Source organism: Nicotiana tabacum, chromosome 10, assembly GCF_000715075.1.
Source record: "Nicotiana tabacum cultivar K326 chromosome 10, ASM71507v2, whole genome shotgun sequence".
Taxonomy (NCBI): Eukaryota; Viridiplantae; Streptophyta; class Magnoliopsida; order Solanales; family Solanaceae; genus Nicotiana; species Nicotiana tabacum.
The window spans coordinates 76,124,104-76,196,192 of record NC_134089.1 but is presented as its reverse complement, the minus strand read 5'-3'; the positions used below and the strand labels follow the sequence as shown (position 1 = coordinate 76,196,192).

The 72,089-nt window shown below is 37.6% G+C and overlaps 2 long non-coding RNA genes across 7 annotated transcripts; one reads left to right on the top strand and one right to left on the bottom strand.

The window, feature by feature from the left end:
- Positions 1-40,425: 40,425 nt before the first annotated feature.
- Positions 40,426-50,965, bottom strand: LOC107821179 (uncharacterized). Of its 6 annotated transcripts, none has more exons than XR_001656082.2 (7): positions 50,796-50,965; positions 48,549-48,843; positions 48,357-48,440; positions 48,213-48,275; positions 43,145-43,238; positions 41,426-42,646; positions 40,426-41,325 (listed from the first exon to the last, which is right to left on the bottom strand). It is a non-coding gene; the product is annotated as an uncharacterized LOC107821179 (long non-coding RNA). The 6 variants fall into 6 exon arrangements; XR_001656081.2 differs by having other exon boundaries at positions 43,145-43,221; XR_001656084.2 differs by having other exon boundaries at positions 40,426-41,322; positions 43,145-43,221.
- Positions 50,966-54,539: 3,574 nt separating this feature from the next.
- On the top strand, positions 54,540-56,709 carry LOC142164679 (uncharacterized). Its single transcript, XR_012695557.1, has 2 exons — positions 54,540-54,846; positions 56,141-56,709. It is a non-coding gene; the product is annotated as an uncharacterized LOC142164679 (long non-coding RNA).
- Positions 56,710-72,089: the final 15,380 nt, after the last annotated feature.

Below are 72,089 nucleotides of genomic sequence, written 5' to 3'. Positions count from 1 at the left end.
TCGGGACTCGACTGCAAGCTTTTGCCGGAACTCGGATCTCTCAACCAAACCCCATTTTCACTGCTTAGCGTCGAATTGATTTGAGGTCTAAGAGTTCTGATTACGGGGGGCAAAGCGTCGAGCATGTGAACTGCAAACCTATGAAAATCCTAAAAGCTGAGCATAGCGGAGGGCAGTGGTGGAGTTAGTGGATGTCGTCGATCGATGAAAAAATGAAAAGAGAATTGAAGTTTGAAAAGGAAGATGACGTTGTACGGTTTGAAGACAAGAGGACTGATGAGATGGGACTGTCTATCCTTTTATGACTTTTTCCATGAAAATAATCCAACTAACCACTTTCAATTCATTTTTGGATTCAAGGACTTTTAGACAAAAGGCAAAACGTTTGGCAGTATAAATTATGCCCTCTTTCAATGGAAACAGTGGAGGGGGTGGTTAAGAGATGAAGGTTTTTTTTAGTTCCAATTCCTCTAGGGTGCCGCTAGCCTTTGGGATTAATCTTTAGGTTTGTACGTGTGCCTGTATTTTTTGTTTTTGAATGGGATTCTTGGTTTAGGTCTAATATGAAGAAGAAATGTTAGGGTGTAAGGGTTAATTGGGCCAAAAAGATTGGGCTTGGTGAATCGGGTCATAAATTTGGCTTTTAATTTCATAATTCTTGCATATTTGGCTAAAAATATTAATTTCTTTTCTAAAATAATACCATAAAAATGTAAAACTAATCCTAATTAACTAAAACAACTATATTATGACATGAAACTATTTTTGATATTTTGAAGGATTATACTAAAAATAAAAATGGGTAAAAAATAATATTCTTCTAAAAATACCTAATACCTTAATTAAATAGAGAAAAATGAAACTATTTTTGTATTTTTCAATTTTAGATAAAAATAATGTAAAAGAGTCAAAATTAGTTGAAATAACTATATTAGACCTAAACTAAGTATTTAAATGCTAAAATATGTAAAATCTCGGGGAGGGTCAAAAATCACATGTCTACAGCTGCCCCTCTTTGACTGGAATTACGAAGTATTTTCAGACAAAGAATGACAAGACAGGTTTTTTGACCCGACCCTTATTTAGAGAAACCAAAAACTAAGAGAAAGGAAGAGAATGTGACCGAGCCTTGGTATCTAAGCTGCCTACATATCCTTGGCTATAAAGGAATCAGGCCACGTGTAGTTCAGAAGTGAATGAGGTGATGGAGTATACTGAGGTGGAGAGCCGGTTGAGGTGCATTTCATCGAGGTTCCGGTTCGCGGTCCTGTTATTACATCAAAATCAAAAAATGAAAAAGACTAACTAAGCCTGTCAACTATGAGTTACAAGATTCCTATCTATAAGTCTTCTGAAACTTGATCTTGAGTCTTGAATGGTTCTTCATGCAGACTTTAGATTTGAACCTTGACGCTTGCTAGTTGCAGGTGCTAGTTCATTCTTCTTCAGCTTTTCGGATCACAACTGGACACACTATGCTTGTGAATTTAGTCATGTCTTGAACAATCCACCTCTTGTCTCAGCTTATGCATTCTGGATGCACTTTCATTTTCTTTTTTTCTTCTTCTTTTCTCTTTTTTTATTCTGGATTGAGATTACTTTTGTTGATCATCTCGGATCGTTGACTTGCATTCTTGCCGCGAGTTTCTGCTACTTCTAATATGAATTGAATTCTGAAATGACTTCCCTTGTTCTCCAGGTAGGCGTCTGATTGCCAAAATTTCAATTGTATTCCCTTATTTTCCAGGTGGGCGCCTGATTGCCAAAAACTTGAATTGTATTCCCTTGTTCTCCGGGTGGGTGATTGATTGCCAAAACTTGAAATAATTCCGAAACAAATTCTCTCATTCTCCGGGTGGGTGCCTGCAATCAAAACAACAAAACAAACAAAATGTTCTGCCCCAATTTGCACTAGGAATATTTGTGAGTTGTTAGCAAAAACTGTAAATCACCTATGCTATTGATGCAATGATGAGAGTAAACCTAAAGACTTGACTGGGATGTGTGGCTCCTGTGAATCAAACCAAGAATATTTGACTAGCAAGTGCGTCTGCTAAGAATAGAACCTGAATGATCCAAATTAGGAAGTGCGTCTCCTGGGGATGAAACTTGAATAAACCAAACTAGGAAGTGCATCTCTTAGGATAAAACTCGAATGACTGAAAATAGGAAGTGCGTCTCCTAGGGATGAAACTTGAATGAACCAAAACTAGGACGTGCATCTCCTAGGGGTAAAACTTGAATGACTCAAACTAGGAAGTGCGTCTCCTAGGGATAAAATCTCAATTTAGGAAGTGCTTTTCCCAAAACAAATATAACTTGAAAACCTTAGACTAGGAAGTGTGTCTCCTAGAGGTGAAACTTCAATGACTCAAACTAGGAAGTGCATCTGCTAAGAATAGAACTTGAATGAGCCAAATTAGGAAGTGCATCTCATGGGGATGAAACTTGAATGAACCAAACTAGGAAGTGTGTTTCCTAGGATAAAAGTCGAATGACTGAAAATAGGAAGTGCATCTCCTAGGGATGAAACTTGAATGAACCAAAACTAGGATGTGCGTCTCCTAGGGGTAAAACTTGAATGACTCAAACTAGGAAGTGTGTCTTCTAGGGGTAAAATCTCAATTTAGGAAGTACTTCTCCTAAAACAAATATAACTTGAAAACCCTAGACTAGGAAGTGCGTCTCCTAGAGGTGAAACTTCAATGGCTCAAACTAGGAAGTGCGTCTGCTAAGATAAGAACTTGAATAACCCAAATTAGGAAGTGCGTCTCCTGGGGATAAAACTTGAATGAACCAAACTAGAAAGTGTGTCTCCTAGGATAAAACTCGAATGACTGAAAATAGGAAGTGCGTCTCCTAGGGATGAAACTTGAATGAACCAAAACTAGGATGTGCGTCTCCTTGGGGTAAAACTTGAATGACTCAAACTAGAATGTGCATCACCTAAGGGTAAAATCTCAATTTAGGAAGTGCTTCTCCTAAAACAAATATAACTTGAAAATCATAGACTAGGAAGTGCGTCTCCTAGAGGTGAAACTTCAATGACTCAAACTAGGAAGTGCTTCTGCTAAGAATAGAACCTGAAAGACCCAAATTAAGAAGTGCGTCTCCAAGGGATGAAATTGAATGAACCAAACTAGGAAGTGCATCTCCTAGGATAAAACTCGAATGACTAAAAATAGGAAGTGCGTCTCCTAAGGATGAAACTTGAATGAACCAAAACTAGGATGTGTGACTCCTAGGGGTAAAACTTGAATGACTCAAACTCGGAAGTGTGTCTCCTAGGAATGAACTTAAATGACCCAAAACTAGGAAGTGCATCTCCTAGGGGTAAAATCTCAATTTAGGAAGTGCGTCTCCTAAAACAAAATATAACCTGAAGGACCCAGACTAGGAAGTGCGTCTCCTAGGGGGTAAAATTTCAATGACTCAAGCTAGGAAATGCGTCTTCTAGGAATAAACTTAAATGACCCAAAACTAGGAAGTGCATCTCCTAGGGGTGAAACTCAATTTATGAAGTGCGTCTCCTAAAATAAAAATATAACTTGAAATACCCAGATTAGGAAGTGCTTCTCCTAGGGGTGATGTGTGATCTTCTCAATAGCCTTTGCGCAAGCAGAATTGGGGCATTACACCTGAAAAATTCATGTTTTGTTATGAACATGGCCTTCATCCCTGTTTCAGACAAAGAAAACTTGTGAGTTTAAAACACGGTGGTTAGTTTGTGGCCTTGACCTTGAAGGCGGCTGTTTCTACACTTGCCAAGATAACTTTGATTTCTACTTAGAGGACCTTGCCTATTATCGACTACCTATTTTCTTTCAACCCTTATCACATAAAACACCTCCGCTCCATTCGATCCCAATATCCTCTATCTATTGCATTTTGCTCATGAATTGACATTTACCGAACCTTTGCATTTCACATGAATCCCGAAGCATGTTGATTGTTACCAACTCAGTGCACATACTGTTCTTTCCTGACTTATGCCACTTTGATGTGCTAGCCAGACTCCGCTTTGTGCAATTGGAAAGCTGGTAGCGGATTTTGAAGTCATTTCTTACTTGTTCTGACAAAACAAACTCTAGAAGACTTAAACAAAGCAATAATAACAGAGTTAAGGGGACAAGAGATGACATCTAACAAGAAAATCACCGAGTAGAAACTTGTCAGATGTAGATACCAACTCTAATGACCGCGACATGCATTTTGGATTAAAGTGGCCTAATCTATTAAGCAAGTCTAATGTTCAACTCCTGTTGTGCCTCTAAGTTGTGAAACTAGGCTTCAGTGCTCCAATTGTCCTATTTGATCCACAATCCTCAGTCGACTTGTAGTGCCCTGAAGGGTTTTCACCATCAAGCCTATCTCATTTTGCATCTTCTCTCAACTCACTGTCGCCTTACGGTGCCCATAAGGGTTTTCACCTAATAAGACTCTCTCATTTATCATTTTCTCTCTTTGCGATGATAACAAGGTATTACCCATGATGTAGGAAGATCATACTTTCACCACACACTTGATTTGGCATCCTCAAAGATTGGTCGAAAGGTCTTTCTTTGGACCGTAATATAGGCTTTTAGACAGGGTTGGAAAGAAAGGGTGACATGAAGGCTCAAAATAATTTAAGATGAAAGGGTGTAAAATTATAACTTTTGGAATCAGATCTTTTAACAAAATTAAAACTTCTGCCCTAGTTTTTGGAGTCTGGGGATTTGTTTTTGTGAATTTTTGCTTTGATGAAAATTTCTAAGAAAGACTACCCCACACTTTGACTTTGTGGGATTATGAAATATTTTATTTGGTGCGACTGAATTGTAAGGCTGCCTACGTATCTTGAGGTGTCAAGAATCAGGTCGAACGTAGTTCAAACACAAAGTTGTTTTTTTCCTTTTTCTTTTCTTTCTTTTTCTCTCTCTATCTTTTTTCCTTTTTTTCTTCCTTTTCTCTTTTATTTTCCTTTTCTAGTTCCTAACTCAATTTCTGATTCCAAAAGAGGGGTATAAAACAAAAAATTAGGGCTCAAAATGGGTAGCAAGGGATAAAAGTGTTTAGGTAGCAGAACAAAAGGCCTTCGTCATACCAAACTTAAAAATGCCAAGTACAAACATGCAATTGAAGATAAGCAAATAAATCACACATAGTATCTATTGATGGCATCAACACAAACAAAAAGTGCCAATGGGCAATACCTTTGTCCCAATGAATGACCCTTGCCAGTTCGAAGCAGACTTGACTCAACCTTATCTTGATGTGGAAGAATGCATTTCAGCATTGACTGATTTACGTCAAACTGCTTGAGAGACATTTTCTTGTTGTATGCTCTTATCAACCTCTTGATTTCCCAGACTTACTACCTCAGTTTCACTCAATTCAAAGTTCAGGTCATCTAAGAATGCGTGAATCTTTAATTGTTTCCTCAAACGCATCCTTTTATCATATTCAAAACTATGTCATTACTTCATGATTAGACTAACTTTCAAGATCAGACTGAGAATTATGCGTGCATGTCATGTCACTAGAGTCAGTATGAAAAGAACTATAAAAGGAAAAAGGTCCTAAACAAAAACTAACTAGAACTAACAGAAATAGGAGATTGCATTAGACAGATGATGAAAAAGGTTTGAACAAGACAAGCAAAATTGACATGGGATACAACCCTGGAACAATCCTAAATAACACTAGACGAGTTATCATAACTAAACGAACTAGACAAAATGAGAAGAAGAAGAGTTTGAGCCACAAAACAATATCTGGATTACAACCTTGAAATAACCCGGACAAATAGAAATGACAACAAAATAAACCACCAAAACCTCCTCCCTAGGTAGCCAAGAAAGGAGTGTCTTTCCAAATACCAAGTTCGACATCTTAGCCACTGGGTTGCATATCAAAATTACTAGGACCTTTACCAATTTCAATATCATTAACTTCAGTCAACAAGTTCTCAAGAGGATTCTGTGCGATATTTTGGGTGTCACTGTCCTGGACCACAATTATCCCTTCTTGAATCATTCTTTCTATCTCCCTTTTCAAAGCATAACAATCTTCAATGCTATGCCCTTGTACATTAGAGTGGTACATGCACCGTACAAGAGGATCAAAACCTTTTGCATATGGGTCCAGAGTATAGCCGAGGAAAAACTCAATTAGGCCAAACTGTTTTAGCTTTTCAAACAAACTTGTGTAGGATTCTCCGATTGGCGTGAAACTATTTCTTTGCCTTTGTTCCCCTCTATACACCTGTTTCCTAGGGTTGTTGGGTGCTCAAAAATGTTGTGAAGGCGAAAGAATATTATGTGGTACTGGTGCTCGCCATAAGGAGTGACCCAGTGGTTGAACAAATGACTGGACGTTGTTAGGAGGATAATATTGAGGTGGATTATGTGAAGCTCGGGGATAGGTTTGGGGTTGGGGTTGGGGTCGGGGTCGAGGCTGAGTATATTGGTAAGGCAGACCCATTGGGCCATGTCGCGATCCTGAGACAACCATGGCAACATCATCATGTTTCTTCTGACCAGGCAAGCTTCCTGTGTCGTTCTAAATTGTCTGTGTTGTGGCTTTTAAGGCTGAATAGCTCATGATCTTGCTTGACTTCTGTCCCTCCTCCACCATTTCTCCCATCTTTACGACATCATTGAAAGGCTTACCAATGGCTGAGATCAAATGGCCGAAGTAAGTAGGCTCCAGGGCTTGAAGAAAGTATTCAACCATCTCATCTTCTTCCATCGGAGGATTGACCCGTGTAGCTTGCTCTCTCCATCGAAACCCATATTCTCTAAAGATTTCATTGGGATTCTTTTCTACCTTGGTCAGGGATAGGCTATCCGAGAAAATGTCCATGTTGTACTGAAAATACCGAGCAAAGGCCTGAGCCAAATCGTCCCATGTGTACCACCTTCTGGTGTCTTGGCGGGTGTACCATTCTAGAGTTGCCCTACTCAGACTCTGGCTGAAGTACGCCATCAATAATTTGTCTTTTCCCCTAGCGCCTCTCATTTTATTGCAATAGCCTTCAGATGAGCTACAGGATCACCATGTCCGTCATACAAGTCAAACATGGTCATCTTGAACCCGGCAAGCAGTTGGACATCAGAAACAAACACAAATCCCTATAAGCCACACTCACCTGGCTTCCTAACCCTTGCATATTTCTCAATGATTGCTCCAGGATCTTTACTTTCCTGAATATATCATCTTGCTCCATGTTCTTGGGTGGTTTCTCCGTTTCAACACGAGGCTCAGAGTGAGGAGTGGAGGAGTAAGGATCTGGGACTTTGAATGTGGGTTCCGGGGCATAGTATTGGATATCTGGAGCTTGGAATGCGGGCTCACTAGAGGGTTGGTGGAGGGTAGCTTGTGTAGGGGATACAAAAATAGGAGATGGGTATGGGGTTGTTTTGGATGGTGGAGCATGGAAAATTTAGGATGAAGTGTCGGGGTAGGAGTTGTAAGGGGTGAAGCCCGGGGTGTGTTAAGGGGAAAGATCAACAGTAGTGAGAACCTGGGCTTGTAATAGTGGTGGGATAGTTGCAGGGTTTTCAGTGTAGTTAGTGGGGAGTGAAGGTGGAGGATGCCTCCTAATCCAAGACCGATACATTTCTATCATCTGCTATTTTAACCTTTGAACCTTCTCTTTCAATTCAGACTCCGACTCCACAAACTCCCTCGATGGTTCAACAACTCCTGTGTCCAAGTCTTTGCTAGCCATGTCTACCTTGCTCTTTGACCTTGTGTTGTACAGATGACTCGCCAAAATGGCACAAACTAACCATCCTCTCTTATAATAAAAATGAAAGTAACAAAGGGGAGCAAAACAAAGCCAACATGTAAGCGTTAAGGCATTTATTAGTTAGAAATATCACATTGTGTGCAATGCCCCTAGCAACAATTAACAATTATAGAATGGCTTCGAGGGTCACAAGGTCATTTGGTATCATCCCAATTTCACTCTTCTTGCCCCATTTCCTTCTTCCTTTTCCTTCCTAACACCGCTTGGCTCTGCAATTCTTTCCCCCTCTTTTCTTTCTGATTATCGCCCTTTTTTCTCCTCTCATTTCTCACGTCTCACAACTTCATTTTTTACCTCTCTTTTTAGTTTTTAAAAAATAATTCGATCAAACCTTATGTAGGTTGCCTACGTATCATGTCCCTCATGAATCAGATCAAGCGTAGTTCTGAAAAAGTAATAGACAAAATAAACTAAAACAAAAATCTTTTGGATTTTTCATTTATAATTTTTTTGGTTTTTCAAATACAAAACAAGAAATATGATGACGCGAAACTTGACAAACTCAACTATACTACGACAAACTGTTAAACCAATTAAAAGACTGAATACTACTATACAAGACTAGAAAGCCAAAAATAATATAAAACATACTCAAAAATAAAAGTCTCCTCAAACAACTCCCAAATGTGATGGTCCCGGGGTATCTGTTGTGCTCGAGCTCTGGTGAATAAATTCATACCTGAATGAGAAAAATAAGACCAAATAGATTAAATGACTCGAGACACTATGTGAGACCACACCGCCTCCTATTGGACACATGCAAGACACGATTGGGCTATTTTTGAAAATTAACCTACGTGACCAAGAGTGGCTATTAATGCAAACTCAACAAAGGTGACCTCTAAGACATGGAAAAATACCTCACTAAGGCTTATATGGATTCAAACTCCCAATAATCATGGCCCAAAATTAATTTGTAGAAATGACCCATTTTGCAAAAATGGCCATGTGGCCAAAAGTGGCTAAAGATGCAAACCCAAAAAGGACGTGCCTTAAAATAATATGTTTCCTATTTGTGGTCTCAAGATCCTAAGAGATGGGTAATTGAACAACTTTACGATAATGACCCTATTTTGCAAGAATGGTCGGTGTGGCCAAAAGTGGCTAGACATGCAAGATTTGGCTAAGACCCCACAAAGCCAAGAACCTAAGACTCACTAGGAAGACTGGATCCTATGTGGGTTGCCTACGTATCACGTCCCAAAAGACGAGAATCAGGTTCACGTAGTTCGGGAAGATTGGATATGGGAGAAAGCTTAAAAAATAACACTAATTGTGGAAAAAAATATTTTTTGTCTTTTTGAAAAATGATGGAAAATATAAAATCTTTTTGGATTTTCTTTTTCTCTTTTTTTTTTTGAATTTTTGGGAAATGATGGGAAAGTGTAAAATCTTTTGGATTTTCTTTTTCAATTTTTTTTAAGAAATTGTTGTGAAAGAAAATATAATTGGACCCTACTTGCTTTACTTTTCACCTTTCTTTCCAAAACATCGGTCTGCCAAATGACCTTTCTACCCTCGTAGATGCAACATGTATCACATAAGGATGATTGAATGTCCTTTTGGGCCACGAGCCCATTTTGACAAAATTTGGATAGGCCTCCTACAAAGGGACACGGTACCTGGGACCGAGCCCTGCTAGGTCTAAATAACATGATGCAAATAAAAATGACCTAAAGGCCGAACTAAGTTTGTGGTTCACTAACAAGGCAATTCGGGGGAGCGTATGGTCGATGGTGACTGCTCAAGCTTTCCACCCACTCCATACGTCCGACTGCCCCCCTCCTAAATTAAGGGTGACTTAACAAAGAGTTTGTGCACGCGATGCGTACTCCGAGACTTGTTGCAGAAAGAAGACTCATGGTTATGCAAATGATGATAGTTTATAAAGCAGTAACACATTAAGAAAAGCGATAAACAAATAACCAACAAAACAAGGAAATAAGACAAATAAAGCAAATAAAGAAAACGAACACCTCAACCGAATATCCTAAAAGCCAACAAGATCAAGTACTAGCTCGAACCTGTAACTCCCCAGCAGAGTCGCCAGAGCTGTCACACCCTTTTTTTAAAAACCTCACTAACCCTCTTAAAAATAATAAAAGGATTTGTAAAGCTCAAAAGAGTTTTTTAATTAAAAAGTAACAAAATTATGTTTAAAAGGAAATAACTCAGAGCCGCCACCTGACATTGGTTTCGGTGTGCCAGGTCACCGTTTTTTTTAAAAATAATTTTTCCTTTTAAAATACTTTGAACTACAAAACTACGTCTGCACCAGAGATTCGGGTAAAGGGGTTCATTTGACTCGGGGAGAAGGTGTTAGGCATTCCCCGAGTCCCGTTACTAGTACGGTTGTGTACTCGATCTAGTTGGCTTTTAAAATATTCAAATTGAGGTAAAAACACACGAAAAGGAAATAAACAATTAAAAGAGGCTCAAGATCATTCCCGCCTAATAAAAGAAAGATAAAAATGAAAATAAAAATAAAAATACTACGAGTTCTACTTTCGGTCTTCAAATACAAATAGTTCGGGGCATACCCCGGAGAAATATATACAAAGTCTACCGGGCATTCCCCTGAATATAATTAAGGGAACGACCTCTCGCCTAGAAATTAAAAGCAAAACAATAGAAAAATCCTAAGATTGCCTACCCAAATATTGTCGACCAAAAGCATGCTCCTAACGATTCAATTAATAAATGGGTAAAGTAAAAGCAGCAAGATCATTTAAGCTCAATTTCCTTCACATTTTTAAAGCCACCTCCTGTAACCCATTTGCTCTAACAATTCGTATTACTAGAATTTATCATACTTCAATTCTTGATTACTTTTATGCATAAGTATTTTTACCCAGTAGATACAATTAGGAATAAAGCTAACAGGTGTAAGCACGTGATTTTTGCCCTATATGAGAAATACTCCCAAAAAATGCAAAATAAAATGATTTTTCTTGGTGTGCAATTTTGAGTATTTTTGTGATATTTTTGGATATTTATTTGTAGTTGTCTGTGTTTGCTTATTTGTTAAATTAATAAAAAAAATACAAAAATATGTCGCATTTTGCATGTAGGATTTAATTCTACAATTGTTAGTAATTAAATTAGTTATACAAAAATTAAAAAATTACAAAAATAGGCATCTTTTGCATTTTTAGCATTTAATGTCCAAATGAACAATTTTATGCTTAATTATTACTTAATTGTGCGTTAATTGTTATTGGGAGTTAATTTGCGCTTCTATAACTTAATTTAGTTCTTAATAATAATTTAAGTACTTTTATAAATTAGTTTTAGAAAAATAAAAGAAGAAAAGAGAACAAAAATACAAAGAAAAATCGGATTGGGCCACATCTTCAAATTTCAGCTTCAGGCCCAAATGATTGCCCAATCTTCTCCATGACTCAGTCCACTTCAGACCGGGTCGACCCGGTCCGCCCCATTGACCCATTAACCCAACACCCTTTCTTCATTTTGTCAAAACACAAAACAAAACAAAAAATAAAAAAAACCCAAAAACCCTAAAAACTAAGGAAACCATCCGCCCCCTCCATCTTCTTCTTCTCCACAACTAAAACTCCAAGCAACGTCCATGGCTGCCCTTCACCAGCCCCATCGACAACCAACTCCTCACCTCATGTCTCCATCTTCTTCCTCGTCTCCAAATGACCCCTCCAATCGCTGGAAAACTTGACGATTGGAGCAACCATGGCTGGTTTCCGAAGAAAACCCACAGTTGCGTCTTCGTCGAGCTCCAACTGAACATGGTTGGTTCTTCTTCTCCGACCTTCCAACAACCAGTCCGTCGGCTCCCTTTCATCATCGTCGCTCCTACTGCTAAGCCAGTCCTCAACCTCACGTCAAAACAGTCCGTCGTCGACCTCCAGCAGCCCCACGCATGCACAGTTTCTGCGTCACCTCCGAGCTACTGCTGTCCGCCATCGTCTTCTTCCCCGGCGAACTGCTGCTGCTCAGTCGTCGTTAGTTGTTTCTGCTTTATCGACGAGTTGCTGCCTCACCTTCATCTTCTTCGTCTTCGCGCGAACAGCTGAACGCACCCCAGCTCCTTCACGTAACCAAACGAACCCCCCAGCTGCTTTGTTCCTTCACTTCTGCCGCGACAACTGCTGTTGCTGCTTCGGTGCGGTTTCAGTTGGCTTCTTAAGTTCGTTCGTCATCGTGTGGTCGAGCTTTGGTCGAGGGTCATCGAAACAGTCCGTATGTATATTGTTCGATTCGGTTAGTAGATTTTTTGAGTTTTATTTTGTCCGTATTTTGTTTTGATATTTTTCGAATCTAAAAGCGGCAAATGTTTGTTTTGTTCATGTCTATGGTTAGATATTTGATTTTTGGTTTTGTTCATGTTCATATGTTTTGTTAAATTAATTTTCAGATTTCAAAATAGAAGTTTAATTAGTTGTTTTTCATGTTTATTTCATGTTTGTATTATTGTTTATGTAAATATTTGTTAGTTTAATGTTTGTTAGATTCAAATTGAAATTTAATTAATTATCTCTTCAATTTGTCTAATGTTGTTATGTATTTTCCAGAAATTAGTAATGTTGTTTGAATCTTGTGAATCCGTCATGTTTTGTTGCTTAAAAATAGATTTAATTCATGTTCGCCTTGGTTTGAAGTTCATGTTTAAATCCAGTGATTTAATGTGAGTTTATGTTTGTTTTTGATTGGTTTGATTTAGTTTGAATCATGTATTTTGTTGTTTGTATTGTTTTATCCTTGCTAAATTAACCAGGATTGGTTCCCGATATGGTTAATTTAGTTCCATTAATTTGGAGTTGTGTTGTTCATCGTGTTCATATAATTGTTGTTGAAGATTGTTGAGAAATTGGTCATCTTGACTATATTTTGGTCAAGTTATGATTAATTGATTGTTTAGAGCAGAGGGGTAATTTGGTAAATTGCATTGCATTCGGGGGTAGATTTGTAATTGCAATTAGGTCGGAGGGGTAGTTTGGTAATTGAACATTATTTTGATCCTTTATGTTAAGCATGGGGGACAAAATATAATGGGGTGGGGGTTTTGATGTACTTGTTTAATATAATGGGGGACAAGACAAAACATAATGGGAAGGAATCTTGTACTTGTTTAATGTGGTGGGCATGGGGGACATATTGTAATGGGTTGGGAATGTGGTATTTATTTAGTGTGGGCATGAGGGACAAAGTTTAAAATAAAGAAGACATTTAATAGTGGGACAAAGCATGCCATTGGGGGAATAATTTGGGGTTGGGAATTCAAGACAAGGTCTTGCTATAAATAAGAGTTATTCTTGACATAAAAAGACTTGAACATTATTGGGAGGACTTGAATATTGAGAGAAAAAAGGGTGGAACATTATTGGGAGGACTTGAAACATTTTGAGAGTAAAAGAGAAATGCAATTTGAACTTTCACTTGAATAATTTCCGTTTGCTTTTCTCGAGTGTTATTCAAAAATCAGAAACTACTGCATCTTGTATCTTTTCTCTCTTCTTCTTTGACTACGATTGTACTTTGGCATTGCTGAGTTTTCAATCGGTTACTGGGTTATTCTATTGGTTGTTACTGGTTTGCGGTGTTGTTGAATCTGCTGTTGCTGTGGTATTATTGCTGCTGACTTCTCCTTCTTTTGTTCTTGTACTGCTGTTTCCAGGTACACATTTGTACAATCTCGGCTTGAAGCAAAAAATAAAATATTAATCAGGCTTTGTTCCTGTTGAATTCCTCCTGTTGGATTTGTGTTTGAATATTAATTTTTCTTTCTTCGTATAAAGATATAGTTGAATGATTAATGAATAATGAGGTTGCATATGTATACTTTCTTCATCTAATAATGTTAGTTTAAATTAATCGGATAATAATTAATTTGTTTTGATATTATGGTCAATCTCATGTTCTAGTATTATTGAATAATAGAATATAAAAAATGAAAGCAGTTTTTCTTTGTACAAACTCGATCGCAATTTTCCATTCGCATTAGCTGTAAACTAATAACTAATAAGTTACGTTTTTCAGCATGTAAATAATTAAGAGATTTTCTTTTATTTTAGAGACGAACTTAATAGAAAATATAGTCATTGTAGGTATATCCTTTTAAAGACAATGAGACGAGCCTCGCCAAATAAAAATGCAAATCGCGGGGCCCTCAATAATTAGTCATAATAAATACTTAGAATTTGGGATGGACTGTTTAGTGAATTTCACTGTCTTCCCCAAAGATAATAACGCGTTAGCCTCTTTAGACGCGATTTAATTAAATTACTTTCTTAAATTCGGGTGCGCATTTATGTGACCCAAATCCAAATCTCAGCGGAGTTGAAATGTGTCTCTGATCACGGGTACATTGATTGTGACGTGGTTCGAGATGCATGTCCACGACGTTGCAAATTCCTTTTAAAAAATAAGAATGAGATGAGCCTCGCCGAATAAGAATACAAAATTGCGGGGCCCTCAGTAAATATTTACTTTAACATTGCTTAGACTTCGGGATGGACCGTTTAGCAAAATTCCACGGCCCTACCCAAAGTAAATGATACGCTAGTCGCTTTAGCCGCGCCTTTAATAATTTAATTTTCTTAAACTCGGGTGCACATTTATGTGACCCAAATCCAAATCTCAACATAGTTGAAATACGCCAACAACCACGGGTGCATTGATGTGACGTGGTTCGAGATGTGTTTCCACGATGTTGCAATTCTTGATAAAAATAACAGTAAATGATAAAAGCGGTTAAAAGTTAAATTTTGCACATAAGTTCATATTTGTATAAAATCAGATAATCAAGCTGAATATAACAGTTGAGCGACCGTGCTAGAACCACGGAACTCGGGAATGCCTAACACCTTCTCCCGGGTTAACAGAATTCCTTATCCGGATTTCTGGTATGCAGACTGTAATATGGAGTCATTCTTTTCCTCGATTCGGGATTAAAATTGGTGACTTGGGACACCTTAAATCTCCCAAGTGGCGACTCTGGAATAAATTAACCAATCCCGTTTCGATTGTCCTTTAATTGGAAAAAACTCCCTTGTCCCCTCGCGGGTGCGGAAAAAGGAGGTGTGACAGCTCTGGCGACTCTGCTGGGGATAAAACCCAGAACCACTGGTTCAGGGTTAAGAATTCGAGCTTAGAATAATTGTTATTAATTGGCTTTATTTATTATCTGATTTTATTATATGTTTGGGCTCAATGTGCTAAATGATGCTTTTACCGCTTTGATATTATTTGAACTGTATATAAACTGTGCCGAAACCTTTCTCTTCTTACCTCCGGGGATGTGCTTACTGGCTGAGACTCCCTATTCTGTTAGTGTCATACCCTAAATAAAAGAGGCTCGGAAAGTTTCTAAGCCGGCTAGCCTTTTGGTTCCCGGAAAGGAGCTCCTTCCTCAACTAGAGTTGTCCGCTCGGGTACACTGTCTAGAACACCAACCCAGGTTTTTGAACATAGAATAACGTGACTTCATGCCGGATCCCTAGTAGGAACGCTTATTTGCATCACGTTGCATTTGACTTAGGGGACTCAACACAGGGGTTGGGTCCGTCTAGGACTAGCAACCTGATATGAAAACACCATCCTGATGCATCCTATTTGTTTTCCGTGCATTTATTTTGTCTCGCTGACCGGTGTTTGAATATTATGAATATTGTGAAATCGAAAAAATAGCGGTTAGGGAATTGATTGTTTATTTTTGAAAGAAACCCAAATACTGTCAAAACTCTGCCGATATTTTGAGAAAATGAAAATATGTCTTATTAAAAGCAAAGGAAAAATAGAAAAAAAAGAGTCGTTGTTCTGTCTTGTTTTTCAAAAAAAAAATAGAAAAGGAAAATAGTTTGTCTTGCCATGAAAATGAAAATGAAAAAGAGTCTTTCATTATTTGTCGCAAATATATATATATAAATAAATCCGAAAAGTTTTTTTTATTTCCAAAAGATATATATATCTTTATTTGTTGCAAAGAGTATTTGTCTTGCCAAGAAAATTCAAAGTAGCAAAGAGTATTTGTCTTGCCAAGAAAATTCAAAGTAAAATTCCAAAAAGATACGTCTTGCAAAAATAATATAAATATCTTTATTTTCCATTGTTGATAAAACAAAAAATAATAAAATGTTTTAAAAAAAAATAACAAAAAATATTATTTTGATTCTTCTTTCAAAATTGAAAAGAAAATTCAAAATTCAAAAAATATTTTTTTAGAAGCATTTCTTTTATTAAAAGTAAAATTCCAAAAATATTTTCTTTTTTAGAATTAAAAAAAAACAAATGAAAATTCAGGAAAAAATATCTTCCTTTTACTTTTGAAATTCTCAAAGTGCAAATCAAAAGAAAAGGAATTTTTACAAGTCTTTCTTTCAAAAAGAAATCAATCAAAAATATATATATATACTTCCTTTCTTCTTTTGAAGCAGTTCTTTCACAAATTCCAATTAAAAAAATGTTAGTTCATTTACTTATTCACGAGACCCGAACTACGCGGGTTTGATTCTCACCGGATGTGAGATACGTAGGCAACCCTCATCGGGTCCAACCCCCCTTTTGCTAAAAAAGCCAAATACAAATAAATGACAAAAAATATATGTCAAAATTTAATGTTGTCATAAAGAAGTCAGGTGATGCTGTTTTATCATAAATAGCCGAATATTCCCGAAAGGGACGCCGGAAGGCTGACTTTGCATAAATAGCCACCTTTGGGGTCATTTTTTAAGATTTGGCCCAGTTGACCCACACAGCCTTAAAAATCTTCATCCCCGAGACGTTGAAAGGCCGTGCTTTCAATATTGAGTTTTCTAATTTGAAAAATGATAAAAATAGTCATAAATAAGTCGGGTGACGCTGTTTTATCAAGACATAGCCGAATGTTACCGAAAGGGACGCCGGAGGGCTGACTTTGCATAAACAGCCACCTTTGGGTCTTGTGTAGTATTTTTGTCCAGTTGACCCACACAGCCTTAAAAATCTTCGCCCCCGAGGCGCTGAAGGGCCATGTTTGCAACACCAGTTTTTTTGTAATTTGAAAAAAAGAGTCAGCGGTCAGGTGTATACCGTTTGGGTTTTTAGTCAAAATAAGCCGAGCCAGCTTCGGCCGCGTTTTAAACCGTTCTTGCCGAAATAGCCTTAGAGTATCTTTCAATTGTCAAAAGGTTATTTTCGTAAAAGAATGGACAAGTTTGTAAAGTGTCATAAAATAATCCTCCCCGGCCTCAAAATTTATATGAAATTTGGAAGGGGCCACATTTGCAAAAAATAACCGTTTGGTTGCATTTGGCAAACGGGGAAAGGTACTGGCCGTTTGTTTTGAGTTTGTAATTCTTTGATTAAAGTATGCGAGTTATTTGATTTTCGAGGCCGTTTGTTGTCTTTTGTCAAAGTCTGTTAGTATGGTTAGTTTTTAAACTTTTGCAATCCAGTTTGTTTTAATTTGAAAATTGTAAATTCCAGAAAAAAATGTGTTTATTACTTATCTTTTATTGGGTCCGAACTACGCAAGGTCTGATTCATGCGGGGTCATGATACGTAGGCAATCTCCATAAGATTCGACCGGGACAAAAGAAAAAAAATGGAAAAAGAAAAGAAAAAGAAAAAAAAGCAAAATGAAAAAAAATCGAAAAAAGAAAGAGAAAAAAAAGAAAAAAGAGAAAAGAAAAAAGAAAAAAAGATGTTGTTAATAATGAGGACCGACTGAGTCCATTCTAACCTGTTGGTTTCGCAAAGAATGTTAAGGTGGTTGGTTTGTGGTAAGCCGGACAATGACACCCAGAATCCTTTACTGGCATCTCATGATACACACTCTGCGGGGATCAGTCCTGATAACAGAAGCACTCAAATCCTATTGGGAACTTGTTGACGGAGGTTGCTGATATTGAAGCTGGCAATGGTCTTGACAATACTGATGCAAAGCTCAGTGGCTAAGATGTCAGTTTTGATAAAGTGGGAGGACGCTCCGTTCCTTGGTTAGCAAGAAAGAGGTATTTGGTGGCTTATTTTGTTGTCATTTCTTTTGTTCGAATTATTAGGATTGTAATTCGGATTTTGTCTTGTGTCAAACTTTCTTATCTTTCCATTTTATCATATCGGTTTGTTTAAATCTTGTCCAGTTTGTTTAGGATTTTGTTCTGGTTTGTTTTTTTGTTTTGTTATTCAAACCATTTTCACCGGTAGTCTAATGCAAATTCGGTTTTTTATTATTTCCAGTCATCTTTTTTGTTTAGTCCTTTTGTCATTTTGTTCAGCGCCGATTCTAGTGACATGACATGCGCACACACTTTGGGCCTAATCTTAAAAGTTAATCATAAAACCTCGGAAAGGCGATCAAAACATTTAAAGGAAATAAGTACGGTTTGAGATTATTCAGAGCTCGAGTCATGTGGAACTGGGGCAAGTAAAACATAAAGAAAACCATTAAAGCCAGGTTCACCTTTCATGATAATAAAAGTGAGAGTGTCGCCCAACGGTGCTTTAGAAGTGACAAATGAACAAGCAGATGTTGAATATAATTGTCAAGTCCAGCACCATCAGAAGAGGCTACAAATCTTTGTTGTGTTGTTTGCATTTGGTATGTTTTGAAGACTGGAATGACGAAGGCGTTTTGTTCTGCTACCCAAACACTTTATCCTTCGTTAACCCCTTTTGAGCCTTATTGTTTTTCTTTCGTACCCCTCGTTCGGAATCAGTAGAAACGACTAGAAAACGCAAGCATGGCAGGTAAAGAAAAAAAAACAACAAAATGAAAAAAAAAAAGAAAAGAGAAAAGAAAAGAAAAATGATAACAAAGAAAAAAAAGTCAAATGAAACAGAGGAATTGGGAACTACGTTTGACCTGATTCCTCAAAGAGGATACGTAGGCGCTTCACGGCTCGGTCATAGTTTTGAAAAATGAAAAAAAATCAATCAATTAAAATATCCCCAAGCAAGAAATTGGGGCAGATGTTGTGTTTGTTGTAAATAAATCTAGTTCCGAATGTTGTAATTAATAACCCAAAATCGATGCATTTTTTAGCTTTTAATACCCTTTCTTTCTAGCCCTATCCAAAAACCCAAATTACGGTCCAAAGAAAGACCTTCTGATCAGTCTTCAAAAGGTACCAAGTCAGACAAATGAGAGTCTTACCAACGAACATAACATTCTGTTCCACAGCAGAAAAGACTCTAATCTCCAGCAGAGAGTCATACCGGCAACACTCCAAATCCCCAGCTGGAAAGTGATACAAATGAGAGAGTCTTATCGGTGAAAATCTTTACGGACACCATAAGGCGACGAAAGCTGAGGGAAAAACCAAAATGAGAGAGACTTGATAGTGAAAACCTTCGGGCACTACAAGTCGAATAAGATTGAGAATCAGATGGGGAACTGCCAATTGAAGGTCTTGAAAGACGATTGACGACGGAGGATAGGCCACATGTGCATGTCATGACCATTAGAGTCGGTATCCACGTTTGATAGGTTTTTATTTATAGTTTCTTTTGTTAAAGAGTCATCTTTTCCTTTGTCTTTTTATTCTGTTCCCTTTTATCTTTTTCCTTTCATAGAAAAAATTCCCCAATAGAGTCTGTTCGGTCAGAACAAGTGAGAATTGACATCAAAATTTGCCATCGGCTTTCCAATCATGCAAGATGAGATCTGACTAGTACATCCAAATGGTTTAGTCAGCAAGGAACAAGCACGAGGCCAGTGTCAAGAAAAATATCCCCAGCAAAAGGGAATTGACAAAAGGATTGACGAGTGTCAAAAGGGATATCCTTGCCGAAATCAAAGGTTATAAACCTCAAGGCCGAGGCCCGTGGACAAAGCAAGGAGAGCAGTGAGCATGGTTTGGGAAATCTATACAATACTAAAAAAGATCGGGGAAATGCCAGGTTCCGAGCTATGCCACAAAAGAAGAGGGATATCCTCAGCAGAAAGGGATTATCCCTAGCAAATAATATCATCCCCAACAAGTTGTGGAGCGCAGAGCAAGGAAGGAGAAAGGGAAAACCATCCCAGTAGGAGTATCACAACCAACCACCATGTTTTAAACTAACAAATTTTGTTTGATTTGAAACAGGTAAAGGAAATGGCATTGATGCCAGAAATGCGTGCCGCAAGGGATATTATCAAACTGGGATAGAAAATTTTCCTTCCATTTAGAAAATTTTCTGGAAGTCAGGTACCCATTCGGGGAAGAATAAAGATAACGCCAGTCTCAAGGGAAGTGGTCTTAGAACCAGTGTTGCCCCCAACATAATAAGTTTCTATGGAGGAAGTTGTTCCCCAGCAAAGGGATGAAACTTGAGCTCAGTGAAGCACTAGTTCTGAAAGAATCAGAATCCCCCAACAGTGTTATCCTCGACAGCGTTATCCCTGGCTGATAACATTTTACCCCCCAACAGGTAGGTAAATAATTCCCCCAACAGTGTTATCCCTAGCAGTTTCGAGCAGTCCAACACAAGTTTGGTGAAAATCGGTATCCTCAGCGGTTCCTTTCGTGGAAAGGCAAAAGGAGTCTCAAAGGAGTTAGTCTTCAAAGGAAGAAGCTAATAATAAAAAAATAATAATAAAAAAATAAAATAATAAAAAAAATAAAAAAATAAAAAGGGGAAGTAGTTTGCAGGGGAATGAAACATCCTACTCAAAAGGAAGTAGTTCTGGAAGGAGTAAGATAAGATATTTACTCAGCAGAGTTATCCCCAGCGGATCATCGAGATGTAGAAGCATCTTCGACGGATTTTTCGACCAAATTTCAAGAGGGTCGGACAACCCATAATGGGGAAGGTAGAAAGGGAAAATTCATCCCAAGCAAAATAATCCCCAGCAAGTATTCGAGGTAAGACATTTTCAAGTCTTAAGGATATTTTGGGTTCATCCGCCCTCGAATAGGATATTTTAGGTTCATCCGCCCTCGAATAGGATATTTTGGGTTCATCCGCCCTCGAATAGGATATTTTGGGTTCATCCGCCCTCGAATAGGATATGCCGGGTTCATCCGCCCTCGAATAGGATATGTCGGGTTCATCCGCCCTCGAACAGGATATATCGGGTTCATCCGCCCTCGAACAGGATATGTCGGGTTTATCTGCCCTCGAATAGGATATGTTGGGTTCATCCGCCCTCGAACAGGATATTTTGGGTTCATCCGCCCTCGAATAGGATATGTTGGGTTCATCCGCCCTCGAATAGGATATTTTGGGTTCATCCGCCCTCAAATAGGATATTTTGGGTTCATCCGCCCTCGAATAGGATTTTATTTTCTAAAATTGTTGTTGAAGACAGTCGCCCACCTGAATAACGAGAGGAATACTTTTTGTCTGTTCATTTCATATTTTCAGGCACCCACCTGTATAACAAGGGAATACATTTCATGTCTTTACCATCAGGCGCCCACCTGTATAACAAGGGAATACATTCCATGTCTTTTCCAATAGGAGACGCACTTCCTAAGTCTAGTTTTGCCAATAGGATACGCACTTCCTAAGTTAGTTTCACCCATAGGAGACGCATTTCCTCCTAAAGTTTGGTTTCACCCATAGGAGACGCATTTCCTCCTAAAGTTTATTTTACCAATAGGAGAGGCATTTCCTCCTAAGTTTGTTTTAGTTTTACCCATAGGAGATGCATTTCCTCCTAAGTTATTGTTTAAATCAGGAGCCCGCCTGAAGAGAGGAAAGGCGTGTTATTTTAAAAATTGTTGAAATCTCGCCAACCTAAAGAAAGGAATGGCATTTTATTTTAAAAGTTGTTTATTTAAAGTCAGGCGCCCACCTGTAATAACGAGAGGAATACATTTCAGTCTTTAAATTTCTTGTCAGGCGCTCACCTACATAACGAGTGGAATACTTTTTAGTCTTTAAATTTCATGTCAGGCGCCCACCTACATAACCAGTGGAATACTTTTCAGTCTTTAAATTTCATGTCAGGCGCCCACCTACATAACGAGTGGAATACTTTTCAGTCTTTAAATTTCTTGTCAGGCGCCCACCTACATAACGAGTGGAATACTTTTCAGTCTTTAAATTTCTTGTCAGGCGCCCACCTACATAACGAGTGGAATACTTTTCAGTCTTTAAATTTCTTGTCAGGCGCCCACCTACATAACGAGTGGAATACTTTTCAGTCTTTAAATTTCTTGTCAGGCGCCCACCTACATAACGAGTGGAATACTTTTCAGTCTTTAAATTTCATGTCAGGCGCCCACCTACATAACGAGTGGAATACTTTTCAGTCTTTAAATTTCATGTCAGGCGCCCACCTACATAACGAGTGGAATACTTTTCAGTCTTTACATTTCTTGTCAGGCGCCCACCTACATAACGAGAGGAAAACATTTCAGTCTTTACTTTTCAAGCGTTGAAGTTGGGAGCCCGCCCATAATAACAGAGGCATACATTCAGTCTTTACGTTTCAAGTGTTGAAGTTGGGAGCCCGCCCAGATAACAGAGGCATACATTCCAGTCTTTTCATTTTAAGTGTTGAAGTTGGGAGCCCGCCCATAATAACAGAGGAATACATTCAGTCTTTTCATTTCAAGCGTTGAAGTTGGGAGCCCGCCCATAATAACAGAGGAATACATTCAGTCTTTACTTTTCAAGTGTTGAAGTTGGGAGCCCGCCCAGATAACAGAGGCATACATTCCAGTCTTTACTTTTCAAGTGTTGAAGTTGGGAGCCCGCCCATAATAACAGAGGAATACATTTCAGTCTTTACTTTCAAGCGTTGAAGTTGGGAGCCCGCCCATAATAACAGAGGCATACATTCCAGTCTTTACTTTTCAAGTGTTGAAGTTGGGAGCCCGCCCATAATAACAGAGGAATACATTCAGTCTTTACTTTCAAGCATTGAAGTTGGGAGCCCGCCCATAATAACAGAGGCATACATTTCAGTCTTTAATTTTCAAGCGTTGAAGTTGGGAGCCCGCCCATAGAACAGAGGCATACATTTCAAGATCAAGTCAGAAGACAACAAAACAGAGGGTTACAACAAAATTCCCCTGCAGTAGACAATAAAATCCCTAGCACCGGGAAACAGAAGGTTGCAACAAGAGGCCCCAGCACAAATTCAGGCACATGAGTCAGAAGGAAGAAAAGACGCGTCTTAAAAGTAGCTGGTGAACATTAAATCCTGCCCAGCATAACCAGTCTGATGAAGAGAGCCGTACCCACCAGAGGAACCGCCGAAAAGCTTAATGAAGAAAGCCATGTCCCTAGCGGACCGAGCAAAATGATGAAAACTGGTATTCAGAAAAGCAAAGGGCCAGTATCATTCCAAATTCAAGAAAGAAAAGCACCGGAGGAAACACAAGCCGACAAGAAAGCAAGGCAACAAGAACAAATTTCAGTCTAGCCTAGCTTCTTGTTTTTTTTTAAGCACGGTGTAACAAGGAGATCGGTAAGCAGTGATAACAGCATGCAACAGCAGTAACATTGCAGTCCCATGGTAGTCCCAACTACCAAAACTTCCCGAACTACATTAACCTGATTCCCCTTTAGCCAGGGATATGTAGGAAACCTTTGAAGCAAAGGTTCGGTTAAATCTTTTTCAAAAAATGTTTCATACGGAGTACTCGGATGGGCAAAAATCGCTCGCTTTATCTTTGCACGAAAACCCTTCGTGTCTTCGGGCAAAGAGGGGCAGCTGTAAGCACGTGATTTTTGTCCTATATGAGAAATACTCCCAAAAAATGCAAAATAAAATGATTTTCCTTGGTGTGCAATTTTGAGTATTTTTGTGATATTTTTGGATATTTATTTGTAGTTGTATGTGTTTGCTTATTTGTTAAATTAATAAAAAAAAAATACAAAAATATGTCACATTTTGCATGTAGGATTTAATTCTACAATTGTTAGTAATTAAATTAGTTTTACAAAAATTAAAAAATTACAAAAATAGGCATCTTTTGCATTTTTAGCATTTAATGTCCAAATGAACAATTTTATGCTTAATTATTACTTAATTGTGCGTTAATTGTTATTGGGAGTTAATTTTTGCTTCTATAACTTAATTTAGTTCTTAATAATAATTTAAGTACTTTTATAATTTAGTTTTAGAAAAATAAAAGAAGAAAAGAGATCAAAAATACAAAGAAAATCGGATTGGGCCACATCTTCAAATTTCAGCTTCAGGCCCAAATGATTGCCCAATCTTCTCCATGACCCAGTCCACTTCAGACCGGGTCGACCCGGTCCACCCCATTGACCCATTAACCCAACACCCTTTCTTCATTTTGTCAAAACACAAAACAAAACAAAAAATAAAAAAACCCAAAAACCCTAAAAACTAAGGAAACCATCTGTCCCCTCCATCTTCTTCTTCTCCATAACTAAAACTCCAAGAAACGTCCATGGCTGCCCTTCACCAGCCCCATCGACAACCAACTCTTCACCTCACGTCTCTATCTTCTTCCTCGTCTCCAAATGACCCCTCCAATCACCGTAAAACTTGATGATTGGAGCAACCATGGCTGGTTTCCGAAGAAAACCCACTGTTGCGTCTTCGTCGAGCTCCAACTGAACATGGTTGGTTCTTCTTCTCCGACCTTCCAACAACCAGTCCGTCGACTCCCTTTCATCATCGTCGCTCCTACTGCTAAGCCAGTCCTCAACCTCACGTCAGAACAGTCCGTCGTCGACCTCCAGCAGCCCCACGCGTGCACAGTTTCTGTGTCACCTCTGAGCTACTGCTGTCTGCCATCGTCTTCTTCCCCGGCGAACTGCTGCTGCTCAGTCGTCGTTAGTTGTTTCTGCTTCATCGATGAGTTGCTGCCTCACCTTCATCTTCTTCGTCTTCGCGCAAACAGCTGAACGCACCCCAGCTCCTTCACGTAACCAAACGAACCCCCCAGCTGCTTTGTTCCTTCACTTTTGCCGCGACAACTACTGCGGCTGCTTCGGCGCGTCTTCAGTTGGCTTCTTAAGTTCGTTCGTCGTCGTGTGGTCGAGCTTTGGTCGAGGGTCGTCGAAACAGTCCGTGTGTATGTTGTTCGATTCGGTTAGTAGATTTTTTGAGTTTTATTTTGTCCGTATTTTTTTTGATATTTTTCGAATCTAAAAGCGGCAAATGTTTGTTTTGTTCATGTCTATGGTTAGATATTTGATTTTTGGTTTTGTTCATGTTCATATGTTTTGTTAAATTAATTTTCAGGTTTCAAAATAGAAGTTTAATTAGTTGTATTTCATGTTTATTTCATGTTTGTATTATTGTTTATGTAAATATTTGTTAGTTTAATGTTTGTTAGATTCAAATTGAAATTTAATTAATTATCTCTTCAATTTGTCTCATGTTGTTATGTATTTTCCAGAAATTAGTAATGTTGTTTGAATCATGTGAATCCGTCATATTTTGTTGCTTAAAAATAGATTTAATTCATGTTCGCCTTGGTTTGAAGTTCATGTTTAAATCCAGTGATTTAATGTGAGTTTATGTTTGTTTTTGATTGGTTTGATTTAGTTTGAATCATGTATTTTGTTGTTTGTATTGTTGTATCCTTGCTAAATTAACCAGGATTGGTTCCCGATATGGTTAATTTAGTTCCATTAATTTGGAGTTGTGTTGTTCATCGTGTTCATATAATTGTTGTTGAAGATTGTTGAGAAATTGGTCATCTTAACTATATTTTGGTCAAGTTATGATTAATTGATTGTTTAGAGAAGAGGGGTAATTTGGTAAATTGCATTGCATTCGGGGGTAGATTTGTAATTGCAATTAGGTCGGAGGGGTAGTTTGGTAATTGAACATTATTTTGATCCTTTATGTTAAGCATGGGGGACAAAATATAATGGGGTGGGGGTTTTGATGTACTTGTTTAATATAATGGGGGACAAGACAAAACATAATGGGAAGGAATCTTGTACTTGTTTAATGTGGTGGGCATGGGGGACATATTGTAATGGGTTGGGAATGTGGTATTTATTTAGTGTGGGCATGAGGGACAAAGTTTAAAATAAAGAAGACATTTAATAGTGGGACAAAGCATGCCATTGGGGGAATAATTTGGGGTTGGGAATTCAAGACAAGGTCTTGCTATAAATAAGAGTTATTCTTGACATAAAAAGACTTGAACATTATTGGGAGGACTTGAACATTGAGAGAAAAAAGGGTGGAACATTATTGGGAGGACTTGAAACATTTTGAGAGTAAAAGAGAAATGCAATTTGAACTTTCACTTGAATAATTTCCGTTTGCTTTTCTCGAGTGTTATTCAAAAATCAGAAACTACTGCATCTTGTATCTTTTCTCTCTTCTTCTTTGACTACGATTGTACTTTGGCATTGCTGAGTTTTCAATCGGTTACTGGGTTATTCTATTGGTTGTTACTGGTTTGCGGTGTTGTTGAATCTGCTGTTGCTGTGGTATTATTGCTGCTGACTTCTCCTTCTTTTGTTCTTGTACTGCTGTTTCCAGGTACACATTTGTACAATCTCGGCTTGAAGCAAAAAATAAAATATTAATCAGGCTTTGTTCCTGTTGAATTCCTCCTGTTGGATTTGTGTTTGAATATTAATTTTTCTTTCTTCGTATAAAGATATAGTTGAATGATTAATGAATAATGAGGTTGCATATGTATACTTTTTTCATCTAATAATGTTAGTTTAAATTAATCGGATAATAATTAATTTGTTTTGATATTATGGTCAATCTCATGTTCTAGTATTATTGAATAATAGAATATAAAAAATGAAAGCAGTTTTTCTTTGTACAAACTCGATCGCAATTTTCCATTCGCATTAGCTGTAAACTAATAACTAATAAGTTACGTTTTTCAGCATGTAAATAATTAAGAGATTTTCTTTTATTTTAGAGACGAACTTAATAGAAAATATAGTCATTGTAGGTATATCCTTTTAAAGACAATGAGACGAGCCTCGCCAAATAAAAATGCAAATCGCGGGGCCCTCAATAATTAGTCATAATAAATACTTAGAATTTGGGATGGACTGTTTAGTGAATTTCACTGTCTTCCCCAAAGATAATAACGCGTTAGCCTCTTTAGACGCGATTTAATTAAATTACTTTCTTAAATTCGGGTGCGCATTTATGTGACCCAAATCCAAATCTCAGCGGAGTTGAAATGTGTCTCTGATCACGGGTACATTGATTGTGACGTGGTTCGAGATGCATGTCTACGACGTTGCAAATTCCTTTTAAAAAATAAGAATGAGATGAGCCTCGCCGAATAAGAATACAAAATTGCGGGGCCCTCAGTAAATATTTACTTTAACATTGCTTAGACTTTGGGATGGGCCGTTTAGCAAAATTCCACGGCCCTACCTAAAGTAAATGATACGCTAGTCGCTTTAGCCGCGCCTTTAATAATTTAATTTTCTTAAACTCGGGTGCACATTTATGTGACCCAAATCCAAATCTCAACATAGTTGAAATACGCCAACAACCACGGGTGCATTGATGTGACGTGGTTCGAGATGTGTTTCCACGATGTTGCAATTCTTGATAAAAATAATAGTAAATGATAAAAGTGGTTAAAAGTTAAATTTTGCACATAAGTTCATATTTGTATAAAATCAGATAATCAAGCTGAATATAACAGTTGAGCGACCGTGCTAGAACCACGGAACTCGGGAATGCCTAACACCTTCCCCCGGGTTAACAGAATTCCTTATCCGGATTTCTGGTACGCAGACTGTAATATGGAGTCATTCTTTTCCTCGATTCGGGATTAAAATTGGTGACTTGGGACACCCTAAATCTCCCAAGTGGCGACTCTGGAATAAATTAACCAATCCCGTTTTGATTGTCCTTTAATTGGAAAAAACTCTCTTGTCCGCTCGCGGGTGCGGAAAAAGGATGTGTGACAACAGGCAGCCCATAACTAAACATTTATCAAATGAATTTCAAATAATAAGTAAACTAGGCACAAATAAGCATAGTAGAGAAATTAATTAAAGTAATTAAAGTCAAATTAGGAGGAGAAAGTGAAATGGACCTCAATCAAGGTAGGAACTTCTCCGATTTTAATTGAAACTCTCAGCAAGATGTACAACGAATAATCCGCTCCAATTGAATTATGACCGAACCGCAACCGGAACTCGGATATATAACATCGAATGACAACCTCACTAGGGACTCGACTGCAAGCTTTTGTCGGAACTCGTATCTCTCAACCAAACCCCATTTTCATTGCTTAGCATCGAGTTGATTTGAGGTCTAAGAGTTCTGATTACTGGGTAAAAGCGTCGAGCATGTGAACTGCAAACCTATGAAAATCCTAAAAGCTGAGCACGACGGAGGGTGGTGGTGGAATTGGTGGTTGTCGTCGGTCAACGAGAAAATGAAAAAAGAATTGAAGTTTGAAAAGGAAGATGATGTCGTGCGGTTTGAAGACAAGAGGATTGAGGAGATGGGACTGTCTATCCTTTTATGACTTTTTCCATGAAAATAATCCAACTAACCACTTTCAATTCATTTTTGGATTCAAGGACTTTTAGACAAAAGGTAAAATGTTTGGCAGTATAAATTATGCCCTCTTTCAATGGAAACAGTGGAGGGGGTGGTTAAGAGATGGAGTTTTTCTTTTTAGTTCCAATTCTTCTGGGGTGCCACTGGCCTTTGGGATTAGTCTTTAGGTTTGTGCGTGTTTCTGTATTTATTTTTTGAAGGGGATTCTTGGTTTAGGTCTAATATGAAGAAGAAAGGTTAGGGTGTAAGGGTTAATTGGGCCAAGAAGATTGGGCTTGGTGAATTGGGTCATAAATTTGGCTTTTAATTTCATAATTCTTGCAAATTTGGCTAAAAATATTAATTTCTTTTCTAAAATAATATCATAAAAATGTAAAACTAATCCTAATTAACTAAAACAACTATATTATGACATGAAACTATTTTTGATATTTTCAAGGATTATACTAAAAATAAAAATGGGTAAAAAATAATATTCTTCTAAAAATACGTAATACCTTAATTAAATAGAGAAAAATGAAAATATTTTTGTATTTTTCAATTTTATAATAAAAATAATGTAAAAGAGTCAAAATTAGTTGAAATAACTATATTAGACCTAAACTAAGTATTTAAATGCTAAAATATGTAAAATCTTGGGGAGGGTAAAAAATCACATATCTACAACAGTAAATAAAGAACATAGAGGATTTTTTCGTGAAAAAATCCCAACTCAAGGGGACAAAAACCATGACCTACACTTGTAGGCTTTCAACTTCACTAACTTGTAAACACTTATTACAAGCCACTTTGTAATGTCTTTATTACAAAGAATTCAACTCAACTAACTTGTGATACTCTTGCCACAAGCTACTTTGTGACTCCCTAGTTACAAAGACTTTAACTAACTTGTGATGCTCACCACAAGCCACTCTGTCACTCTAGAGTTACAAAGGCTTTTACTCACTATAACTTGTAATAACACTATTACCACTTTGTAACTCTCTAGTTACAAAGATTTTAACTTATGACTACACCTAGTCACAATATAAACTGGAGAGTTTACGGATTTTGGGTTTCCTAAAAACAGCTCTAAGTAAGCAAGATAGGAGTTATAATGAAGAACAAATAACAAAAACTCAACAAACCTAAGTACTTAAGATATCTTCGATCTTGGATCCGGTCCTTGAGGTTGCAGCAGCTTTGTTCTTGAGAGAAGTTGTTGCTAGCACTTGAGAGAATATTTCCTTTTCTGATTTGCAAGTGTTGGAGAGTGTCTTGTGCCTTGAACTGGGTTTATACTACAAAATACATTACCATAGTAATGTCAATTCACAATGGTGATGTCAAATCTTGGTTAGTACATGCCTCTTCTCAATGGGAAGTGACTGCTGCATTGTCTGCTGCACTGTTGCATTTACAGTTGTAGGCAGTCACTTTCTACAGTTGCTTTCCAGCTGTACAGTTGACTTATACTTCTGTTTGGGGAACACCAAGGGATCAGGTCCCTAATCTGGTTCCAGTGAATCTAAAGGCACACTGCCCAGATTATCTTGAGTCGATTAACTTGAATGATTGTACCATGCATGCTTCAGGTCTTTTATCTGGTTCTATCATGAAGTAAGTTGTTTTACCTTCTTTGATTGTATTTATAGGTGTGTGACATCACTTACAATGATGTAAGCAACGCAGGTAAAAAGCCTTCCATAGAAAGTTGATTGCTACATTGTTCCTGTGCAGATGGCTGTGCAGGCAGCAACTTTCCTGCTAGAGAGTTGACTTCATACAGTCTCCTCGGGAACTGGTAGGGACCTGTTCCCTCAGCTGTTCCTTCCACTCTGAAGAGTTGAGTTATATCCCATAATGGATCCCAACTTGGAACTTTGTGATCTCAAGGTCTTGTAAATGTGTAACATGTTCCTTATCTAGTCATGGATGGTAAGTTTGTTAGATCATCAAAACATAAAGTAAATACTTGTGCCCAAGGTACTTGAACCTATCAATTTACCCATTTTGGATGACGACAAACTTAGAATTGATATTCCCCTTGAGAACCAGATCTCCATATTGTCCCCTATATGAATCAGCCATATTCCCTATGAGAACCGAACCTAAGGAGCTCATTACAACTGGTTCCTCAAGACTATTTGGCAAATCATCAAAACTCAAAGTTCCATAACTTATCAATTTCCCCCTTTTTGATGAATGACAAACCCAGAATTATTCCCCTGAGAATCAGATTCCTTACATGCACTGATTACATATGGTCCGTACCCAGTTCGTTGAGAACGATTGTCATCATCAAAACATGACGTAGTGTAACTGAGATCAATTTCCCCCTTTTTGATGATGACAAACCCAAAATTATTATTCCTCTTGAGAACCAGATTCCTCACATGTTTCCATGCGGATCAGACCTATAATCAACATATTATCAGCAATGTTCCCCTTGCAAAGCAGAGCCATCTTTCATGCATAACACAACATATCAATTCTATTCTGTTCCTCCCCCATGTTGACACCTATATAACTTTCATGCACAACCATCTTTCATGCAAAACACAACATATCAATTCGATTCTATTCCTCCGCCATGTTGACACCTATATAACTTCCCCATTTTGGCATCAACAAAAAGAATAACAGAAGAAGTACCACAAAAAAAAGTTCAGCAACATTAACTCAGGCCACTTGGGCAACACAGCATAAACAATAACAAGAACAACAAGTGAATGTCAGTGCACAAAATAGAGTGATTGCCCATAGTGGAGTAATTTTAATAAAAGTATAGTAGCTTCAACAATACATAATATGACAATTTAAACAACTGAAGTACCAATGCCATCAAATATAGGGATCAAAAGAAGATAAGAATTCAATGGAATTTGGAAGGAGTGAAAGACATGGATCACTGGGCAGGAGGAAAAGTAAGGGGATAAGGCCTTGATGAGCTTGTCCATTCATTCATTTACTCTCTTTTGATCAATGATCATCTGCACTCTCAGTTCATCCACTTGTTTCCTCAATCTTTCATTCTCACCCTGCAACTTAGCATTCTATTCTGCCGAGGGTCCTCGAGGACCAGGTTCTCAACCTATCTGAGTAGGTTGAACCATCAATCATATCACCAAGAATCTCCCTAAGCTTCATCTTATCAAGAACAGACTCAGTCCAATGCACATATAACATCATAGTATCACGTAAAACATAGAAGTTTTTACTTCTTCTTTAGAAACATTGGGACTTGGAGGAACAAATAGGTGATTCTATTTTTGGAACTCAACATTGTCAAGAAGTTCGTCTATTTTTCAGCAATATCAGAGTCAACACTCTACCTTACAACACTCTTTTTTGAGACTTCAACGTCTTCTCCCTCCAAACCTAATGGCTCAACCTTTTGCTTCTGTAAGGAAACAGGTTCCTCTACACTACCCTTTCTATCCCTGAGCAGCCATGTCTTCCTTTTCTTCTTCTCAATCTGTTTATCCTTATCATCTGCTGCATCTTTCTCAGCCACCCCCCCCCCCCCCCCCATTTTTTTAAAATTCTTTCTCATAGGAAAAGATTTCATTTCATTCTTTCTTCCACAATCACATCAGCAGGTCACACCACTTCATCATCAATCAGCCTACTTTTCATCAATCCTTTTTATTGGATTGGAAGTTCGTTTATACACAGAACTCAAAGAGAAAAAGATCATTATTAAAATTGACTTCATGAGAAGGACTTAAGGGATCAAGTCCCTCATTCAGTCCTCACATTTACCAATTTCTCCATCCTTCAAGGCTTCCACAAATCCAACAACAACTTCAGCCTCACCTCTAGAATATTAGATCTACCTTGTTCCCTTGCAGTTAAACTTCCATCAAAATCTACCAAAGAATTCTTGGGGTTTTGATTCTGATGGAGTTAGGTTTTTGAAAAGTGAGAGAGTTGGGTTCACTTCTAGCATATTTGGAAAGAAGGATTATTTTGAGACAAGGTTGATTTTGGTTTTGAAAAAGAATCGATTTTATTTGGGTGTAAGATAGAGAAGTGTCAATTTGGGGCAACGATTCAGTTCAGAAAAGGTTTAACATTTTGGGCTTCAAAAGTTAGGAGGAGAGGTAGGAGAAAGGTAGAAAAAATTAATGACATGACACTTTAGCAGCTTAAAATGTCATATAAGTATTGAAGAGACTACTAACCTGAGTTACAGGAACCAGGTTCCGTGACGGTTTTTGAAACTTTTGAGCAAAGACTCTTAGAAGTGCAAAGTCACTCTTACTTGTTTGTGTCCTGAAACTGCCATATGTGTATACCTGTAACAATATAGATTTGAGTTAGATGTCGCCGAAAAATACTTTTTAGCTTTGTACCTTTCCTTCTTAACATAGCCAATCATCAAGGGACCAGGTCCTCAGTTGAGCTTGATCAACCCCAACTCCAGACGATTTCTTTCAAAATGTTCCCTGCTCAGCGCCTTGGTGAAGATGTCTGCTACCTGATCCTTCATCTTCCAGAACTTCATACAATTCAGAACCTTTTCAGTATTGTCCCAAAGAAAATGGTGTCTGACATCAATGTGCTTGCTTCTTTGTACTGAATCAGGTTCTTTGCCATGTTGAGAGCACGGGTGTTGTTACATATAAGCGGTAAACAATTAATATATACACCAAGATATTCCAATTGTTGCTTGATCCATAATGAATGAGCACGAGGCAGCTGCGACATATTCTGCTTCAGCTGTTGAGAGAGCTACTGAGTTTTGTTTCCTTATACCCTATGAGATAAAACATGATCAAGGAAATGAGCCATTCTAGATGTGCTTTTCTTGTTCACCAGATAGCCTGCATAATCAGCTTCAGCATAACTAATAAGGTTGAAATTGTCACCTGAAGGATAGTACAGAACCAGGTTCTGTGTACCCTTAAAATATCTTAGAATTCTCTTAGCAACCTTCAGATGAGATTCCTTGGAATTTAATTGGAACCTTGCACATAATCCCATACTAAATACAATGTTTGACCTGCTGGCAGTAAGGTAGAGTAGAGATCCAATGATTCCCCTTTGATGTTTCCATATCAAACCTTTTCAAGAGTTCTTTGATGTATTTCTGCTGACTGATACATGTTCCCTTTATGGACTGCTTCACTTGAAGACCAAGAAGACATTTAGTTCCCCCATCATAATCATTTCAAACTCACTTCCCATGTGTTTAGCAAATTCTTCACATAATGAGTCAGTTGTAGCTCCAAATATGATGTCATCCACATAAATCTGAACAATGAGCAGGTTCCTTCCCCGTTTCTTCAAAGATAGTGTATTGTCAATATTTCCTCTTGTGAATCCATTTTCCAAGAGAAACTTGGATAGTCTCTCGTACCAGGCTCTAAGGACCTGCTTCAATCTGTACAGTGCCTTATCCAATTTGAATACATGTTCAGGATGTACATGACGTTCAAAACCTGGAGATAGCTTGATATAGACTTCTTCCTTGAGAAAACCATTCAAGAAGTCACTCTTCACATCCATTTGGAATAGGGTGAATTCCATATGTGAAGCAAAGACAATGAGGATCCTAGTAGTTTCCATGCGAGCTACTGGGGAAAAAGTCTCATCATAATCAATCCCTTACTCCTGATTGTATCCTTGGACAGCAAGCCTTGCTTTGTTCCTTGTAGTATTTCCATGTTCCTCTAGCTTATTCCCGAATACCCACCTGGTCCCTATGATGGTTCTGTTTGAGGGTCTAGGTACCAGGTGCCATACCTTATTTCTTTCAAATTGATGTAGTTCCTCTTACATTGCAATGGATTTCCCTGCACTCCTTGTTCTGTTACTTGTGGAGTGCCTTGCACTGCATCTCCAACTCTTTCTTCAGCTTCAGTGGTAGTAATTGGGGTACCGGTTCCTCTTGAGAAGTGGAAGAGGATGTGGCATTGTTTTCACTTGCCTCCTTCATCTGGCTCATCATATCAGCCTTGCCATTTGAAACATCAGATATTTCCCTTAGCACATGCATCACACACTCTGTGCTCCTTGAAATTTGAATTTGGCAGACCACAAACCAGGTCCTTCTGTATCAATTTATTCAGAAGTGAAAAGTTTGCATGACCCATCCATCACAGATTTGGGAAAATACTTAGCAATCTATACTTCAACCTCTTCACGGAGTACGCATTTTCAATAGAGTGGGAAAGAGACTTCCCGACCCTTCCAACTCCCAGAATGTATCCCTTCTTGCCATTTTCAAAGGATACACTCCCTCCTTGCAGGGCCTTCAGTGAAAGGAAATTATTTGTACTTCCAGTAATGAGCTTCGAGTAGTCACTATCCATGTACCACTATTGACTGCTCCCTTTCACTATTCTCTACACACTAAGTCAATGATTAGACTTAGGAACCCAAGCCAGCTTGGGTCCCTTATAATGATAGAACGGGCTGATCAAACTTCTTTTTACCCATGTAGGCAGCACATGTTTTCCTTTAAGGTAACCAGGTTCCTCATCAGTATGCCTCTTTTCAATAAAAACTTTATTTTTCTCTAAAGACTGAATTTTAACTTTACAAGAGTTCTTGTAATGACAAGTTTGACCATAGTGAGTGCACAACCTATTATCAGTCACAGTTACATACTTTCTATGGGGATTATAGGAGGTTTTATCCTTTTGGAACCTGATGCCTTGCCTATTTCCACCATTACTCCTGTACATAGATGTTATCACATTAGAGGACCGGGTCCATTTAAGTGACTTATCAAGATCATTTTTAACCCTTTTTAAATCATCCTAAAGTTGTCTATTCTTTTCAAGTCAGCAACAAGACTTGTTTTAACCTTCTTAAGCTCAAGTCGAGCCTCACTAGCCACTTCCTCTCCCTCAGTGTTGTCCATCCATTTTTTTGTTTGTTTTTTCAACAAGTTTTGTTCTCTAGTTGCTTCTTCCACTTGTTCCCTTAAATCTACAATGGAAACTACCATATCATCTCTAGATTGTTCAACATCTTCTAGCCCTACGATTAGGGCATCTTTATCATTAACAAAACAATAATATGTATCAATTAGAACATTTGCTAATGCCATCAATTTCTTCGAAGAGTAGGACTTCAGATTTCTCTGAACATCCCTGAAATTTAGCTCATCATTGTTATCCTCATCGTACTAAGCCATCAATGCAAACAATGAATCATATACCTTTGCTTCATTTTCCACTGCCATCATGGAGCTGCTTCCTATATCTGGTTCTTCTTCTGATTCACTGGAGGAGTCTCCCCATGCAGCAAGAGCTTGCTTCACAACATTGTCAGCTACACTTTTTCGGCTGAATCGTTTGTCAGGAACCGGGTTCCTTTTTGCTACTTTGTCAGAGTTATGTTTGTAATGCTCTTGTTTCAGAAATGGACAGTCTTTGATGAAGTGTTCAGGATTTCCACACTTATGACATCAATCATTTCCTTTGAAATTCCTGCTGAAACTTCCCTTCTTTGGGATCCCATTATTTTTACGAACCATCTTCGGAAATCTTTGTGGTCTATTGGTTGATTGACTTTCCTCAAAGTTTGGTGGAGCAGCCATGTAGATCCTTTCTAGGTGTTAACCTTTTAGAAAGAACATGCTCTGATACCAATTGTTAGAAACTAAGCATCTACCAGACTGTATAGAGAACCGGGTTCTCTATGAGTTTGCACTGAAAATACTAATAAACTAAAATGTATAGCGATCTGGTCCTATATTAGTTCCCACAGTGATAACTACTGAACCAGTATGTAAATGAGACACAGGATAAGTTCCCACTATATAGAGAACTAGATTCTCTATAAGTTCCCATTGTAAGCAATAGATTGTAAAACCAAACAGTTTAGGGAATCAGGTTCTCTAATTGTTCCTACAGTAGCTGGGCAGTAAATAAAGAACACAAAGGATTTTTACGTGGAAAAATTCCAACTCAAGGGGACAAAAACCACGACCTACACTTGTAGGCTTTCAACTTCACTAACTTGTAAACACCTATTACAAGCCACTTTGTAACTACTCTATTACAAAGAATTCAACTCAACTAACTTGTGGTACTCTTACCATAAGTCACTTTGTGACTCCCTAGTTACAAAGACTTTAACTAAATTGTGATGCTCTCACCACAAGCCATTTTGTCACTCTATATTTACAAAGGTTTTTACTCACTCTAACATGTAATAACACTATTACAAGCTACTTTGTAACTCTCTAGTTACAAAGATTTTAACTTATGACTACACCTAGTCACAACATAAACTGGAGAGTTTACGGATTTTGTGTTTCCAAAAAACAGCTTCTAAGTAAGCAAGATAGGAGTTACAATGAAGAACAAATAACAAAGACTCAACAAACCTAAGGATTTAAGATATCTTTAATCTTGGATCCGGTCCTTGAGGTTGCAACAGCTTTGTTCTTGAGAGAAGTTGTTGCTAGCACTTGGGAGAATATTTCCTTTTCTGATTTGCAAGTGTTGGAGAGTGTCTTGTGCCTTGAACTAGGTTTATACTACAAAAGACATTACCATAGTGATGTCAATTCACAATGGTGATGTCAAATCTTGGTTAGTACATGCCTCTTCTCAATGGGAAGTGATTGTTGCATTGTCTGATGCACTGTTGTATGTACAGTTGCAGATAGTCACTTTCTACAGTTGCTTTCCAGCTGTACAGTTGACTTATACTTCTGTCAGGGGAACACCAAAGGATCAGGTCCCTAATATGGTTCCTGTGAATCTAAAGGCACATTGCCCAGATTATCTTGAGTCGATTAACTTGAATGATTATACCAGACATGCTTCAGGTTCTTTATTTGGCTCTCTCATGAAGTAAGTTGTTTTACCTTTCTTGATTGTATTTATACGGTGTGACATCACTTACAATGATGTAAGCAAGCTAGGTAAAAAACCTTCCATAGAAAGTTGACTGCTTCACTGTTCCTGTGCAGATGGTTGTGTAGGCAGCAACTTTCCTGCTGGAGAGTTGACTTCATACAGTCTCCTTGGGAACTGGTAGGGACCTGTTCCCTCAGCTATTCCTTCCACTCTGAAGAGCTGATTTATATCCCACACTGGATCCCAACCTGGAACTTTGTGATCTCAAGGTCTTGTAAATGTGTAACAGGTTCCTTATCTGGTTCTGGATGGTAAGTTTGTTAGATCATCAAAACATAAAGTAAAGTACTTGTGCCCAAGGTACTTGTAACCTATCACCTCCCCATCTAAGTGATTGGCCATGGGGTAATGCAACTGGTGTGGGATCCACTATCTGAGAACTCTGTGGAGTTGCGCCTCTACCACACCTGGGGTAATACTTCCTCACTTGTCTGAACTCTCCACACTCATAACATCCCTGAATGAATGAGGTTGCTAAACTTGGAACTACCCTTGATGACTTGAGTATCCACTAGAATAACCATGAACATATGGACCCTAGTACGAGCTCGCCAAGAAGAGCACTAAAAGAGGATGGAATTGGAGTATTGAAAGATAGATGAGCCATTACACCACAAGCTACATGTTGTGTAGAATAAGGGGGCCTACCATGATAGTCTCTACCATACTAACCCCTACCTCCGAATGAGGTACCACTGAAACTACCATAATGATGAGGCCTCTTGTCTCTTATCATGTACTCTCTCAACTTCAATGCAAATACGCTTGATCCTTCGAACCATCTCCACGACCTAATTGAAAGTAGTCCCAATTTCTGACTTTTGAGCCATAGCAACCCTAATGTTGTAAGTCAAACCATCAATAAATTGTCTCACCTTCTCTTTCTCAGTGGGGATAAAAAAAGTTACACGAAGAGACAACTTTACGAACCTTACCTCATACTCTGTTACTGATATATGATCCTGCTGAAGATACTCGAACTGGCCTCTCAACTCATCCCTTATGGTGAGTGGGATGTACTCCTCAAAGAAATAAGTGTACCACAAAGTTCAAGTAAGAGGAGATGAACCACTTATATCATAAGTCTGTCACAATCTCCTGGCAGCCCCCCTCAACTTAAATGTAGTGAAGTCCACCTTATTGGACTCTACCAAGCCCAAATTGCAAAGCATCTGATGACATTTATCTAGAAGCCTGAGATGTGGCTGGCGCCACTGGAATCACTGCAGCCTGAGTCAAGGCATCGATAAAGCTGATCATCTTAGCCATGGCCTCCTAAAAGACTGGTGCATCGACAAAACCCTCTATATGGTGAGTTAGTGGTGGGACCTCAACATACTTATCTATAATGTAATCATCCACTTTATCCATAGGTGGGTCCGCTATAACTAACCTTCTATGGCCACTGGCTCCGATGGATTCTCTACCTTTAGCTATGACTGTGCGACCCCTGGCCCTACCTCTCCCAGATACAGCTGGGGTACAACCTCCCACTCACCTGTTACAGCTAACGCATGAGTTCTCACTATCTATGAGAGAGTAGAATAAAAAGATTTATACTTATACAATAATCAATGCACAATAAGGAATCAAAAAGGGAAACTTTTGTAAATCTCTACAACCTCTCGTAGATAGATATTGTCGTGTCAGTATCGATCCACAAAACTTTACTAGGCGTGCTCATGAATTGTAAAACCCTTAAATCCTAGAGCTCTGGTACCAACTATTTATGATCCAAAAATGCCACCAATGGTCATGATAGCACCTAACATACTTACTAGGCAATCTAGCACTAAAAAACAATAATAAAATCCAATTTTTAATAATTAACAGAGATATAATAAAGGTAATAATGTGGAATAAATCTCAAAACCAATATCATAAATATAAATGTCTAAGACAAGGTTTAAAATGCAACCACAATTGTCTAACAATGCCAAAACCCAGTGTCACAATGTCACAAGCATCTAACAAGAGTAAACAGTCTGAACTGAACAATAACATCTGTTTGAAAAGAAATAAATAGACAAAAATAGCTAAGTAGGGAAGGGGAATCCATGTGTTGTGGATCGGATCAAGTGAAGCAGCTCACCATGAAGTCTCCAAATAGTTCTCCTACTCTGCTAGAGGAATATTTGTAATACCAGCCTCAGAACCTGCACAAAAATATGCATAAGTATAATATGAGTACGAAAACAACGATACTCAGTAAGTATTAAGTCTAGCCTCGAAGAAGTAGTAGTGAGGAGTCGACTCCGACACTCACTAACAGTTCAAATAATTATATTAAAGCATAAATAAGATATAAAATACTGTTCTTAGTTTGCTAAACTTTTAATTGAAGGGAGAAATTTAGCTTACCCATCATGCTCATCCCAAACCCACTTCCTGTTAGTTTTGCTAACTCATTACACAAAGATCCATTAGTTGCACCAAAAATCCTAGCTTTAGACTTGGTATACATGGGAAAATTCAGACCGGGGGCTTAAGGGCCTAGATTTAGACTCATTATACACGTAAAAATCTCACATTCCCAGTGACATTTCATTTTCAGTGAACTCCCTATAATATTATCAAATCGGGTCACCATTTTATTAGAAGTGGTACCAAAAAATTTACAAATTACAAATTTATTATTCATCTTTTTTTTTCTTCATTTCACTCTAAATTGTACATGCAACTAGTTTTGAGAAAAAAACTATGGCGGCGTTGGCACCGGGTTCAACGTGTCCAATGCAAGACTGAGAAAGAAAAGCATGTTGTTGGCATTGAGTAAACAACCACTTCCGACCAAAAACAATAACTGAAATTTCAATGTAGGCCTTAAAAATATTTGTTTTGATTATTCCTATTATAAATGCTACGACAAGTAATAGTCAAAGTGATAACACTAATAATGGTATCGTTCAGTCACACGTACTGCTCCGGATCCTCCCCCTTCACCTTCTAGCTCTCGGTAGGCTACAATTAGGGTTTGTTTGTTAATTATTAGGTGCATGTGAAGTTGAACTTTGTGCGCATCTATTTTTACTAGTGAGATTTAGCTCGGGCTTACAGCTATTTAGTACATTGTTGTTAATGTTATTTTTAAATGTCACTCATCTCTGTACATGATTATAGAGAAAATGACTTAGACATATTATTGTATAAACAACTCATTATTCAAATGAAAACCGATTATTGTATAAACAACTCATTATTCAAATGAAAGCCGATTGACCATCTATCGCTAACACATTCCTACAAAAGAAAATAGTAGCAAGGTAGCTAAGGATATAGTAGCAAATCATTGATATCAAGGTACGAAGTCCTTAGAAAGCATGAATATTGTAGAAGCAATGAGTTTATTAATGGTGGCTCAAACCAAAGTAAAGTTATTATAATACAGGTCAGCAGCAAAAGAAAAGTTTAACTACATATTCTATATATCTACTTCTGTGGAAGTAAAAAGTTCATGAATAAACATTACCAAGGTAAACACCAGGGTTACTCAACTAATATATTTCTGAATGTTGTGCCCAGTAACCACCCGGTGTATAATAATATACAACTACAGTAAAACATTTTCAGATTCGCTACTCTGAAATGAACTAATGAAATTCTATCAGATTTACACCACTTTTTAAACATTCTGCCCTGCACCAAAAGGACAACAGAAAAACAACTAAATTTATAAAATTTTGCTGACGGGCTTCGCTTTGTCTTCAAAACATTTAAGATTTCTCTCTTTAATTTCCATATTGTACATCAAATGCAAGAAGGCATAGTCTTTGTCACACTATTCTCTTCTCCTCAAGTTGTAGAAGCGTAACATATAACTCCTTCTGTGAGTTTGGCATCGTCCACTTTAGATTAAATAAGTTCAAAAATATGTCTCAAACTTGTGAAGCCATCTTATAGTGCAAAAACAAGTTGGTTGTTTCCAGCGATATACTCTTTGCATATGTAACACCTATTGCATAAGTTGAAACGTCTTTTTAAATATATTATCTTGTGTTAAATAAGATTTGAGCGATGCTAAGCATGTGAAATAGGCCACTTTGTAAGGGCCCCTTTCTTTCCAGATTCGTCATTCTAACCATTTTGGAACATTCTCTCACCTCCCACATGAATTGTTTTGTAACAAGATCTCACAGAGAAGTTCACCTTTATTCCTAAGAATTCACCACACACACTCTCTCTTTTTCATTTGGGTCACCTTGATGTCCTAACACAAGCAAAACATGCTCCTTCGGGGGAGTAATCACACAATATAGCATCATGATCAAGAGCTCATCCACCTACTGAAGCATGGAGGAAAGAAATAGTATTTTCAGTATATTATGCCAAATTTTAAGCAGCACAACAACTAAGTTTATTAATGGCTATTAAGAAATCACTAACCTTGGAGAGGAGGCGCTAAGGACTCCAAAGTTCAATTTATATTGTAGAATTTTCTCCATAATAATAGGTTCAGTAATATTTTTTGCATTCACCATGATGATAGCACTCTGAAGCTCCTTTATTGTCCTTCATTACTGAAGGCATCCAATGGCTATACCGGCAATAGTCTCTCGAAGTTGGACAAATAGCATAAATGCTCTAATAAAAATACGGATGGAAACAAAACATCACAGTTGACAAAGACCTTATGGTAAGACATCACACACCACTTTTGAGCAGAGTAACAGTAAATGTACAAATCATCTATAAAATTCACATTTTATTTATGGTGTAGAAATCTGAGTAGGATTGTACTCAATAAGTCAGATTATCATATAATTTCCACTGCCAAAGTAACTAATTTGCCTGCCAGACTTGTTTTGTTCATAGTAGCAATAAGATCTCAGAAGTATACATACTTAGCGAAAAGAACAAAAAGATAAGTATATGTAACCGTTGAATAAAATACTATGAATTAGGCGGGATGACTTCATTATTAGCTTTAAATAAAATGTATGATCGTCTCGACATGATGCTATTGTCATATTTCTGCCCATCTATCTCAATCTAACCCTACTTCCATCTAAAATCCAACTGCATTATATATGCTCACGCTCAACTAATAGGCAAAGGTAATAAAATATTTATTGTCAACTTGATAACATTCTTTATAACTTTCAATTAACAAGGAATGCCTTTTTTTTTCTTAGCCAAGATATAGTTAGCCAATGTTCATGTTAGGTTTAAAATCTTTCACTTCAAATAGAAGTACAGATAACATTTAATCACACGTCTTCTTTCTGGGAAAGAGAAGTGCATCAAAAGAGATACAAGTTATATTTATTTAACTACTTGGGTTCTTCTTCAGTCATCAAAATTTGACACATGGTTCACTTTTCCTTTTCACCAACTCAACCAACCCTCATCCTCAGATATATCAAGACATCTCTAGACATTACAATCACAACTAATGCTTAATGGAAGGCCCACATAAACATTCTCAATTAAAACTCAATAAAATCATACACCAAAATAATGAAAAAAACAACATATTTCTAAAAAAGAATAGTGTGATTTAAATACTAATAACCATGAAGAATGTATTCTCCACTGCTTTGAGATTGTGCAGCTAGCGAATCGAACATCCATTTCAAGTCTTCCAGTTTCTTCTAAGTGAACACTCTACAAAGGAATATCAAATCCGTTTTGAGTTTAAATTGATCAAAAATATTCAAGTGGGTTACCAGTTGTAGTGTTATAGAGAAACAGTCATCTCTTAGCTAAAGCAAATTGCTGGTTCATGGAATGATTGAGATTGAATAATTCTACATGTCAATAATTGAGTTATGGAGTTTAAATCATTATTAACACAGATATGTTATGAGAAAATTATCAGTCTGCTTGCAAATCTTGAACAAATTTAAATATGTAACCTTGAAAATATAGGTAAGGATTTCTTGTTTCAAATTTGCAATGGTTCCAGTTAATTTGTCTTTGATATTGATATTTTTTCATTGCAATTTTTTCCAATAATCTACATAAAGGATCCAATGTTTGGCATATGTAGCAAAACCATATGGTAGAAGAATACTTCAAATTTTGAACAATAGAGCTTAAAACTTTCCTTGCAAAGTTACACCTAGTACCAACATGAGTTACTCATAAAAAAATTTAACTCACCTGATCAGTTGTCTCCATTCCCATTAACTTACAGCAGTAGTCTTTGTTGCCTGTACAATTCTTTTGGTTATGATATCCTGAAAGATAAGTAAAACTGAGGAAAACATATAACATATTTAGAAAGTCTTTTTTTAATAAATGGCAAACAGTTCATCTAAGGGAACTGATGAAGATACTAATTAAATTTAAAGCAGTTCACATTGAGTATAGCTGAATCAAAAAATAAAAACATAAGTGTCATTGCTAATAAACAACAAATCCTCCTCTTTTATCCGGGCTTGGGACCGGCTGTGTCACAGTATAACTTCAACACAGGCGGAGTTAAAAACATAATTTTTTCTAGAGGTGAGGATCATGCATATCAACTTTACATAGTTACAAAATCACAGAAATATGTGATAAACCTTTGTATTTTTAAATTTGTGAACACGAATGCTTTCACTGATTGGGTCTTGAAGAGTTTTACAATGTAAACATCCTTATCTGTATATTGCGCATAAAAAACCTATATCAGAAGAATAAAAGTGTTACAATGATTTGCAGGTAAATAAGCTAACTCTTATTTACGTCCTACCAAATTGCAGGAAAATTGTTTCAAGACCCAAAGAAAACATTAGAATACATAAGAAGAACAATTAGAAATGAAAGTTGTTGCTTCATTTTCTAAGAATAAGTGAATGAGGAGCAACAATCAGCAAGTTAAATATACACCACATAAGCAATATAAATAAGGAAGCTATAAGGTTATAGAAGGGCTTTTTGAATGATTTCCTTATACACTATGTTATATGTAGAATGGTCATCATCGTTATCTGTCGTAGGTGGTCGTATTAATATTTTTATACAGCTTGAACTCTTTGCTCTGGATAAAGTAACATATAATTGGCCATGAGAGAACACTGGTTCACGTAAATAAATTTCAACATAGTCTAATGTTTGTCCTTCTGCTTTATTTATCGTCATAGCAAAACACAAGCGTAGTGGGAATTGTGTTCTTTTAAATGGGATAGGTAGTTTCTCATCATCTGAAGATAATAACGGTATTCTAGGAATAAATACACGTGTATTCTTAAAATCACCACTCGCAATTTTAGCGCTTATCACACGACTCTTAAAATCACAGCATATCAGTCATGTACCGTTGCACAAACCTTCACAAGGATTTAAATTTTGCAGCAATATAACGGGACAATTTTCTTTCAAGATTAGTTTGTAAGGAGGTAGACCAACAGGGTTCAATGAATGTAGAAAATCCTCACACTGGCTTTGATCATTCGGTTCAATAGTCTCATCAGTGGCAACAAATGTCTTAGAATCTTTAGGAAATAGAGTTATAAGTCTATCATTCAATTCATCAACAAAGTCATTTTTTGTCGTCAAAATAACACGAGAGGTTAAAAAGGAAGAATCATGAAAAGACGTATGCAAATTGAGATATATTATGTCGAATAAGAGGTCCAACGATTCTTCTTCAGTAATATAAGGAACAATGAAAGATGTCGGAATTTCTATTTTGTCATCCGTGTTTATCTTTTCTGTTCCATTTCCAATTCGCATCAAATATTCATAAAAAGAGGGATTAGTGTTTGCACGCATGTTCTCTAATAATTGGAGTTTTTCAAGCTCATTCCATATTTCGGAGTTCAATATGCTTTGCCGAATGAAGTCTTCCTTCTTTCCACTTCGAACCACAGGAAGAGATTGTCTAAAATCTCCTCCAAATACAATAACGTTTCCACCAAAAAGAATATTTATTTCCATTATATCTTTTAGGAGAGAATCTAAAGCTTCAATCATATGCTTTTTTGCCATCGATACTTCATCCCATACAATCAATTGTGTATCGCGAATAAAAGATGCCAGTGAGCTCTGCTTGCTGATATTGCAAGAAAATTTTTCATCGATATTAATCGGAATTTTAAAACGTGAATGAGTTATTCGTCCTCCTGGCAGGTTCGAAGCTGCAATGCTAGAAGTTGTTGTTGCTCACGCTACAAATCCGGTATATCTCACAGTTGCTAATAAGGCACAATATAAGAATGTCTTACCACTTCCTCCAGGACCATCAATGAAAAATACTCCAGATTTATTGGCAAATACTCTCGAGAGAATTATGTCGTATGCTATTTTTTGTTCAGCATTTAATTTTCTATGTAACAATAAATCTTCATCGCTCACAATGATGTTTCTTTCGAAATACACTTCCTTTGCTTCATTTGCTATTTTTGAAGATGTGATTATTTCTGAAATAAGGTTGAACTCATTAATATCACGTCCCATAGAATGTAGTATGTCATTGATGTGATTCAAGATAGCAAGGTGGATATCCGTTGGCCTTATATTCGCTAGGTTCTTAAAGTCTTCGGACATTGAATCTTCAAACTGTTCCTATAGTTCTCTTGGATTATCAGGACTGCAGTATACTAATATTGTAGTAAATAAACGTCTTAAACTATATGGCATTTGATAACAAGCAGCCTCTGACATACATTCGACTAAGCTGTTATCACAATACAGCAATCCTCTTTTTTCTGTAGATTCTCTAAATGTGTCACAACATATTCCATTTACTGTCAGAAGATCTTTATATGATTTTAGTGCTCTCACATTCATTAGTAATAATCTAAGGTAATATCTTTCTCCTTCTGTTGGATGACACGTTTCAACGCGGTCGATAACATTACCTCGTTGTCGTCGGGTCCACATTTTATAGGTAGATGACCATACGAAGTATTGTGAAAAATCTTTATAGAATAATTTAAGTTGTTTAGCATCATTATTTGTTTCATTCATCAACAAAAAAATTGTCAACATCGTCTTCTTAAGCATAGGATTTTTCACGATACTGTCTATTGTGTCAGTTTTTTTAAAAGAGACAAACTGTAATCCGTCAAAAATGTAACTTGAGGTGATAAACACTTGGTGTCATTTCGCTAATAAGAAAGGCAAATAAGCGCCACAGAGCTTCTGGAGCTAACACCCATTTAGCAGATCGATACTCTTTTATCTCATCTATCTGTAAATTTGTGTTATCTTCGTGTAAGCCAAACAAAATTTTATCATGTCCTTTACAGATATATTTGTATATATATTTGACAACTTTAATATCTGAGCAAACCTCTACATTTATATGGCAATTGTATTTACAGAGCAGATAAGGATTGTACGGAACAACCCATGAGTTATCAAGAAATTATTTCCTAACTTTCACAGATTTACCAGTGTTTCATCTTCTATAAATTGGATATGAGTTCTTTCTTTTCGTTGTCTCATCAGCAAAGCTCTTCGGGTACTTAAATTTGCACTCATTTCTTTTCATACATGAATTTGTAGGATCCAAATGACCACAAGGACCATGCATCATGTGTTTAATACAAGCTTATGCAAGTAAGAGTTCATATCAGGATCAGGCACCTCAGCACTAACAAATTTGTCATAAGCCTCGGGCGTCAATAATTTGTAGTCATCAGTAAGTATAACAAGAAAATGAGCATGTGGAAGACTGCGTTTTTGGAATTCTATAGTGTACATAAAAGCTGCAACTTTTCCAAATATGTTTCTTTTTAATATATCTGTTTTCATCTCTTTTACTTTTGCTCTGAACACTCGACTAATTAAATCAGGCCTATTTTGAGTTTCATCTGTTGTGTGCAAATGTTCCTTTATTTCAGGCCAAGAGGGATTGCATGTCATGGTCAGAAATATATCAGGCTTTCCAAAATGTTGTACTAATGCAATAGCATCCATATAACACTGGCGCATATCTCTTAGACCTCCCGTAAAACTTGTCGGAAGAAAGTTTTGTTTTTCTATCTTAGAAGCTTCTCTTTCACCAAGTCTCAGGATATCCAGAAGTCCTTGTAATACATCAGCCCGAAATAAATCTTGGTTAAATGAGGCAAAATCTAATCTCTGAGTTTCTACTTTTATGAATTCATCAACAGAGTATTGTTAAAATAATCTGCCAGAATGTCAAACTCCGTTTTCCTCATTGTCTCTCATCTTCAGTTTGTAACAATAGTATTCACGACAAGAAACATTATTCCTTTTTCGTTTTCCTTTTTGCAAAACATCAGCTTCCATATCAAGTAGTCCATTAATTGAACACATGTTACAAAGGCTTGGAAGCTGCTCAGTCTCGTAGTATGCTCATTTTTTCAATTTATTCCTAGGCTGTAAGATTTTTGGGATACCACAATGCCGCCTATTTTGACCGTAAGGAAGTAAAAGCGAATATTGCAAAGGATCATATCAACCATAATAGTAATTTACTATTTGACTTTTGTTACTGCGAGTGTAAATTCGGATATGCGGTGAATAAATATTGTTGTTCGTTTCTTGTTCAAGCCATAATGCTGCTACTTCTGACACAGTTGGCAGATTATATACTCTCTGATCTAAGCCAGAACCACATCTCAATGCTATGTAAAAGTTTGATAATTACAGAATATGTATCAGAGATTTCAAGAAGATACAGTAAGGATTTATCTTTAGTATATCCATTAGCTTCGCAATGATCGACTGTCGAAGTATACCCGAGGAAGCCATTCGATTCAATATTTCTGTGTTCTCATCATAAAAATACAACTGTAAATTTCTTGGTTGTCGATTTGTTGGAATCCAATCATTTATGAAGTGATACATTTGACCCTGTACCCTAAATGTGTAAATTCTGTGGTTCTTTTTGCTAGTACTTTGTCATAGTTCACCCCAAGTGAAGTGAAAAGCAAACATATTATTATACAGTCTAATGTAGGTACGAAAATGTTCACATTCTTCAGTATTGCCTAAGTAGAGATTTAATAATTCATTGGGCATTTCTTATGACGTCAACTTAACCGAACCATTACTACAGCAAAATCCTGCTGATTCATATTCAAACCTTTTAGCTCCACAATATTTATAGTTTGGTACAGTTTTCAAAATGGTTGTGTTACTGGGCAACTGTTTGAAATTCCAACAACCTATTATCTTTCATCTATAACCTGTGTATATAAGTTGTTGGATATCATACAAGTATTGAGAAAAGATATATGGCTAATGTTGTTAAAAGAGTACCAAGACAAACCTTTTTTTATGACAATGGATGCCGCAGGATCACGCCGTTCATCGAGTGAATTTGATGAGGAACCTAATATGCAAATCATTATAAATGATATACGAAATATTTCAAGTGAACTAAAATTGAAACTGCATTTTAATAGTTACTAACCATATTCGAATACAGAAAGGGAGCCAATTATATTCTTCCCTTTGTTAGAACAAACTGTTGTGCCGTCCGCGCAAGATTTATCGGCTACATAGAAGTGAACGCATGTTAACATTAACAATACATATGTAGCTAAAATCCCAAAAAAAACATCCAAAATTCTATATACATAAGAGTTATATTTCTTTTCCTAACCTTTTTCACCAAGGCAACATGATTCCCCTATTGTTAGTATTCTCTGTCTAGGTCACTCAGCAACAGCTTCAGAAGATGATGCTACTTCAGTATGTTTAACCAAGAGACCTTGGCTTGTCGACTCAATATTTTTTGATCGTTGTTGTGATAAAAGCATTTCTTTTTTATCCGCTGACTCATTTGCATACACATCATGTCTCTTGAGCTTTATTTAAGAAGCTCTTTCTGCTGAGTAATGTCGCTTCCTCTTCTGAAAGAGACAGCTTGGCGCCGTGGCTTTTTTATCGATAGGCATCTGTATTTGAATAACCTATACATTTTTAACATGACATCTCTAATACAAATCAAAAGGTAATTAATCTGACCATCAATAATGAGCGAAAATGTATTGTAAATTGCATTGCAAAATGAAGAAAGTAAAAAAGAACACAAATATACCTAAAGACAATATATAAGCAGAGACCCAGAGCAGACAACGTAAAATTAAATATTGGAACATTCCTACAATATATGAAACCCATCACTTTAGGTGAGCCTCTAATATACCTAATGTTTTATTAGTTTTTCTTTTTCTTCCTGTTTGGTGTATGTGTAATTAACCACCAAGTTGATCGTTTAGGAAGGCAAAAATTAATTATAACAAAATATATGCCAAAATAGTTTATAAATTATGGAAACAACAGAAGAATCAGTCTAAAATACACACAGGCCGTAACTCTCATAGAGATATATCAAAACCCAAAAAAAAATATTTATCACCAAATAAACTGATAGAAAACAAAACAAGAAGCGCAGAAGTTGAAACAAAAGGAACAGGACAGATTGAATAGAGAAGGAAGCAAAAATATTATTGTCATCATCAAAACACTGCAAGGCCCCATATGTGCATATCGCTAGTAATTGGCATATCTATGTTAAAGATAATGGTGCATCGGCCACGCTCAAATCCTACGTCTGCCTCTGATTGACTTATATTTTATAACACATACAAAAGCTGGTACCAAACATCCTATCAGCCTCATCAAACTCAGTCTTGGAATGCTAAGCTCTATGATCCAGTAAAACTTGATACAGAACAGAAATTGTCACTGAATTTGTGCCATAAGTAAATGACTTAATCATGAGGAGTTTATTAGTGGGACATAATGAAACTTGCTTAAGGTCCCATATTAGGAGGTCATTCATTCAAATGATCATTCCAAAAGAAGAAATAATCGATCACTAGGTCCCGAGCAATTCTACTTTCTTTCCATTATCCAACGCTCATGCATCCCCTTTCTCTAATACAGAAGTTCAAGAAATGGGTAGAAGAAAGTGATAAAATAAAACATGAAACTAATTACTTTAAAAGGTATTCTATTTCTGATTATACTCAGGAATTAATGCTTTCTGCTACAAAATCATGTTCTAGTGCTTAATTATGTGTATTTGTAATTCCTTCATGATTTGTCTACTTGTAATATTGGACGTTAAATTAACTTATGTAGCTTCTAACTAATGAAAATGACACAAAACTTGGTTCTCTTTAAATGCATTGTGAGATCTCGAGGGCGGGGCAGGATATAAGCTATGGATTCGGTCGAACCTAGTAGCTTTTGGCCCGAGCCTTGTATATATATTAAAATATCTCTTATTAAATATATATAAATACTGAATTCTGAACCCAATATCAGAAATAGTCAATGTTGTTTAGTGACACTTCGAACCAATAATCTTCAAATCTTTGGTTACCTCTGTCCATACTACCGATGCTTAAGCTACGTTTCTGAACAGGCTTTTTCTTCTAAGAAAAAGCAGATTGTATATAGTTTGTCAAATTTACTCACTAATACCTCTAATATTCAACAATCACTTAATTTTTGGTAATAGACAGAAAAATAAGATTTTAATGTGATTGGCATGGTAAGTGAAATTCATAGGGTAAAATCCTTTGAACTTGAGCAAATATGTAAACTTAAATCATTGTTACTTTTACGCTACTTTCAGATTCAATTCAAACTTGGAAAAAAGAAAGTAAATTGAGATCTTACAATTTTGAAAATACAATAATTCATAATCCCATCTAACTCTAGAATAGAAATCAGTGCGATTAGATCACTACAAAAGATTTGCTAAATGACCGAAATAAATTACCTTGATCAACATTTCATCTTCTTCAAAATACATAATATTCATAAGTTTACTAACTAAATATTAAAAATTCATATTCTAAACAACTATACTTTAGTGGGTGAAAGAGAAACGTACCAGTAATTTGGCCGGAGGGTCAGAGATCGAACAAAGAAACAAAGGTATTCGATGATATTTACTACCAGCGAAAAACATAGAGTACAGGCGAAGAGAAAAGCAGAGTAAACAATTAGATAGAAATTGAAGCGGTCACTTGTCCTTCTCAACCTCAAGTTGTAGGCAGATTTCACGTGCAGGTCTTTGTAGAGTCAACACGTATTAAAATTGTGCTACATGAAATGACTAAAAAGGACCTTGGTCGGCAAGCTGGCAAGACAACGCCCAGCTGCTTCCAAGGCTCTTCTGTATATTAAGAACTTCTTTTTTTCGGAGTAATATTTGAATATTGGTAAATTTGTGATTGATGAGTTGTTCTGAACTTGGTATGAGAGATATATAATATTTTGGGTTAAGGTAAAAATAGAATGACACAACGTATAATAATATGTAATTCCAAAGGTTGAATATATAAATTCTTATGTATGCATTTTTCATAGAAGATGTAACGACCCGGCCGGTCATTTTGAGAATTAATATTTTGATCCCCAATTAACTATTTTTTCCGTGTCTTTTCTACTATTGTGAATTGTCGGGATGGTTCATTTTGAGTTTCGCTGTGTTTTGAGACACTTAGTCCCTAAATGAGAGTTTATCTCTTAGAATTTGGACCGTAGTCAGAGTAGTGTAAAGACGGCTCCGAAATGGAATTCTGTCAATTTCGTTAGCTCTGTTGGATAATTTCGGGCTTAAGGGCATGTCCGGATTGTGTTTTGGAGGTCCGTAGCTTATTTAGGCTTGAAATGGTAAAAGTTGAATTTTTGGAGTTTCGGGCCGATAGTGGAATTTTTTATATCTGGGTCGGAATCCAATTTTAGAAGTTGGAATAGATCCATAGTGGTGAATATGACTTGTGTGTAAAATTTAGAATCAATCGGACATGGTTTGGTTGGTTTCGGCATCGGTTGTAGAATTTTGAGATTTCAAGTTCATTAAGTTTGGATTGGAGGGTGATTCGTGATATTAGCGTTGTTTGATGTGATTTGAGGGCTCGACTAAGTTCTTATGATGTTTTAGGATTAGTTGGTATATTTGATTGAGGTCCCGGGGGCCTCGGGTGAGTTTCAGATGCTTAATGGATTGAATTGGGACTTAGGCATTGGCTGAAGATTTGCTGCACCTGTTGTTTTCGCACCTGCGAATTTTGGACCGTAGGTGTGGTTGGGGGACTCAGATACGGCCCAGTGACCGCATATGCAGCCCCAGCCCGGATAAGTGACCTTCGCACCTGCATTGATATTTTTGCAGGTTCGGGACCGTAGATACGGCCCCATGAGCGCAGATGCGAAAATCGCTGGGCAAAAAAGAGGATTTCGAGGCTTTGAAATTTCATAACACAAAATTTGATTTGGAGCTTAGTAGGAGGCGATTTCTCGAGGGATTTTGAAGGAAAGCTATTGGGTAACTAATCCTAACTCTAATTTGGTCATAATACATTAATCAATTGTTGTATTCGTCATCTAATTAAGGAATTTGAGGGTGGAAGTTTGAAAATGGGGGGAAAAGTTTCCCAATTGAAAATCTGAAGTTTGAATGGGAATTAAACATCGGATTTGGATGATTTTTATACGAGTGAACTCATGAGTGAATGGGTGTACCTAATTTATGGCTTTTACCCGATTCCGAGACGTGAGCCGGAGAGAAATTTTGGGCGTTTTCCTATTTTCTTGTCTTAGCTTTGAATTTACTAGCTAAATTAGTTACTTGTAGCTATATTCACGTTATGTAATTGATTTGATTTGATTAAATTTGGGCCACTCATAATTGGATACTCGTGGCAAGAGCGTGATTTCGGATTGATTTTGAGCTTGGTTTGAGGCAAGTGGCTTGCCTAACCTTGTGTGGGGGAAATCCCCTTAGGATTTGGTACTGATTGTTATATGAATGTCGTGCACGTGAGATGACTAGTGCGTGCACGGGCTATTTGTGGAAAAACCCTATTTTTATTAAGTAAATACCTATGTTTTCTTTAATTTAGCAGTACTATCATATGTAGCTATCTTGTTTAGCTAGGAAAGCATGCTTATGTGCTTTAACTATCTTATCTGCTTTAACTGCCTACCTGGATTCTGTGTAGCATGTTTAGAGTAAGAATTTCTTGTCTTCTTGATACGCGCTTAATTAGAACTATAGGCTTTCCTTATTGAACTGTTGCTTATATTGAATGAGTTGTGTAGTTACTTTGGACTACGGAATGATATTCCGGGAGATCCCCCTGTATATTTAAGTTTGGGACTACGAGACAGTATCTTGGGAGATTCCCTCGTACTGGATATTTACTTTGGGACTATGGAACGGTATTACGGGAGATCCCCCTTCACATTTATGATTTGGACTACGGGACGGTATCTCGTGAGATTCTCTGTACATTTACGTTTGGGACTACGGGACGGTATCCCGAGAAATCCCTTATTGCTATCTCTGTGTACTGAATTGATGTTTCTGTGATTTCATTTTTCATTGACTGATAGTCTTTACTGCGATATTTCATACTATTTTACCTTATTATATATATAAACAAGTAGGACCCTGACATGATCTCGCCACTACTCGACTGAGGTTAGGCTTGGCACTTATTGGGTACCGTTGTAGTGTACTCATGCCCTTTCCTGCACATGTTTTTGTGTGTGCAGATCCAAGTACCTCTTCACAGCCATATTTTCAGTGAGGCGAGGTGATCTTAAAGACTTTGAGGTATATCTTCCGCGTCCGCAAACCTAGAAGTCCTTCTCTATTCTCCCTTAAGTTATAGATTTTGTTACACCTCGTAAGTTTAACAACATTGAAACTGTTTTACATATGTATTTGATATGGTATTTTGAGTGGAACATTTTCGTAAAAAAATGGTTTTGTAAAATATGATTTTATATAGTTATTAATATTACTACTTTCAATTATACACATAATATAAGAAAGTTTATGAGATTTTCTTTATTGTAAAGATGGAAATTATTTTTCACAAGAAAAATAGATTAGCGTGACTACTAAATGGTATATTTGTTTAACACTAACTCAAAATTAATTTTGTATTTTGTGTCTTAATAGATAAATTTTCTAGTAATAGAAATTTTCACAAGAACTTTCATAATTCATATCAATGACAACATGTGTTAGACATGCCACAACCTATTCTCACTTCCAAAAATAACCTACCCTAGCTAGATATTCATATTAAACGTTATACAGTTTAACTCCATCTAAATGTTTTGAAAAAAATTAATTGAGTTGTGTTCGAATTGTATTTCACTAATCATAATTTGTCCGACCATTCTTCAACATCAATCGGTTCGAAACTCTAAATTTCATCAGTCCAAAATTTACTTACCACTCCTAAGGAAATTATTCATATATGGAAGATTTAAGAAGTGTTAAGAAATTAAGAGTACGAATTTTTTTACTTTTTATATGAGATTAAGAAAATTATAAGTTGAGAAAATATATGTATTTTTACATGGATGTTTTAATGAAATAATAGTGTATGTATTAATTTATATGGTACCACATGACTATGATAGTAAAGTATATTATAGTAAGGTGTATAAAGTGTATTAAAAGTGAGTAACATTTTAAGTAATTTGAGATAATTTTTAATTATGCGGATAATTGGTAATTATCCAAAACATTTTGGATAAAAACAAAACGTGGCAACTTTTGCCTTAAACACATTATGACTCTTACAATTATTACATAGGTGGCAATATTAGAGATGTGAGTTCGGCAAAGATTTAATAACGTGAGTCATACATTCACTTTGAAGAAAGAAAAGCTTTGTACTTTCAAATGAACGGAAGCCACCCTTTTAATAGAGCCAAAATATAAACTTTGGTCATTAAAGAGTTGCTCATCTCTCAGGGAAACCACTTCAGTTAGCCTGTTAAATTTAAGGAGCAGCTCTTCTGCTAGAGTTTTCTCTCTTATGAACATGACCTGTTACTCTACCTACTCCAATAATGATTCTTTTCCCTGAGGAGGTCTCGCGGACCGATAATGGCAGCCAAGAAAAGATCTGAAGGTAGGGATTTTAATATGATATTGCTGGAAATTATGTTTTTTTTAGTATAAAAATGGGTTGAGGTTATTGTAGTTACTAGTCACTTCGGTCATTGCTGACAAGCTGCAGCGTTGTAAGCTGACTGGCCTGCTTGATATTGTCCAGTGGTCCGAGTATGTTAAAGTTATCCCTTCTTTCTTTTGGCATGATTCAAGTAACAATACGTAAACGTAATGCTATTCCATAAGTGGTTCTACTCTTAACAGTTAAGGATGTCTAGGTTATTCATTCCTGTAGAATGATATTCAAGCATGTCTAAGCCTTTTCCTAAGTCTCTATTAAAGTATTTGATAAAGGTGTTAATGTTTATACTATTCTGAAAACACTTCGTACCAATAGTTTTTTTCTCTTAATGATCCAACAATTTGAGATATAAAAAAAGGTTACGGCGTTATACGCATCATCACCTGATCAGCTGATATACGTTGATAATTTTGGCCATAGTGGCTGAGATGATATGATGGTATGCCTTTAGAGGCTTGATGAGATTATGTACGTACAGACCTATGCATTGCATGACATTTACACGCATATACATGACATTATAAATATTTCGTGATTTACGGAGCTATCCAGACTTACAAGTTTAGTCATTTACCCCATGTTTCTTCGATGTCCTTTAAATACGACATGAACAAAATAAAGCTAGCAGGCTCATCGATCCTTTGGAGCATTCTTTTGGTGTAAGCCTTTAAGATTTCACTATTAATAAACTAAGATCAGAATATCTCATGAATTTATTTAAACAGAAATCTCCTATGGTACATAATTAGAGATGGCACGTCAATTCACCCAAGAGAACGTCTTATAAATTTACTTAAAGAGAGAATTTTGTAGGTGTTCCCCAATATTACTATTATATGATATTTTCTAACCACCCTTTCAACATTCTAATAAAAGACTCAGAAGATTACTTGCTTCAAGACTAATGAAAATAAAGAAAAAGGTACTCTATTTATTAGGAAGAGTTCTTTCTCTATTATTAAGTGTTTTGTGGCCAACTCTTCCATAGTTTTGACTTTTGTGCATAGCTTATAAATCTCTTTACTTCTACATGGATTTCTATGCATTTGAAAGATTTTTTTTTGCGTCTCAGTTATGTACAATCTCTCTATTAATCTTCATATCAATTTCCTATGGAACATATGCGAGTTACTAACCATTTGTAAATTATTCTGTTCTTAGGTTTTTACATACTCAGTACAGTATTCGTATTGACGTCCTTTTTTTGGGGACACTGCATTCATGTTTGCAGGTATAAATAATCAGTTTGACGAGCCCTCATAGCAGACGAGATTGGCATTTAGCGAATGATCGGTAAGACTCCACCTCATTCGGAGTGCAGCCGAGTCTATGAGTCATCGTGTCAGAATTTTGCTACGGACTTATGGGTAGGCCGGTACCCTATCCTATTTGATGCCAAATAATCTTAGAGGCTTTGTAGACCCAGGTTTATTATATACAGTATGTCAGAGGCCTTGTTGGCCCATATGTATTCATGTCTTACGAACAATGGTTCATCGATATAACATTTTCTCACTTACAATTGTATATTATGAGTTGTGGCCATGTTGGCCCGTGATAGTTATAAAAGGAAAGAATAAGTTACAGAGTGGTTCGCTCGGGCCACACGGCACCGGGTGCCAGTCACGCCTCCCTAGGTTCGGGGCATGACACTTCCTATTTTTCTTGGTTGCTAGATGTCTGGAGTTTAGAAACACTATGTATTTCTGTAGCTTGTGATTCATGATATTTCGGGTTTTGGGAGTACTTATGTTCAGTTCGAGAGTGTTTATTGTATATGCCGAGAGGCATTTTAAACTTCTTCCATAGATTTACCTGTTAAATTGTTAGCTTTCATGTTTTCGTTTCATTTCCACAATTTGTTAGGCTTACCTAGTCGTAGAGACTAGGTGCCGTCACGACAGTTCACTGAGGGAGAACTAGGGTAATGACAAGTTGGTATCAGAGCTCTAGGTTCATAGGATTCGTGAGTCACAAGCCGGTTTATTAGAGTCTTGCGGATCGGTACGGAGACGTCTGTACTTATCTTCGAGAGGCTATATAACTGCTAGGAAAACTCCACTTCATTTTATTCCTTATCGTGCGAGATTATTAACTTCGAGATTCTAAACTTTTGTCTTCTATTCTCTCACAGATGGTGAGGACACGTGCTACCGGAGATGACCAGGCACCCACGCCCCCTACTAGAGCCACCAGAACAGATGCCAAGGACGCGCATGTGGTACAGCCAGAGCACCCGCTTGAGCTGCCACAGAGGAGCCACCAGCAGCTCCAGCCAGAACCCAGGCACCTGATACGCCTATTGTTGCTACTACTCCAGCTCTCTAGGAGACCCTTGCACAGTTCATGAGCATGTACAATACTTTAGATCAGTCAGGGTTGATTCTCCTTCTTGCAGCCACATCTTAGGCTGGGGGAGGAGCACAGACTCCCGCCGCCCGCACTCCAGAGTAGCGGTTCAGGTTGATCAGATCCCAGAGGTCATACCGGAACCGCCTGTAGTCCCAGCTCGGCCCAAGGGTAGGCCAGCAGTTTCAGAGGAGGAGCAGCGGAGGCTTGAGAGGTACAATAAGTACGACCCTCCTACATTCAGTGGTCTAGCATCAGAGGATGCTCAGGGATTTCTAGAGGAGTGCCATTGTATCCTGCGCACTATGGCTATAGTAGAGTCGAGTGGGGCTTCTTTCACTGCCTTCCAGCTTCAAGGGGCAGCCTATCAATGGTGGCATACTTTAGAGTTGGACAGTCCGGCTGAGGCAGCTTCCCTTACATGGACCCAGTTTTCGGATATGTTTTTGAGGGAGTATGTTCCTTAGAGCCTCAAAGACGCATGGCACGTGGAGTTTGAGCATTTACGCCAGGGTACTATGATTGTTTCGGAGTATGCTGTCTGTTTCATTGACTTGGCTAGACATGCACCGGCCTTGGTTCCTACAGTTCGTCAGTTTATTGAGGGGTTCATTCCCAGCATCAAGTCTAGCATGGACCGGGAGTTAGAGATAGATATCTCCTATCAGTAGGTGGTGAGTATTGCTAGGAGAGTAGCGGGCATGCTTGCTCGGGATAGGGAGGAGAGAGAGGCCAAGAGGTCTCAAGAGTCGAGCCATTATTCTGGTGCCTGTGCCCCAGCTACAGTTCGTCATGGTAGGGGTTATGTGAGTCGCCCCGTTCATTCAGCTCTTCTAGCAGCCAGTGGTATTCCAACTCCTCCTACGCCTCAGGAGCCTTATTATGCACCTCCATTATCTAGTGCGCCTCCTGCACGGGGTGCTTTCAGTGATCAGTCCAACAGACCTGGCCCGAGCTAGTCACAACCGCCATGCCCTCCCAAAGCTTGTTTTGAATGTGGCAACACACGCCATATGGTGAGGGATTGCCCTAGACTTAAGAGGGGTGCACCTCCACAGACTTCTCAGCCACAACGTGCTCCCCAGGGTTTCCAGGCTATGATCACAACACTAGTTGTTACACCACCTGCTCATTCAGCTAGAGGGGAGGTCGGGGAGGTAGAGATCGCCCTAGAGGGGGAGGCCAGGCCAGATACCATGTCCTTCATGCCTGTACAGAGGTTGTTGCCTCCGATTCTATCATAATAGGTATTGTTCGGGTCTATCATAGAGATGCATCGGTTCTATTCGATCTAGGCTCCACTTATTCCTATGTGTCCTCTTATTTTGCCCTGCATTTGGGCGTATCTCGGGATTCTTTGAGTTCCCCTATTTATGTTTCTACTCTAGTGGGGGATTCTCTTGTTGTGGACCGCATTTATCGGTCGTATTTGATTGCTCTTAGTGGTTTTAAGACCAGAACCGATTTATTGTTGCTCAACATGGTAAATTTTGATGTTATCTTGGGCATGGATTGGTTGTCGCTCCATTATGCTATTCTTGATTGTCACTCCAAGACCATGACGCTAGCTATGCCAGGTGTACCGCGATTAGAGTTGATGGGTCCTTTAGATTACACTCCCAGTAGAGTTATTTCATTTCTTAAGCTTAGCGAATGGTTGAGAAGAGGTGTGATGCATACCTAGTGTATGTGAGAGATATTAGTATTTATACCCCTATAGTTGATTCAGTCCCAGTAGTGCGGGATTTCCCTGATGTGTTTCTAGTTGATCTTTCGGGCATGCCGCCAGACAGAGATATTGATTTTGGCATTGATTTGTTGCCAAGCACTCGACCTATCTCTATTCCTCCTTATCGGATGGCTTCTCCTGAGTTGAAGGAGTTGAAGGAACAGTTATAGGAATTACTTGATAAGGGCTTTATTTGGCCCAATGTGTCACCTTGGAGTGCTCCTATTTTGTTTGTGAGGAAAAAAGATGGTTCTATGCGTATGTGAATTGATTATCGCCAGTTGAACAAAGTTACAGTGAAGAACTGATATCATTTGCCTCATATTGATGACATGTTTGATTAGTTATAGGGTGCTCAAGTGTTTTCTAAGATTGACTTGCGTTCAGGTTATCATCAGTTGAAGATTCGGGAGCCAGATATCCCGAAGACTGCTTTCAGGACTTGGTATGGCCATTATGAGTTCCTTGTTATGTCATTTGGGCTGACCAATACCCGAGCAGCATTTATGCATTTGATGCACAGTGTATTCCAGCCATATCTTGACTTGTTCATCATTGTCTTTATTGATGACAATTTGTTGTACTCTCGGAGTCGGGAAGATCATGAGCAGCACCTAAGGACAGTGCTTCAGAGCTTGAGAGAAAAGAAATTATATGCGAAGTTCTCAAAATGTGAGTTCTGGTTGGATTCCATGGCATTTTTGGGCCACATAGTATCGAGTGAAGGGATCAAGGTGGATCCGAAGAAAGTGAAAGCAGTGCAGAGTTATCCCAGACCATCCTCAGCTACAGAGATCCGTAGTTTTCTTGGTTTGGCGGGTTATTACCGTCGATTTGTTGAGGGATTCTCATCTATTGCTGCACCTATGACCAGGCTGACCCAGAAGGCTGCTCCGTTCAGGTGGACGGAAGAATGTGAGGAGAGCTTTCAGAAGCTCAAGATAGCTTTAACTACAGCCCAGTATTGATATTGCCTATAGGTTCGGGGTCTTATACTATCTATTGTGATGCCTTGAGGATTGGCCTTGGAGCGGTATTGATGCAGGACAGTATGGTGATTTCCTATGCGTCCAAATAGTTGAAGGTGCATGAGAAGAATTATCATGATCTCGAGTTAGCAGCTATTGTCCACGCCTTGAAGATTTGGCGTCATTATTTGTACGATGTTCCTTGTGAGATCTATACTGATCACTGGAGTTTGCAGCATATGTTCAAGTAGAAGGACCTTAATTTGCATCAGAGGGGGTAGTTAGAGCTGCTTAAGGATTATTATATCACTATTTTGTACCACCCGGGGAAGGACAATGTGGTAGCCGATGCCTTGAGTCACCGGGCGGAGAGTTTGGAGAGTTTGGCTTATCTATCAGTAGCAAAGAGGCCCATGGCGATAGATGTTTAGGCCTTAGCCAACCAGTTTGTGAGATTGGATATTTCGGAGTCTAGTCGGGTCCTAGCTTGTGTGGTTTCTCGGTCTTCCTTGTTTGATTGTATTAGAGAGCGCCAGTAAGATGACCCTCATTTGTTTGTCCTCAAGGACAAGGTTCTGCATAATGATACCAAAGATGTGACCATTGGTGACGACGGTGTATTGAGGATGTAGGGTGGGATATGTGTGACCAATATTGATGGACTTTAGGAGTTGATTGTAGATGAGGCCCACAGTTCGCGGTATTCTGTCTATCCGGGTGCCACAAAGATGTACCAGGATTTGAGGCAACATTATTGGTGGAGGAGGATGAAGAAAGATATAGTTGGGTTTGTAGCTTGGTGTCTCAATTGTCAGCAGGTGAAATATGAGCATCAGAGACTGGGTGGCTTGCTTCAACAGATAGAGATTCAGGAGTGGAAGTGGTAGCGGATCACCGTGGATTTCGTAATTGGACTCCCACAGACTTTGGAAGTTCGATGTTATTTGGGTGATTGTGGATCGGCTGACCAAGTCCGTGCACTTCATTCCTGTGTGTATTACTTATTCTTCAAAGTGGTTTACGGAGATTTATATCCGAAAAATTGTTCGTTTGCATGGTATTCCAGTTTCCATCATTTCAGATAGAGGTACTCAGTTTACATCACGGTTCTGGAGAGCCATTCAGCATGAGTTAGGTACTCGGGTAGAGTTGAGCACAACATTTCACCCCTAGACGGATGGACAATCTGAGCGCACTATTCAGATTCTTGAGGATATGCTCTGTGCGTGTGTGATGGAGTTTGGAGGTTCTTGGGATCAGTCCTTACCACTTGCGGAGTTTGCCTACAACAACAGTTATCAGTCCACCATTCAGATGGCACCGTATGAAGCTCTGTATGGTAAGCGGTGTAGATCCCCAGTGGTTTGGTCTAAGCTGAGCGAGGCTAGATAATTAGACACAGACTTGGTTCAGGACGCTTTGGAGAAGGTTAAGGTGATTCAAGATAGACTTCGCACAGTCCAGATAGAAGAGTTATGCGGACCGGAATGTTAGCGATGTTTCATTTGTTGATACCCAATTTTTCCCTATATATTTTTAATATGCAAAATAACTTCAAAATAGCATATAAATGCATACATAAGCATGTCCAAATGTTTTACTATTTTTTCCATAATCTTAAAAGGATTTAACCAATTTATTCCCCTTTTTCATCCTAAAAATCCCAATAAGTATTTCCAAAATTATTATTTTTTGATGATTCATTTATTGGATTCTTATATTTATGCCAATGACTAAGGTAATTTTTATATATTTTTACAATTTTATTTAGTATTGTTTAAGCTAAATGGCATATAATTGCAATATTAGCCCTTTTAAGGTTTAATCAGGTTTTACATTTATAAAATGGTATCCTGTATTTTTAAATTGTCAATTATATATTATAAATCATTTTAGTGCTTTCAATTTGTTTTCTGAAATTTATTTTACTATATTTTATACATTAAAAGGGAAAAGTGGGTTTTAGCCCAAATTGGTTTTCAATTATAACCCAACTCAGGCCCCAATTTCCCCAGCCCAAATTCAATTTTAACCCGACCCCTAACCAATTAAACCAACCCAACCCGGATTCCCCACCTACCATTTTAAATCACCCTAAATGACCCCTTACCCTAACTCATTTCCCACCACCCGCCGCCTCTGAATCCCTTCCCTCTCAATTCTCTCTGCAACCTCACATGAACCCTAGCCGCCACCATCTAATTCCACCCTAATCCACCTCAATCCCTACCTAATCCATGGCTTCCCATGGTCGATTAAAATGTATACCGACTTCCGACATCTTCTGGTGGCCCGTTTGTGTGATTTCATGGCCAGACCTCGAAGAAATCTAAAGTCTTTCTCACCTTTTCTGGGTTCTCTGAAACCCTAGCTTTAAGGTCTTTTAATTTTCTTTCAGATCTATCTTAGATCTGTACTTATTACGAACTTCTTAAGTGTTTTCTTGAAGATTCTTCGATTTTCTTTCAAAATGACTCTTCATTTTTCAACGATTAGGGTTTCTCTTAACTTCTTTTAAAGATCTCATCTCTGATTTTTGGTGTTGTTTTACGATTTTACTATGTTCAAACAACATGTTTATGCTTTCCTTCTACTTGATTCAACATGTTGAAAACCCTAGGTCCTTTTGGTCTTATCCGAGTTCTGAAACTGTTTGTTTAAATGTGTACTTGTTTGATTAAGTTCTTTGTTTCTAACTCTATTTTCCTTGTTTGACTTGTCTGACTCTCAGTTCTTATCACCTCTTAAACCAGGCTACTGTTGAAGCCCTAATTTCTTAAAAGGTTCGCCTCACTTGTTACTGTGAGACCTTTACTTGCTTCCGACTCTCTTACATGTTACTATGTTCTTCTTCACTGTTGATTCTATGTGACTACTTGACCTACTTGACTACTGTGCTTCTAATTTTTTTTCTTACTACTGAATCCTAGCTTACCCCTACTGCTACGGTATGTTTGTGTTGCTTCTTTTTTGTCAACATGTTTGACCCTGCATGCATGTTCATTCCTTGCTATTTATATGTTGAGGTGCAGAATCATGACCCTTTCTTGATTGATTCTGACTCCCTCAATCTTACGACTTATTGCAAAGGGTTCCCTTATAAACCCTAATTTGCTACTCATTTGTTTAAAATTAATTGATTCCTTTCCTTTACCGTGATGTTTGATCTTGCTGAATCCTTTCCCAAAACTGAGCATATTTTGTACTTAGTCTTAATTATTTACTTCATACTTTTACTGCCCCCTTATATGGCAATAATCAATATGTCCCAAACTGATTTCTTTCCTTAATCAAACCTGCCAGTATCCATTAAGCAATGATTCCTTAATTAAAGGGAATCACTTGTGTTAATTGATTCCGATTGTGATTATTTCCATGTTTGTGTTAAGACTTTACTTATTACCTTATTCTTCACTTGTTTTCCTATAAATACCCACACTCTCTTCTTTCAAAAACACAAACAATTTGAGTTCAGAACACACACTTATACTCAAAAACTCTCTCTTTCTTTGCTGCTACTTGTTCTGCTGCTTTGTCTAGCCTGCTGAAAGCCAAGGCTAGACTGTGGAATCTTGCTTGCTTTACCTTTCTACACTTTGTTTCTCTACTGGTATGTCCTAGTTAATTTTCAAGCCTCAACAACAACATGCTTTCTTTAGTTGCCTCAGTTTCTTATTCTTGCCTACTTCTGCTCATGTTTTTGCATTCAACTCACATTATTAGCATGTTGTAATGTGTTCCCTTCCCCTTTTAGACTAATGCTTCCCTATGTGTGTACTCTGGCAGTCACTCGTTGTATACTTGCTGCCTTATGAATCCCAAACCCTCATATCCCCTCTATGTGTTTGTGTTCCTTTGGCTGGTTTGTGGCCATGCCAGCATCAGCTATTGCTGTGCATGACCAAACCAGGCCCTTGCTGGGTTCATGTGCTTACAGACAATGTATCCCCAAAACCCCTTGACCCCTTTGTGTGACTACTGATTCTGTGTGTCTTTTGTTCATTACCCCAACTGATTTCAAACACGTCTGCTACTGATTGCTTTCCAATGGACTTGCCAGACCAGTTTTAAACAAACTCTTTTTCAATTATGTTCTGCACTTCCACTATATTTCTAGAACCTAGGTTCTGACCCTCTTCTATGAGCCTTGCCTTGGGACCCTTGAACTCCCTATAAACTTGGACACATAAGGGCTGGTCCTTCCACACTGCACTCATTTCTGTCTGGTTATGCAAACCTAGATGTAAGCACTGCCCGTGATCCCATGAGGTCCTTAGGGAACTTTAACACACCCAGGTTTGAGAAAGGCTTTGAAATTCTGGCACTGAAGTGGTTCATTACATAAGTCAGAGAGGAAGTCAAGATCAGGCTTTCCTTTGGTTGTAATTTTCTTATTTCTGCACTTCTTTTGTAATTCAATCATTTGGGCTATAATAATCTGTAAAACGATATTGGGGCTGGCTAGTGAAAAGTGGTCGGGTGATTATGCATGCTTTAGGTATTAGAAGGGTAGATAACATGTCTATAGGGTGTATTTCAATATGATCTATTAGAAAACATGCCTATAGGATCTGTTTTGGTTTAATAAAATTCTGCATGAAACTATGTATCAATGGCCTTTTGATAGAAATCAGGCCTATAGGAACTTCGCTTTGATCAAATAAATCCTGCCTACTCCACTTTATGTCCAATTAGATACCATGCCTATAGAACTAAAGTCAGTTTTTAATAATTAGATGTCATGCCTTTAGGATTTAAATCAGTTGTAATAGAGATCATGCCTATAGGGTCTAAAACCAGTTTAGTTAAAATCAGTTTGACTCGTGCCTGTCTGAATCAGATTAAATAACCTACTCTCTTCGTGTTAATCAATCTCATTAGAAAGCATGTCTATAGGATCAAAATCGCATGTTTAAAATTAACCATTGCTCCACTGCATTCTTAATCAGTATAGATATCATGCTTATAGGACATCACTACTACGCCTAGGCAAGCCTTAGGTAACTATTTAAATAAAACTAGAACTGCCTTTGTTAATTACCAACTGTTATAACCAGCAGGCAGGCCTGATTCAGACTTCTTTTATAAGTTATATAATGAATCGTGTTCTAACTCAAAATCTGCTTTAAGATCTTATAATTCAGACCTTAAGTGTGTTTAAGTCGTGCTATTTATGTGCTTTATTTGCGGAGTTATACATGAGCCTTATAACTACTTACATGAGGGGATGCAGTCCTATGTGTTTTTGTATGTCGCCTAGCCTTTTTGCCTTTAAACCTAAGAGTTAGCCTAAAATCCTCCCTTTTATAGGAATAGTAGTCCTAAATTCCTCCGCGACTGATAGGAGTGGGACGGGTAATAGCATGCAATAGAGGTCGAGACCAATCCGCACTTTAATACCTTAACGGGATGGGAAGGGTAGATATGGATATGATGACTGGTGCGTTAATACCATGTGTATCCCCTCTTTTGAGGAGTGTCATACCGGGTATTGCATTGAGGTGATCCATATTATAAACAAACCTAGAACCCCATTTACCTTTTACAAGCATGTTTAGCTTATAACTCTTTCAAAACCTTGCCTTTCAATAATTGTTTTCAAATACTTGTGTGTTTAACTTAAATCCCCTCTTACTTGAGCCTTTATTTTTTTACTTGCTAATTGCACAAATTCACAAAAGAACTATTTGGCCGGGAACCACACTAGTGGATCCTGAAGGGTGCCTAACACCTTTCCCTTGGGATAAATTCAAGCTCTTACCCAATCTCTGATTATCAAACCTAGTTGTAAATGAACTCTATAGGTGTCCTAATTCTCCTTAAATCATTAGGTGGTGACTATTCAAATACCTAATTCCCAAAAGGAAATGAGTCATTAAACCCCATGAATGTCGAAACCCGGAAACTCCTCTCCGTTGGAAAAGGGGGAAAAATGGGGGCGCGATATCATTTATGGTGTGAGAGCGGGTCTTGCTTTGGGTTTCGCATATGAAGGGCGTTATGAGATTTGGAAAGAAGGGCAATTTGAGCCCAAGGTTTATTGGCCCCTTTGAGGTGTTATGACGTGTTAGGGAGGTTGCTTATGAGCTTGCCTTACCTCCCAGCTTGGTAGAAGTTCATCCGACATTTCATGTTTCAATGCTCCGGAGGTATTGCGGAGATCCGTCTCACGTATTAAATTTCAGTTCAATCCAGTTGGACAAGGATCTATCTTATATTGAGGAGCCAGTGGCTATATTGGACATGCAGATTCGAAAGTTGAGGTCAAAGAGCATTGTATCGGTAAAGGTTTAGTGGCGGGGTCAGCCGGTTGAGGAGGAGAATTGTGTGACTGAGCAGGATATGTGCAGCCATTATCCTCATCTTTTCACCACTTCAGGTATGTCTCTATGCTCGTTCGAGGACAAACGAATGTTTTAAGAGGGGGAGGATGTAATGACCCGGCTGGTAGTTTTGGGAATTAACGCCCTGATCCCCCTATTAACTATTTTCCCCGTATTTTTTCTGCTATTGTGAATTGTCGGGATGGTTTATTTTGGGTTTCAGAGTGTTTTGGAACACTTAGTCCTTAAATAAGAGTTTAAGTCTTAGAATTTGGACCGTAGTCAGAGCAGTGTGAAGACGGCTCCGGAATGGAATTCTGTCAATTTTGTTAGCTTCGTTGGGTGATTTCGGGCTTAGGGCGTGTTTAGATTGTGTTTTGGAGGTTCGTAGCTTATTTAGGCTTGAAATGACAAAAGTTGAATTTTTTGAGTTTTAGGCCGATAGTGGAATTTTTTAAATCGGGGTCGGAATCCGATTCAAGAATTTGGAATAAGTCCGTAGTGGTGAATATGACTTGTGTACAAGATTTGGGGTCAATCGGACATGGTTTGGTTGGTTTCGGCATTGGTTGTAGAATTTTGAGATTTCAAGTTCATTAAGTTTGGATTGGAGGGTGATTCGTGGTTTTAGCTTTGTTTGATGTGATTCGAGGGCTCGACTAAGTTTGTATGATGTTTTAGGATTGGTTTGTATGTTTGGTTGAGGTCCTGGGGGCCTCGGGTGAGTTTCGGATGCTTAACGGATTGAATTTGGACTTAGGCATTGGCTGAAGATTTGCTGTATATGTTGTTTTCACACCTACGGATTTTGGACCGCAGGTGCGGCTGGGGGACCGTAGATACGGCCCAGTGACTATAGATGTGGCCCCAGCCCGAATGAGTGATCTTCGCACCTGCGTTGATATTTCCGTAGGTGCGAGACCGCAAATGCGGCCCCATAAGCGCAGATGCAGAAATCGCTGGGCAGAAAAGAGGATTTCGAGGGTTTGAAATTTCATAATACAAAATTTGATTTGGAGATCAGTGGGATGAGATTTCTCGAGGGATTTTGAGGGAAAGCTATTGGGTAACTAATCCTAAGTCTAATTTGGTCATAATACATTAATGGGGGAAAAAGTTTCCCAATTGAAAATTTGAGGTTTGAATGGGTATTAGACATCAGATTTGGATGATTTTTGTACGAGTGAATGAGCGTTCCTAATTTGTGACTTTTATCCAATTTTGAGACGTGAGCCCGGGGAGAATTTTCGGGTGTTTTCCTATTTTCTTATCTTAGCTTTGAATTTATTAGCTAAATTAGTTGCTTATAGCTATATTTACGTCATGTAATTGATTTGATTAGATTAGATTTGGGTCACTCGAAGTTTGATACTCGTGGCAAGAACATGATTTTTTGGATTGATTTTGAGCTTGGTTCGAGGTAAGTGGCTTACCTAACCTTGTGTGGGGGAACTCCCCTTAGGATTTGGTATTGATTGTTATATGAATGTTGTGCACGTGAGGTGATGAGTGTGTGTATGGGCTATTTGTGGAAAAACCCTGTTTTCATTAAGTAAATACCTATGTTTTCTTTAATCATATGTAGCCATCTTGTTTAGATAGGAAAGCATGCTTACGTGCCTTAACTGTCTTATCTGCTTTAACTGCCTACCTAGATTATGTGTAGCATGTTTAGAGTAAGAATTTCCTGTCTTCTTGATGCGTGCATAATTAGAACTGTAGGTTTTCCTTGTTTAATTGTTGCTTATATTGAATGAGTTGTGTAGTTACTTTGGGATTACTGAACGGTATTCCGGGAGATCCACCTACATGTTTAAGTTTGGGACTACGGGACGGTATCCCGGGAGATCCCCCCGTACTGGATATTTACTTTGGGATTACGGAACGGTATTACGGGAGATCCCCCTGCACATTCACGATTTGGACTACGGGACGGTATCCCAGGTGATCCTTTGTACATTTACGTTTGAGACTACGGGACGGTATCCCGGGAGATCCTATAGTTCTATCTATGTGTACTGAATTGATGTTTCTGTGATTTCATTTTTCATTGACTAATAATATTTATCTTTACTGCGATATTTCATACTGTTTTACCTTATTACATATATAAACCAGTAGGGCCGTGACCTGATCTCGTCACTACTCGACTGAGGTTAGGCTTGGCACTTACTGGGTACCACTGTGATATACCCATGCCCTTTCCTGCACATGTTTTTGTGTGTGCAGATCCAGGTATCTCTTCACAACCATATTTTCAGTGAGGTGAGGCGATCTTAAATACTTCGAGGTATATCTGCCGCGTCCGCGGACTTAAAAGTCCCTCTCTATTCGCCCTTAAGTTATAGACTTCCTATTTTTCTTCGTTGATAGATCTCTGGAGTTTAGAAACACTATATATTTTTGTATCTTGTGATTCATGATATTTCGGGTTTTAGGAGTACTTATTTTTCAGTTCGAGAGTGTTTATTGTTTATGTCGAGCGGCATTTTAAACTTCTTCCTTAGATACTTGTTAAATTGTTAGTTTTCATGTTTTCGTTTCATTTTCACAAATTGTTAGGCTTACCTAGTCATAGAAACTAGGTGTCGTCACGACAGCTCATGGAGGGAGAACTGGGGTCATGATAGAAGATGAAGAACAATGAAGGAACGAGGGGGAAGAAAATAAAATGAATAAATAGTTGCAGTGGAAGAGCTTTTAAATATGAGTCTTTTGAAGGAAAAGGACAAAAGCTCTATTTTTTTTTTAATAACAAACTCTTATTTTTGCACAAGAACTAAGAAAATGGCTAATTTTAAATAGTTGGTATAAAAGTGGTTAACCTGTGCCATTCTACGAAGCCTTTGTCCTTTCTCTAAGAGCGTGTTGAAAAGTCACATATAAATTGAATTTGTATGTAAAGAGTTTATTTGAAAAGTCATGTGTAAATACATGGCAATGTAATTGCCAAGATAGTAATTACACACCTTGGCAGTGACTTAATATAAGAATTATAATAACCTCTTTATTTATCACTATGTAATTATAGTATAATTTCTATTAGTATCATGTTTGGCTGGACAAGTGCAATCACTTAGTTAAATAATTTTTTTTGATTAACATGTAGATAAGTTTTACCGTAGGACATATATATATATATATATATATATATATATATATATATATATATATATATATATATATATATAGGAATTTACAATAAATATTTTTGTAAAAATATAAAATAATATTATAAAAAATAATTGGTATCTTTTAAATAAATAATATTGTTACTTAAATTTGTAACAGACTGGTCGTTTTGAGTTTTAGAACTCCATTCCTCCATTCGAGACTTCTCATAGATTGGTCTGAAGATTCATGACTTGAGGTGATAGGTGGTATAGTTTCAGAGAGGTTTGGGAGTGATTTAGAGCACTTAGTTCTTAAGTTTGCTTAAAGTTGGAAGAGTTGACTAAAGTTAATATTATTGGGAAGCGACTCAAATTGGTATTTTGAAGGTTTCATAGGTTCATAATATAATTTTGGACTTGTACATATATTCGATTCGGGTCTTGGGTGGCTTAGAGTTGATTTGGCGCTTCTAATCACGAGTTAATTTTTTAAACTTAAGGGAAATTGAGATTCTTAGTTTGATGCGCGAATCTTGGTTTTGATGTTATTATTAGTGTTTTGAGCCTATGGACAAGTTTATATAAGGTATATGGACTTGTTAAAATAATTCAATGGGGTTTCGGGGGCTCGGGTGAGTTACAGGGTGGTTTCAGATCATTTTGGGGTATTGCTGATTTTTCTGCTGTCAGTGGTACTCTTCGCAATGCCATGGCATGTCCTGTGGTAGCATAAAAGGATATTGGAAGGGGCGGTCTTGTTCTTCATGATCGCATAGTGAGGCTCGCGATCACGTAGTGTAGGATGGAGAGCCATCACGATCACTTGAGGATGTTCACGATCGCGTAGGAGGATTCTAGGGTCGAGGGGTGCTTCTTTTGGCGATCGTATCGGAGGGCTACGATCGTGTAGGTATGTGTTGGTGGCTCTTCATGGTCGCGTAGGTACTGGTCGCGAACGCGGTTCACATTTTGGCTCCAAGGGTATTTTATGTCCAGATTTTGGGATTTAACTTACAATTTATGCGTGTTGGAGTACGAGATGAGGAGATTTTTAAGAGTGAATACATCCCAATATTTAGAGTAAATAATTTCTACTTGGTTTTGATTATATATCTTGATTTTTCATGGTTTTATATACCTAAAATATGAAATTTTAAAGTAAACTTTGAAGTTTTTGTCTACAACTTGAGAGAGTGTGTTTTGTGGTTTTAAACATCAATTTGGACTCGTATTTAGAAACTAATCATATATTTATACTCATGGGATGGCTAATAGGATTGACCCTTAGATTCGGATTTTGACCATGTGGGTCTAGGTTCACTTTTGGTTGACTTTTGAGAATTCATTAAAAATCGGAGCCTTTTGCTTTGAGATTGCGTCCTACAGCATTATTTGACATTATTGAATATTAATTGGCTAGATTTGGAGCATTTGGAGGTTTCAGATAGAGGAAAAGTAGTTGTGGAAGGTTGAAGAGATCTCGAAAAGAGGTAAGTCTCTAGGCTACCCTTGTTAGGAGGGAATCCATCTAAAATGGACGTAATTTCTATGTGTTACTTGCGCTGAGGGTTGTGTATATGCGAGTGGTGTATATACACGGACCAAGGATTATACCATATAAGGGTAGTTTTAGACTATTTTATGGCTTGTTTGATTTTGTATTTTTCTTGATACATGATTTATTTTATTGTATGACTACGTGGATTTTCTTATTCATGCTATTTTTCTTATTCCTTATTTGGACATGATGATTCATTCTTGATATGTCGCTATATTTGATTTAGACGTAGTCATACATTACTCTCATGAGCACATATATTTGCATTTGTTTTTATGTCCCTATGAATCATATATACATTATCTCACATGCATACATCTCTGCGTATATATATAATTATACGTGCTGAGTTATGGCACGATAGTACATCCTATGCGGATTGATGTGATTTGGGTATTGTGAGATATATTTGCATATTGAGACATATAAGCGGAGTGATGACTAATATCCGATCCTTCGAGATATATTGTTATTGGTGCGTGGATATGGATCAGTTCCTCCGGAGTTATGTGATCACCCATGTTGCATTGGTCCTTGTGAGCACATGGACATAAAATTGTGCTTCGTGAGGAGCGTTTATGCCAGGTGCCCGTACAATGCTGAGTGTGTGTGATTGTGAGAGGCACTTCTGCCTGAAAAAATGGTGTGTTGAGTGATTGTCGATTGATACTGATAGTACTGATTCTGTGAAAAGGTTGAGTTTTGAGCATGCATATACATAATTCACTTACGTAGAATCATCCCTCCAAATGTTAGTTGATGCATCTCATCTATATGTGTGGATTTGGAGCCTCAAATCATGCTATTTCTTGTATATTATTTATCTTATGTAGACGCGATGTACAAATTATGCTTGATCATTATCTATAAGAAGCATTCTTATTATTTTCTTTGGTTGTGAGTAATATTACCAATACTTACTATTTCAGAGTTGTTCCTTCTCTTTATTTGTACATATTGATCATCTGATTATAGAAGTAAGTATTTTGTTGGTTTGAGCCTCTCCACTACTTCTTAGAGGTTAGACTTAATACTTACGCGCATAATGGGTCGGTCGTACTCATAGTACAATTCTTAACTTCTTGTGTAGATTTAGGTATTAGCCTAGTGTAGTTCAAGGAGGTGTTTAGCTATTGATAT